The 60,948-nt window shown below is 37.1% G+C and overlaps 6 protein-coding genes and 1 long non-coding RNA gene across 7 annotated transcripts; 3 read left to right on the top strand and 4 right to left on the bottom strand.

Moving 5' to 3' along the window:
• The first annotated feature begins 16,682 nt into the window (after positions 1 to 16,682).
• LOC149385545 (uncharacterized) lies at positions 16,683 to 17,437 on the top strand. Its single transcript, XM_089626356.1, has 3 exons — positions 16,683 to 16,688; positions 16,737 to 16,805; positions 16,988 to 17,437. The coding sequence occupies exons 1-3, from the start codon at positions 16,683 to 16,685 to the stop codon at positions 17,435 to 17,437; spliced, it is 525 nt and encodes a 174-aa protein (XP_089482482.1).
• Positions 17,438 to 19,477: 2,040 nt separating this feature from the next.
• On the bottom strand, positions 19,478 to 22,531 carry LOC149385546 (uncharacterized). The gene is made up of 6 exons (XM_089626358.1): positions 22,388 to 22,531; positions 22,035 to 22,112; positions 21,566 to 21,798; positions 20,969 to 21,524; positions 20,446 to 20,743; positions 19,478 to 19,633 (listed from the first exon to the last, which is right to left on the bottom strand). The coding sequence occupies exons 1-6, from the start codon at positions 22,459 to 22,461 to the stop codon at positions 19,478 to 19,480; spliced, it is 1,395 nt and encodes a 464-aa protein (XP_089482484.1). The 5' UTR covers positions 22,462 to 22,531.
• A 1,352-nt stretch (positions 22,532 to 23,883) lies between these two features.
• On the bottom strand, positions 23,884 to 25,361 carry LOC149385547 (uncharacterized). Its single transcript, XR_016301177.1, has 3 exons — positions 25,256 to 25,361; positions 24,983 to 25,192; positions 23,884 to 23,940 (listed from the first exon to the last, which is right to left on the bottom strand). It is a non-coding gene; the product is annotated as an uncharacterized LOC149385547 (long non-coding RNA).
• A 1,276-nt stretch (positions 25,362 to 26,637) lies between these two features.
• Positions 26,638 to 33,126, top strand: LOC149385548 (ATPase 10, plasma membrane-type). The gene is made up of 21 exons (XM_089625673.1): positions 26,638 to 27,468; positions 27,585 to 27,674; positions 27,767 to 27,886; positions 28,112 to 28,210; positions 28,324 to 28,461; positions 28,551 to 28,685; positions 28,874 to 29,053; positions 29,158 to 29,364; positions 29,450 to 29,569; positions 29,635 to 29,754; positions 29,866 to 29,988; positions 30,076 to 30,180; positions 30,267 to 30,411; positions 30,501 to 30,662; positions 30,751 to 30,989; positions 31,636 to 31,668; positions 31,764 to 31,845; positions 31,941 to 32,101; positions 32,184 to 32,354; positions 32,448 to 32,794; positions 32,882 to 33,126. The coding sequence occupies exons 2-21, from the start codon at positions 27,609 to 27,611 to the stop codon at positions 32,976 to 32,978; spliced, it is 2,850 nt and encodes a 949-aa protein (XP_089481799.1). The 5' UTR covers positions 26,638 to 27,468; positions 27,585 to 27,608; the 3' UTR covers positions 32,979 to 33,126.
• Positions 33,127 to 33,267: 141 nt separating this feature from the next.
• On the bottom strand, positions 33,268 to 35,918 carry LOC149385549 (alpha/beta-Hydrolases superfamily protein). The gene is made up of 5 exons (XM_089625674.1): positions 35,505 to 35,918; positions 34,791 to 34,999; positions 34,648 to 34,681; positions 33,884 to 34,563; positions 33,268 to 33,660 (listed from the first exon to the last, which is right to left on the bottom strand). The coding sequence occupies exons 1-5, from the start codon at positions 35,848 to 35,850 to the stop codon at positions 33,394 to 33,396; spliced, it is 1,536 nt and encodes a 511-aa protein (XP_089481800.1). The 5' UTR covers positions 35,851 to 35,918; the 3' UTR covers positions 33,268 to 33,393.
• Positions 35,919 to 46,939: 11,021 nt separating this feature from the next.
• Positions 46,940 to 52,800, top strand: LOC149385550 (protein STRUBBELIG-RECEPTOR FAMILY 6-like). Its single transcript, XM_089625312.1, has 16 exons — positions 46,940 to 47,413; positions 48,186 to 48,318; positions 48,402 to 48,473; positions 48,592 to 48,657; positions 48,748 to 48,819; positions 48,914 to 48,985; positions 49,265 to 49,336; positions 49,426 to 49,491; positions 49,568 to 49,630; positions 49,734 to 50,035; positions 50,498 to 50,781; positions 51,181 to 51,458; positions 51,593 to 51,725; positions 51,896 to 52,032; positions 52,166 to 52,322; positions 52,410 to 52,800. The coding sequence occupies exons 1-16, from the start codon at positions 47,302 to 47,304 to the stop codon at positions 52,542 to 52,544; spliced, it is 2,154 nt and encodes a 717-aa protein (XP_089481438.1). The 5' UTR covers positions 46,940 to 47,301; the 3' UTR covers positions 52,545 to 52,800.
• A 2,886-nt stretch (positions 52,801 to 55,686) lies between these two features.
• On the bottom strand, positions 55,687 to 57,566 carry LOC149385551 (putative 2-oxoglutarate-dependent dioxygenase AOP1.2). The gene is made up of 3 exons (XM_089627042.1): positions 57,232 to 57,566; positions 56,562 to 56,889; positions 55,687 to 56,126 (listed from the first exon to the last, which is right to left on the bottom strand). The coding sequence occupies exons 1-3, from the start codon at positions 57,564 to 57,566 to the stop codon at positions 55,881 to 55,883; spliced, it is 909 nt and encodes a 302-aa protein (XP_089483168.1). The 3' UTR covers positions 55,687 to 55,880.
• Positions 57,567 to 60,948: the final 3,382 nt, after the last annotated feature.

A 60,948-nucleotide genomic window follows, 5' to 3' on the forward strand; every position in this document is an offset into this window, starting at 1 on the left:
AGCATTGGATTTTTTTCATGGTAACAAAAAAGTGTTTTATGTGAAGCTGTATGCAGGCGCGGAACTACAGTAGGCCGAGAAGGGGTTCAATCCCTCCTCGATTTATTTTACACTTTTGACTCATTTAAAATATATATATATATATATATATATATATATATATATATATATATATATATATATACACATTACTTTTAAAATTTACAAATTAACCCCCTTGAAACTTTTTTTTCAAATTAGTCCCCCTTAGCTTGTATGACTCCGTTTATGTCTGTATGGACGTAGTTTCTTCAAGGAAAATGCCAGGTAGCTTCTACTTTTTTTTTTTTTTTATTGTACGTACTAGTCTATTATTATCATTATTATCCCTGCGCGTAATAAGTTATTATTTTCTTAGGGTTCATTACATTTTCCTCATGCAATGTATTTACCTAGAGTGAAGCAAAAGCGAACACACAATCCAGCTTGCACTATCTTGTACGATCTGTACATTTGAGCTAATTAACTTTGTTTCTATCAATGACTATTGGTACATACACACATACATTCACCTTGTGGACCAAGTTAATTAGATTAGCCTCTATTAAAAAAAAAAAAGACAATGATAATATATACATATATAAATTCTACATATACATATATGATAATCATTGGGACAAAAAAAATGTACGTGTACTGTTTTGAACGTCTAGTAGTACTTTACATCTTGGTACGTACATCCTCAAACGTAAAACAACAATTTTGTAAATAAATATAATAAAGCGAATATCAAGCATACCTTAGCATGAAAAGAAGCCATATAATTAAAAATATTATTTCTAAAATAAGAAAAAGGCCTTTTTTTTTAAATATAGCCCGACTAATCACGGATCGCTATGAATTATCAACTTGTTTAATAGTAAAAATAAAAATAAAGATTAATTGTAAAGTCAGATGGTTTGCTTTCCATGAGCCAAAATTCACCACATGATTTATCATAATCGTAAATAACCTTTATTTGTGAGCATTTAATATAGACGTGGTTAGTTTACTATTTATCATAAACAAATAAAGGCATGTCTATATTAAATGCCCACATGAGCCAAAATCCACCACATGATTTATCATAAATATCGTATCCTATAGGACTTTGAACTTTTTTTTTCCTTCTGAAACATCTAGGACTTTGAACTTTGAAAGGTCATCAAAAGCCCTTTATAGTTAAACTTAACCCTTAATTTAAGTATTTTTTAATTACTAATTTCTAAAGGGTTGTATTATTGTTTTAGGGCTTTGTGTTATGAATCTGCGTCCAAATCCAGTGTCTGAAGATCTTCTAAAAGACCACACACACACATACACACAATCCTCCAACAATATCGAGTCTCAAATTTATATCTAAGAAATATCATAGTAATTCAATTTCAAAACTATTGTTTTTATAATGTTCATTTACTCTTTTATCCATATTATGAGTTTAACCTTTTCATTTCATCTAAACATTCATTATAGAAGTCTTAGTTGTATGCTTTGTTCGTCATAATATGCTCTTAGAGCATGTTTGGCAATAAGGACTTACATTACATGGTGGTGGACAAACCCCGGTGCTCAGGCCAGTTAATTAATGATTTCTACATCGGGATATCATTAAATGTAAAATTATTTGAATCTCAATCAAAATGAATAATTTTAAAATTTAGTCCTTATAATTATAATTTGTATTTTTAAAACCAATAATTTTCGCTAATAAATAGTAATAACACTATCTTGAAGATTGTAATTTCAAAAAATCATTATATTTTTTCTCAAAAAATAAATAAATTTATATTAGGGGGTGGTACCAAAACTGCTTAATTTTTTTTATTACCGAAATTCATTAATTGCAGTTTATTAGAAAACTAAATTACATTTTTAACTTTTTTGTCTTCTTTTCTCTCTCTTTTCGCATTTCATTTACATCTCTCATATTAAATCATAACTGGTTTAAGAAGAAAAAAAAATGTAAATCCGTTAAATTTTGCATTTAAATTAATTTTTGAAGAGTTTAAATCATAAAAATAAAAATTAAAAAACTACTAGATTTCCATAAATTTTATTGACAAACATGTCAATAAATCTTCAAAGAAAAATATCATATTCTTTAAAAATTTATTGATATCCAAAAAATGACAAGCATGTCAATAGAACATCAAAGAAAATCTCAGATTCTCTTTGAAGATTTATTCACATCCAGAAACTTATTATAGAAAAAGATAAATGTGCCCAATTTCACTCCTAGATATGTCCATTCCCCAAACATCAATCTTGGGAAGGGACATTTCCTTAAATATGACTATTCTTGGCAATTCTTCTTGGGGGACATTTCCTTAAATATGACTAAATTAAGGGACATTTCCATTTTTCTACTATTTTCAAAAATTTACCAAACTAGGATTAGTAAAAAAAAACCCTACCCTAAGTCAAATGAGAGATAACAAAATTCTACCTATTATACCCTCATGTTGCATAACTAATTACCAACCTACCATATTCCCCAATAAAATCTCTTCCTTTTTCTCTTTCTTTCTCTTTTATCCCTATTCTATGACTTGTACAAAGATTTTGGACCAAAATCTACTAAACCCAAATAAATCCTAAACTATGACTACCTATTTTCACTAAATACAAAAATACCCTTACTTTTAATAACATTTGATTTTCTTTCTTATTTAATTATTTGACTTTCTTTTTTTATTTTTGGATTAATGGGATGGGTTATTCACGTCCCTCTCTCTTCCCTCTCTTTTCCTGCGTATTTCATGTCTATGTGTCTTCCCTCACGTCTCACGTTTCTGGGTTTTCGTTGAAGATTTATTGACATTGATGTTAATAAATATGCATTTTTATTGACATTGATGTCAATAAATATGCATTTTTATTGACATTAATGTCAATAAATCTTCAACGATTCTGGGAAATTCCTTTGAAGATCTTCAACGATTCTGGGAAATTCCTTTGAAGATTTATTGACATTGATGTCAATAAAAATGCATATTTATTGACATCAATGTCAATAAATCTTCAACGAAAACCTATAAATTTTCAGAGCTGATCCCAAGCCTCCCAAACGACGTCGCCGAGCTATGCCTCCTCCGACCACCGCCGTCGTGCCCTCGACCCCGGCCCACCTCAGCTCCTCCCACCTCGCCGTCGACGGCACCGAAACCCTCTTCGCCCATGCCCAACCAAAAGAGTCGAGAGCGACGGCGAGTTTTGAATCCCGCCAGGCGTGACAGAGCAACGAACGCGCTGGAGCTCGACGATCGTCTCCGTCGAGCTGGTTTTAGCTCGATTCGGAAGCCGAGCCGCATCGCTTCCTCGCTCCGTGTTGTGCGTTGACTCCACCTTGTTGTGGACGTCGTTGCTAAGCTTCTTCAAGGAGTACCAGCTTTCTCCAGCGAAGATTTGGGTTTTGATTTTAGGGTTTGGCCACAGATTGAAGAACACACATCAAAAAGAAGAAGATAGAATAATTGTAGCAGAGAGAGAGAGAGAGAGAGAGAGAGAGAGAGAGAGAGAGAGAGAGACAAATGGGTGGAGAGTATAAAAAGGGTAAAAGAGTAAGTTAAACAAAATGAAAGTCATATATTTGGATTAATTTAGACATATTGGATTTTGGTCAAAAAAATAGTGTAGAGGTAATAGTTTAGGAATAATCCCATTCTTCTTTGGTATTTGGGAATGACTGTTAAAAGCAGCCCAAGCGTAGATCGGCTTCTGATGTTGAAAGCCCATCGGCATCTAAGCCCAATTTTGAAAGCTGCAATCTCCTTAAAGAGGACACATACTAATGCTGTTTCAAAAAAGAAAAAGAAAAAAAAAACCATAAAAAGTTATGTGTTGTATGATACAACACAACACATAAATATACCTTCTCTTTTTATTATGTTGTATGATGGCTAAATTTTCTAAATCCCCACGTAAAAATTGTTATCATCATTGGTGTGCAACAAGAGACAAGTTCTAAGAAAGGGAAGCATCATATAATTCGAAACTGTCATTATTGTATCCATTATGACAATAATTAACTTTTTTATTTTAAGAATACACTCTTAGACGAGTCTGAAACCCCAGAAAATACCTTACTTATTTAAGTTTCCATTATTTCTATGTCAATGGGTATTGAATTAAAACACAGAAAAAGACTACTACACTTCAAACAAATATGGATCTTTGGTCCATTATGGCTTATTATCGTTGACAAATAAAGTAGAATGTAATGTTCGGTAAATTAAATAAAAATATATCAAAATAAATTTTATTATAAAACGGACAAAACTTTGAAATATTATGGTAAGTTCAATAATTAAATTGATAATAAAAATTAAATATTAGAAAACCAGTCGCTCTCTTTTTAAAAGAATTAGATAATATGTCCCCTTCTTTAATTGAAGTGACAATAACAACTATTCTCAGGTTTTTAGAAATATAAGATGTATCCATTTACTTTACTATTAATAGCATGTTTATGATATAAAAAGTTTTATTGAGTTAAATATGATCTTTTCTATGATTTTCAGTTGAAATATCACATAATACCATTAATGATTTCCCATTTATTTTTCACTCTTTATTATAAAAAAAAAAAATTACAAAACAAAACCTCCTCGTTCTTCGTTGAGTTCCTCATCCCTCGCGCTCCCTATTCACTAATACAACAAAACATAGCATATAAACAAAACTCTTCACCACCACTCAATCTAACTCCGATTGAAGTTGGATCAAACCTGATAAGAAATTCTAGTATAGGTATGTACAGGGACGAAGCCATAAATCTAGGTTAGGAGGGGCTAATTTGCAAGAAAAAATTCAGGGGGGGTTGATTTGTAAATTTTGAGAGTAAAAAAATGTAAAAATAAAATAAAAATGGGCAAAATGCAAAATGCAAAAAAAAAAAAATTGAGGGGGGGCTATAGCCCCCTCTCACCTCCATATGGCTTCGTGCCTGGGTATGTACTCCTCAAATTTTCGATCGAAGATAGGATCGAACCTGAGGTTTCGGTCTAGGCGAGCCCTACAAGGACTAGACTCTCTCAGCTTCCTATTCTTGCAAGAGCCTTTCCTTTTAGATTGTAACGAGCTTAAGACTAAGCGCGGGACTACACAATTCTCTAAGCCAAAAGAAAAATAGTATCTTGAATACATATTTATGTTATTAGTTTGTTATGTGATTCTAAATTTTGAATAAGGCTAAATAGTGATACCTATTATAACATGGATGCGTCTCTAGCCCCTTTATGTTTTATATTGGCCTTCTGTTCTTCAACTGGACTGCATTCAAAATTTGGAACAAAAAGAATGCATGCATTAGTAAAAAAATATATACAGTGGAATAAGTTCTCGTAACACATGGACCAAGTTCACATGAAAATTTGATAAAAGAATTATTACCATAGACATGTTGATTGATTTGTTGAATATGTTATATTCCCAATTGTTCGAAAATCTTGGAAACTGATGACTCTAATTTTTTTTTTTTTTTTTTTTTTTTTTTTAATTTAGTAATAATCTTAAGTAAGATGACTCTTATTCATGTTCATGTGGATGAATATAAGTTTGTGTAACTGTATGACAATTTTTTTAAAATCCAAATTTTGTCTCTGTTATTCCTTTTTTTTTTTAATTTAAATTGTGTATATATGAGCTCTCTAGCTTCATTATTTATTTTGTTCGTTTACATCCTAAAGTTTTTTTTTTTTTTTTTTTTTTTTTTTTTTTTTTTAATTTTTGGTTAGGTCACAACATGTTAGAATGGAATATCACATTTTTGCATAGATGGTAAACAAATTGATAAACGTTGGCGGATGGATTTCTATAGTGTAATAGATATTTATATGATCTTCATATAATGTTATTTATCGAGAATTAATATAATTTTTATTTCATCGACTTCTTGTATTTGAGCATAACTTTCTACGCTTATAATTTTGATGGTGTCGTATAAATCATAACATTTAACTGAAATAATTTTGATTAGGTTAACCTGAATTAATTGCTTTTATTTATTTATTCAATACACAATTAAATTTTAGAAACTCATATTTGTAGTTAAATTTATGATATTATTAAACTAATTGCTATCAGAAATGATTTTCATCTATGCTCAACGAACCACTAATGTGAGGGAAGAGTGGGACTTACCTAACATGTGGGCTCCACCTCTTCTCTCACATTAGCGGTCCGGTGACTCCTGATGAAAATCAGTGCTCAATTACTATAATTAGGTTTCATAGATGTATTTTTGATTTCTAAATTAGTTTTATATTAATTTAGTTTTCTTCGTCACTTTGCATTCATTTGATATAATAACATGGTTATGAATTACGTCATATGTATTTAAATTTTAAGGATCTATTAAAAGTTGAATTGATTGTTTAGTAGCGGATTAGTACCAGAGAGAGAGAGAGATGAAGAGAAAATATTTAGTAGCGGATTAGTACCAGAGAGAGAAAGAAATACATTTTTTTATTAAAAAAAAGAAAGAAAGAAAGATCTTTTCTAAATGGGACCCAAAATCAATGAGAGATGCTATTTGGCACAACTCACGAGTGAGAACGATCCACTCATGAGTTGACACGTGGCAGTTGGTTGCCACGTGTCAACTCATGAGTGGATCGTTTCCACTCGTGAGTTGTGTCAAAAATCATTTCCGAAAATCAATACATCCAAACTTTAATACAAAATATATATATATATATATATATATATATATATTATATATAATATATAAAGTAGAGGAAATGCGGACACTCACAGAACACTATTCAATGAACAATATTTTATGTTTTTTTTTTAAATAAAAGATTGGATCCTATACACAAGTAGTGTTCATTCTACCGATTTTTTTTTATATATAAAAAAGATAAAAATGTCTTAAAAAAACTTTAAATATATTTTTTTCAAACATAAATATTCATGGACATGTGTTTATATATTTCTTCCTCCAAACTACAATATATTAATTATTCCGCAGGGAGCTTATATATATATATATATATATATAACCTAAGTGAATCAGTAATCCAGTACTGCATACTTACAACTTATCTACAAGTAAAACCGAGCCTCTAAAAACTGAAGTTCACCTGCTTCTTTTTTTTTTTTTTTTTTTTTTCTGATTCATCATTTACTTTATTCAACCAACAGACGAAAAAGATTTCTATGCTGTCTTATGCATCAAAATCTGAAAACGACAGTGAAACATAAAAGTGGCAGAGTATCAAAACGACAATATGGAATTTGAGGAGCAGATTATGAGATTTGGTCTTATTTATTTATGGGCAATTGGCGGCATAAATACCTCAACTTTACGAATTTATACACTTTAATACCACATTTTTTTTTTCGCGGCTAAAATACCAGACGTTGGTTTTTAGAACCATCGTTAAGCTGAAAACGTTAAATGCCGACGTGGATTCTGAAAAATGAATTTAAAGTTGAAAATGATGTAAAATAATCGGATTAAAATAAAACCCATAAAATGTACCCCAAATTTAAAAAAAAACCCCAAAACGTAAAAACCCCCAAATTGTTTCTTCTTCGTTTTGGTTTGTTCATCCTCGGCGTCTTCTTCACATCGCCCACGATCTGTTGTAATGGCTGAACATCAACAAGGGAATGACGACGATGACTTCGACCTGGAAGAGGAGGAGTATAACGACGAAGGAGAGCATGAAGACGACTTGCAGAACACGAGGACGAATCCTGAACATTGGTGGTCGGGGGTGAAAGAGGTTTGCACTGATGTACATGGAGGCGACGATGAGTCTGATGGAGTTATGTCTGGCAGCGATCTCGTGAGCTTGTGTAGCGACGTGGACGAGCCATCAAACAAGACGTGCTTGAGCGAGTACAACCCGCGGTCAAGCTCGACGAACTTTGAGTTCAAGCTAGGTATGGGTTTTCCTTCTATGGACCATCTGAGGACAGTTTTGATAGTACAATTCATAAAGGCTGATAGAGAGTTTGAGTATGTGTTTAACGACCAAAGAAGACTCAGAGCAAAATGTCGAGGGCTGGGCTGTAAGTGGGTGCTTTATGCAAGAGTTCAGAATTCAGACAATAGGACAGTAATGATTAATACTCTTGTCGATAAGCATGATTGTGGAAAGAGGATCACAACATTGATTGAGAACCACAAACGAGTAGCTAGTCGCTGCCAAACTACTCTAGCTGGGAATGCAAAATTCCAGGTAATTTCTTATCTTTGCTTTAATTGATATCCAGTCATTGATAGCTAGACATGTTGCATAAAATAATTTCTTGAAAATTGTAGGTTATATTTCGTGGAGCAGAGTCATTTGTTGTTGACTTAAGAAACAAGTTATGCACTTGTAGGGGCTTTGAGTTAAGTGGAATACCTTGTCCACATGCTCTTGCTTGTATATGGGCAAGCGGACTTAATTTCACAGACTACATTGACGACTGGTACAAAAAAGAGGCACAAATTGCTGCTTACAGTGGTATTATTGAGCCGATGACGAGTCCGGACTAGTGGCCTCAGCCTGGCTTGAACCCAATTCAGCCTCCACCTGACATTTCATTACCCGGCAGACCTAAGAAAAAAATAAATCGGAGCAACGATGAACCTGCACCGGGGTTTGGACCAAATCCAGTTCATGGAACAAAAGCCTCAAAGAAAGGTGTTATCATGCATTGCAGCAGATGCAAGCAAGCAGGGCACACGAAAAACAGTTGTCACAATCCACCTGTTGTCGAGGTAAGGATTTTATTCATTGGTTGGTGATTATGGATTTCAGTATGAGTTTCAGTCTAATTGGATTTTAAATGGATTTTATTCACTGCATTAGCATAAATCCTTTGTTTGCTAGGTCAATTTGAAGTTGCTCGGTTTTTGTAAAATCTTGACTTGGTTTGAAAAGAATAAAATCCTTAATCGATTGTCTTTGTGTTCACAGGTTAGCCAACCAAAAAAGAGGGGTAGACCGGTGAAGACGACCCCATCTGAAGCTACTACTCAAAGAAAGGAACGACGAAAGAGACAACAAGTGAGGGAATCTTCTCAGCCAAGTCAAGCATCTACTGAGCCGAGTCAAGCATCTACTCAGCCAAGTCAAGCCTGCATCAGTTATGTTTAGGTTTTATTATTTTGAATGACAAACATGTAATTATTTTGGTACTATTTTGCATTGTAATGACTAATGGCTGATGTTATTTTGGTATTGTAATGGCTAATGGCTGATGTTATTTTGGTATTGTAAGGGAAAATATCATGAGTACCCCTCGTGTTTAATCGAAATGCGAGATTTATCCCCTCTATTTCTAGAAATATCAGACATATCCCTTCAGTTTAATATAAATGACATATACATCCCCTAAAAAATGTTAAATTACAAATATCATCTTTTTTCGTTTATTTTTTACAAAAAAAATAATTTAAACTCCCCAAAATACCCTTAATGAAATAGTTTTTTTATTTTCTATTCTATATACAAAAAAATTAAATTAAAAAATTTCTTTATAAAAAGTTAATGATTTTTTTTATAAAGAGAGATTTTGATTTTTTTTTAATAAAACAGTAAATAAATATTTATTCTATTAAGGGTATTTTTGGGAGTTCAATTTTTTTTTTTGTAAAAAATAAACGAAAAGGGTGATATTTGTAATATAACATTTTTTTAGGGGAGATATATGTCATTTATATTAAACTGAAGGGATATATCTGATATTTCTAGAAATAGAGGGGATAAATCTCACATTTTGATTAAACACGAGGGATACTACAGATATTTTCCCGTATTGTAATGGCTCAGCCAAGTCAAGCCTACACTGTTATTTTGGTACTCAGCCAACTCAAGTCTGCACTGTTATTTTGGTACTTATTTTGGACATGTTAATGGCTGTTTAAATGGATGTTATTTTGGTACTCAGCAAGTCAAGCATCTACACTGTTATTTTGGTACCGAGCCAACTCAAGTCTTCATTTTATTTCATACCATAACAGATCTAATTACAACCAAAAAGAGCTACAATTCAAGTCATTATATTACACCCAGGACCGAGCTACAATTACAACCAAAATAACAACAAACCAGAATATAGCACCAAACCAGAATACAGCAACAACTACTATAGCCATAATAACCAAAAAGATCCATACCATTACAGCCATAACCGACCCTAAGTACAATCACAATTCAAGTCACTATTACAGCCAAAATAACAAGAACAGCGACAATGAAAACAACCATTAAAATCGTATCGACGACTGCTCTCCACTGACATGTTCGACACACTCCAATCTTCAATTCCTCAGCTTTCACAATCTCATCATACATTCTAAATTTCTTAATCTCATCTTCTAGCTGATTGACTCGTCTGAGCAATCTTGGGATTATTTCTTTTGATCTTTCGTACATTTCCATGTCAATCCATCTAAAGAATTTACACCCTCCTTCATACTGAAATGGGAAAAAAAATAAATAAATAAAATCAACAAAGTTGAAACAATTGCAGAACTCACATTTTTCTTGTCGCAAGTCATAAATCTTCGATCGGGGTTTAAATCCGTCCAAGAGGTCTTCTCAACTGATTGTACTCCACAGTAGCACAACTCATCATGAACACGTAACGAGCCTCGACGAATACGACTACCTGAGTTCGTATGAGGTGAGCTTCGACGCCCACTTGCAGACGAATACTCGTCTTCCATTACAACCGACAGTCGACGATGTGAAGAAGACGACGACGACAAACAACCGAAAAAGGGCAAGCGAAATGAGATTCAATTTCTAGTTTAGGGTTTTGGGGATTTTATTTCGAATTTGGGGTTTCTCAATTTGGGGGTTTTATTTCGAATGTGGGTTTCTCAATTTGGGGCTTTTTATTTTACATTGTTTTCAAATTTTAATTCCCTTTTTCCTGTCGATTTATTGACTTGTGAGAGTCCACGTCGGCATTTAACGTTTTCAGCTTAACGATGGTTCTAAAAACCAACGTCTGGTATTTTAGCCGCGAAAAAAAAAGATGTGGTATTAAAGTGTATAAACTCGTAAAGTTGAGGTATTTATGCCGCCAATTGCCCTTTATTTATGGGAAATTGCCACAACTACTACCAAATCACTAACTTTTTCCAATTTCCCACCAAAACCATAATTTGGCCAAAAATGCCATTAACTCAAATATGCAACTACCCTTTTACCCTCCACTTAAATTTTTCTTACAACCACACCAACTCTTCCTCATATCCCGCTCATATCTCATTAATACATGAGACTTAATACATTACCTGACTCTCTCTCTCTCTCTCTCTCTCTCTCTCTCTCTCTCTCTCTAAAACCCTCGGCGTCTCTACCCCCACGGTCACGCAGAGCCAAACGCCTACGAGACCCAAACGCCCACGAGACCCAAACGCCCACGAGTTCGTAGTCCAAGACCAGCCCGTGCCTACGAGACCTAAACGCCCACGAGTTTGTAGTCCAAGACTAGCTTGCCCACAAGGTTTGTCTCGCATTTCTTCATTTCCCATAAATTTCGTGGTTCAAAAAGTTCAAGTTCTATGTCATTTTGATAGTTTAAAGAGATTCAAATGTTCTGTTTGGTCTCTTTCTCGCACCAGCTCTCTAAAACCCAATGACCCAAACGCCGACGAGATCCAAATTCAAAACTCAAAACTCCAGATTTAGTCCAAGATCAGGTCGCGCACAAGGTTTGTTTCGCTTTTTGGGATATTGTTTGGGTATGTTAAGAATCTTCAGAGTTCATCAGTTGTTTAGGATATTGTTTGGGATATTGTTTGGGTATGTTAAGAATCTAGAGAGTTCATCAGTTGTTGACATTAGATGTCAACAATGGACGTCCATTGTTGACATCTAATGTCAACAACTGATGAACTCTGTAGAGTTTAGATGTCAATTTCTCTCATCAGTTGTTGACATTAGATGTCAACAATGGACGTCAATTGTTGACATCTAATGTCAACAACTGGTGAACTCTCTAGAGTTTAGATGTCAATTCTCTCATCAGTTGTTGACATTAGATGTCAACAGTTGACGTCCATTGTTGACATCTAATGTCAACAACTGATGAACGTTGTTGACTCTAATATTGTCAAAAATATGCAGAAATGTCAGAAAAACACTCCATTGAATCTCCGGTGACAAGCTATGACGACTTCGAGCCCCGAAAGAGAAAATGTTCTAAAAATGAGGTACATTTTGATGCCAAGCAAAGCTGATTTTCGGTTATTATTTTTTATGATTGTAGACATTCATACCTATAATTGTAGACAATTACTAAAATTGTAGTCAATTGATGTTAATAATAAGGCAAGCGGACCAGAACTCGGTGATGCACAACTCACAGAGTTTCAAATGAGCGAGGCTGAGTACATATGGTACTTGGATACTTTTTCTAGTGAGACTGAATTGGGTCCGATCATGTGTCTCGAAAGTGTTATGAAAGAAATCCTCGGAGACGACTGGGAGACTCAGTTGAAGAAAAAAGGAGATTTTATGGAAGTCGTGCCCAAGGGGACACTAGTGTTTATGCTGAAAATCCAGAGAGAGGAACTCCTCTACCATAGGAGGATGAGGATTAACAAGAAATGACTCTGCCGATGAATTCCCCACATCATTGGTCTAAACTTCGTGATATTTATGTATGGATTGTTGTATGACTTGAATGCCTGAAACTGCTTAATATGTCTATTTACACTATGTTTTATATATGAACAAACTAGTCATTGACAAAAGATGTTTGACATAAGAGTACATAATCTAGTACATAAACTACAAAAGATTGCTTAATCTATTATATGAACAAACTAGTACTTAAATAAAGAGAATGTCATAATTTAACCAACCAAAATAAAAAGTTTCCTAATCATCATCCATTTCAAAGTCTGAACCAACTTTTGTTGCTATTTTAACCGCCCCGTGTCTGTATAGATCAATTGTGATCTTTTGTCGATACATGGCCATTTTAACCGCCCCGTGACTGTATAGATCAATTGCTATTTTAACCGCCCCGTGACTGTCTTCGATCTCGATCGGTCCTGAATTAACAAGAAATAGGAATAGGGATCAGTTAACAACAAATCGGTCCTGAATTGCATTTATTGACATAATGTACGTACCATCTATTTCTTTTTCTTTCTCGTTTTCTTTTTCTTTTTCTTCTTCTTCTTTTTCTTCTCCTTCTTTTTCTTCTTCTTCTTTTTCTCCTTCTTTTTTTTCTTCTTCTTCTTCTTCTTCTTGCCCTTCTTCTTCTTCTTTTCCTCCTCCTTCTTTTTCTTCTTCTTCTTCTTGTTCTTGGTCTTCTTCCTCCTCGTTGTCCTCTGGTTGATTATCTTTAGAATTCTTGTTGGACAGCTCCAACAATTGATCATTCACACTCTTGGTGAATTCATGGAAACGTTGTCTCATCTCCATCCGGAATAAGCTCCATTCACCCTTCATGTGGTTGACTGTGTCTTCCACATTTTTCAACCGAGCCTGTGTTAAAAAGATGTTAGAAATGTTATTCATACTTGAAGGAAATCAACAAATAATGCTATAGATAACAACCGAGCCAGTGTTCAATTGACATACCTCAGAATCTTGGTTCGGCCCTGAATGAGCTGTTGTCGACGGATGGGATGTTTGTACCTTCGGCAGTGGCTTGGTCTTCGTGTTCTTCCTCACGATGTACTCCTCGTCGCCCAGGGGTTTGAATTCCAAATCCTTGGATTGGAAATCGATGTGTTGGAATTTGTTGTCAACAATATGTGTCACCGATTTCCACCGACGCATCAGTGGAGATGCCGTCTCTGAAACTTTCTCGCAATACGAGAGAGACGTGAGCACGGGCATTGTTTCAAACGTCCATATCTGTAATGGATACAGAAATGAAGGGAAGTTGATCTTTCCCTTAGAGGCTGACTTCAAGGAGACGTTCTTTATGTACTTCTTGGCACATTCCAAGAAGAACTTCCATACCACGTTACCCCACGAATGGGAGTTAAATTGGTCTAGGTCTTCCACCAACCTCACGTACGTCCAGTCTGGGATGTTGGTATGTGGTGCGGCAGCGAGAAGTACGTTGATGAGAAAATGGAGAAGCAAGAGCTTCACCCGCTTTGTCGGATTTTGCCAACCCTTGCTCTCTTTGAGCTGGGAGGTTAAGACGCCACGAGTCTTGTATGTCCCGTTGTTGAAGACGCTCGTGAACAATCCGTCTTCAACAACTTCGGTATAGTTGACAGCTTTGTAGTTGTCGACTATACGAAGACCCGTGATCTCCGCGAAATGGTGGATGGTAAAAGCTTGAGGTTCACCCCCGAGCTAAATGACGAGCGCATCCTCACTCGCGTGCCCTTCATACTGACCGACCATCATCAACAAGTGGTTGATTATCTTGGACGACCTGTTGATCTTTGGAAGCTTCAGAAACTGGCCGAAGCAAGACTCTTGAAAAAGAGCCGTCTCCTCCGCTGTCATGTCAGCGGCTTCTTCAAATTTATCTAGTGAACCATAAAAACTAAAATTATGGTCCACTATTTCCCCTTCGGGGACAAACCTCTCTCATCCCTGAAAACCATTACAAAAAAGAAGGAAAGAATGAGAAAATCAAAATCAACAATTGATGTCAACTATTGATGGCAATTGTTGACATCTATACGTCAACAACTGATACCAGTTGTTGACATCTAGATATCAACAATTGCCATCAACTGTTGACATCAAAGTCAACAAACATTGATGTCAACTGTTGATGGCAATTGTTGACATCTATATTCATACCATTTGTTGACGTATAGATGTCAACAATTGCCATCAACAGTTGACATCAATGTCAACAATTAGTTCAACAACAACAATATTCATTCAACAACAACAATATTCAATCAAACCATAACAAAACCGAGATAGCCCAATGCAAACCGAGATAACCCAAAACTAGTTAACCAAAACTAAACCGAAATTAAATCAAGTCTATCCCAAAATCAATCAAGGTCCCATCAATCAACAACAAATCAACCGAAAACCCCCAAACTAACCTGAATATTGGCGGACTTGAGGGCTTGCTCTTCTTCCTCGGCGTCAGACGTGACATGCATGGGCTTCCCCTTCCCACGCCGAGGTTTCTTCGCCGAACTCTTCACCGGTTTGGGTGAAGCTGTTGTTTTTCTTTTCCGGGACGGTTTGGGTGAAGACGGCGACTCCTCCGGCGCTTTCGTCTTTGTCCGGGGACTCCGTCTAACAACTTCATTTTGTTTTTTTCCGTGTTGTTTGCGTGATTGAAATTCGTTATCGTCGTCCATTTCCGGGACGGTTTAGGGTTATGATTTGGGGGTTGGGTGAGTGAGGGAAATCGCGACAGAGGGAGAACGCGAGAATGAGAGAGAGCGCGAGGATGAGAAAGAGGAAGAGAGAACGCGACAGAGGAGAAGTGGGGATGACGACGGGAAATGAGGAGAAGTGGACGGTTTTAGGAAGAGAAGAGGGGAGTGACAGTTTGAGGAGAGACAGAATTTTGAGGAGAAAACGAGGGAGAGATATGAGCGGGAATGAGCGAAAATGAGGAGTGAGATGAGATATGAGGGAGAGTTGGTGTGGTTGTAAGAAAAATTTAAGTGGAGGGTAAAAGGGTAGTTGCACATTTGAGTTGGTGGCATTTTTGTCCAAATTATGGTTTTGGTGGGAAATTGGAAAAAGTTATGGATTTAGTAGTAGATGTGGCAATTTCCCTTTATTTATTGATTTACTATTACTATTACCTTTTGTATATGGGAAATGGCCGGATGTAGTAGTGTTTTCAATGATTTGGACCAAAATATAGGGTACCTTGTTTTTGGACACTTTTAGTAGTGTTTTGAGGAGAGATAATAGTTTGATACCGGGTTTGCCCTTGAATTTGTAATTTTGTTCATTCAAACCCCCAAACCAAAACTTGTTGTATAAGACTTCTCATACGGTCTTGTTTATTGTGCCATGTACACCTCTCTCTCTCCTCTCTTTTTTTTCCTCTGCGTGTGAAGGACGTTTCATCTCCCTGTCATGATCCTCCATGAGCTGCGTGTCTATGAAGTGAAGCTCAGCTCTCCGGCCACCTCGTCCTCGTCTAAAAGTAAGCTTCTTTCGTTCATCGTCTTCGTCGTCTTCTCTCCTCTCTTTTTGTTTCTGGGCTTTCGCTCATCGTCGTGGGGTTTTTGAGTTTATGGGTTTCGGATTCATGTTTGTTCAACGTCATTATCGTGCATCTTAAAAGAAAGCTTCTTTTTCGTCGTTCATCTTTGTTTTCGTGCGTTTGTCTGGGTTTTAGGTCTGTGTCGTTCTGGGTTTGTTGGTGCCATTACCCGCCGTCTCTGTGTTGTTTGTTGTTGGGTTTGTTTGTGTGTTGTTCTTCATTGTTTTTCGCGTTCTTGAATTGTAGACATACATGTCTACAGTCTCTAAAATTGTAGACTGTAGACATGTTGTAATTGTAGACATATAGGTCTACAACTTCCGTTGTTGTAGACGTATTAGTCTACAACAGCGGAATCATTGAATGCGTTCAACGTTAAGCCTAGAGAGTTTCCTATTTCTAAGTTGTTCGACTGGTTGCGGGAAAGAAGTCTAGGATGGTATCACGAACGTAGAGAATTGGCAACAAAAACAACAACGTTATTGACCAAAGAGGCCCAGAAGAAACTAGAGACAAACTATGCTGCAGCTTGTGGAATGCCGGTATGTTGATCTTTTTGTATTTTATTCAGTATTGTGTTCTAACTGTAGACATACGTCATCTACAATTGTGATGATTGTAGACATTTATGTCTACAATTAGCAGTGATTGTAGATGACGTATGTCTACAATTGGTAGTGATTATATACATTGATGTCCACAATTTGTATAAAACTATAGACATTGATGTCTACAATGACATTGAAGTCTACAGTTACAGGTATTTATAGACATCTACGTCTACAATTTTAGTTATATGTCTACACGTACATGACTTACTCTAATTATTCTTTTATTCTAGGTGAGGCCATCATCATTCCTCGAGTTTGAGGTAGGTGACAGAGATGGAAACACGTGGGCTGTCAATTTGCATGAAAAAACATGCTCGTGTCGGGAATTTCAACTTGACAGTTTCATATGTGCTCATGGTATTGCTGCGTGTGGACATTGTAACCTTGCGGTTGAGGGATATATTTTGCCTTACTATATTGCAGAGTATTGGAGGGCAAGTTATGCAGGTGTCCACCATCCCCATGGTAATATTCAGACGTGGACTATTCCCTCTGAGGTCGCAAATTTTGTAATTCAGCCTCCAACACACAGAGCACGTGCCGCCGGTAGACCGAAGAAGAGACGTATACCTTCTCAAGGGGAAGAGCCTATTCGTAGGAAGTGTTCGCGGTGTGGAGAAGTTGGTCACAACCGGACTACATGCAGCAGTCCAGTTCCTTTGTCGGAGAGGAATGGATGAATTATTTCCGGATTTTCAGAGTCCAACATACACATGTACTTCTCAAATTCCGGCTGAGTGTACGCCTTTGAATGTGTATTTAATGTCTTTTTGGAACTTGGAGTGTATTTACTCTGTTTTGGAGTTTGAATGACGACTTATATGATAAAATTATGTCTTTTTTACGTCTTGAATACATTACATTAATGTCTACAGTTGTTGTGATTGTAGACATAAAATGTCAAACTGTAGATATATATGTCTACAATCACGACGATTGTAGACATCACTGTACACATCTCTAGACACGGCCATAACAAAACAAAAGCTATCAGTTGTAGTGAATGTAGACATTAATGTCTACAGTTGTTGTGTAGACGTAAAATGTCAAACTGTAGATATATATGTCTACAATCACGACGACTGTAGACATCACTGTACACATCTTTAGACACGGTCATAACAAAACAAAAGCTATCAGTTGTAGTGAATGTAGACATTAATGTCTACAGTTGTTATGATTGTAGACCTATAATGTCAAACTGTAGATATATATGTCTACAATCACGACGACTGTAGCCATAACAAAACAAACCATACCAAGATAGATAGCATTGTTTAGGCATTCATGCTTCAAATTGTCATACAAAGCCATACAAAAATATAAAACATAGTTTTAAAAGTAACTTCATAGTTTGAGATTGAGTTCATGTAAACATAAAAATCTAGTCCAAAGATGTCGGAAACTCGTCGTCAGATCCGTAGCCAATCGCAAGTTTCACCGCCCCATGACGGAATAAATCAATCGTGAGCTTCCGCCTAAACATGTTCATGAGGGATGCGTCTAAATTAGACATGTGTACGCCGTGGGTCAAGTACTCAACTGCCTTGATCACGAACATGCCACAATCTCCGCTGCAAATATATATGTTAGTTTAGTATAAAAAAAATATGAAATACACAAGAATTCTAGCGGAGGGCATTACCCATTCTCTTGTTGTGGCATAGCATCATGGTCCTCAACGCTGAACGCCGCCGAGCTTGTGTCTTCGATGCCTAATCGTCGAAAGCATTAATCGAACACAGAACAATTGAGATGATTTCAGCGAGTCTGAGCAGGTGGGTCATCACGGATTTGTGGCTCCTTTTGCTCTTGGACATGGAGTCGTAGACCATTAGCTTCCGTGAGTTTAGATGAGCTACCACAAGGACCCAATGAGACAACTTCTTGATACAACAAGGGACGTAGATATAATCAACCTCCACCCACGGCCATGAATGAAGTTGACACTCAATATCAGCAGTAATGTAGTCCAAGATGCGGATTTCCTTCTTCCAGTTAAATTCATCCTTGTCGGTGCACGCTTTTCATTTGTCATATGCCTCATCGGCGTAACTATAAAAAACCCGTCCATTATGGTGAACTTCTGTGACATTTGACCTTCCTTCACTTCTTGCCCAAGTAGTACATGGCAATGTCGATATGCTACAAAAAAAAATGGGTAATTAAGCTAAGTAGCCTCCTGAAAATAGCCAATTTATTTTTAGCCAACGTTCTGTAAATAAATGGTAAATAGCCAGGAGGATTTATTTACAACAAAAATTGGCCGAGACTACCCTTCCAACCGTTCCCGCCCATTAACATGCTGAAAATAAAACATTTAATACAAAATATTCTGATATAACCGCCCATTAATGTCATTAAGATTATTAATTAAGATCATTAATCAACCAGGCCTTTTTTCTTTCGCTCTTCTCTTCCATTTCGCGTCGCTTCTAGTTTCTTCTCCGAATTCATCCATGGCCAGCAACGATCCAGAGCACCGTGAGGACGAGGAGACCCGGCCGCCGAGGACGAGGACACCGAAGCGCAGGTCGCTCCGATCGTCAAGCTCGAAGAGGTCGCTGTCAGTACCGGCGAGGAAGACGAAGACGCCGTCCTCGATCTGTAAGTTTCTGTCTCTCATCGCCGATCTCGCTGTAAAACCCTATGTTTTCTTTCGCTCTTCTCTTCCATTTCGCGTCGCTTCTAGTTTCTTCTTCTAATTCATCCATGGCCAGCTACGATCCCGAGCACCGTGAGGACGAGGAGACCCCGGCCGCCGAGGACGAGGACACCGGAGCGCAGGTCGCTCGGCGGCGGTTGAGGCGGCGGTTATGGCGGAGGAGGCTACAGCGGTGGCGGTGGTCGCGGAGGAGGTGGAGGCGGTGCTTCAACTGCTTCAATTTATTATTTTGGGGTTTTTTTTTCTAGGGTTTGATATTTGGGGATGGGTGTTTCGTTTTCAGTTTGCGCGCTTTGTTTGGTTGGTTATGTTTTTTTTTTTTTTTTTTTAATATACAGTATGTTCGTGTAAATAGATAGCCTATTTACAGTATGTTCGTGTAAATAGGCTATCTATTTACAGTATATTCATGTAAAAACGAAGCTTATTTACAGTATATTCATTGTAAATACAAAGCCTATTTACAGTTAATCGTGTAAATAAACTGAAAAATTCTGGAAATATTTTGAGCACGAAAATTCTGGAAATTATGAATATATGGAAGACAAAAAAATATCAATGAATGAAGAATTAATTCGAAATTAATTACCTAATGAATTGCAACGAAAATAGAAACTAATTAACTAAAGTCGATGTTAAAAATTTCCAAATACATAACAATTAATGGCTGATATCTTTCAAAATCTGCTCAAAATTCAAATTTCAAATTTCAAATTTGAAACTTCCATTTTCGGTTTAATATTTAATTCGAATTTTTTTAAAAAAATTGCCTAATTAAAATAGCTGAAGGACAAAAAAGTAAAACTAATTCAATTAATAAGCTGCCACGTAAGTAAGATGGCTATTTACAGGAAATTAACGAAAGGTTGGCTAATTTTAAATTGCTACACTTTCCGTGGCTTATGCAGCCAATTATTTGAAAAAAAAAGTCTACAATTACACTACAATCCAGGAAATTGTAGACATATAAGCCTACAATTGATGTATAACTGTACAAATATGTCACACTATAATTACACTCACCTCGTCACTCAGCCATGCCGCCGGTGTCCAGAGGGTATAAAAGAAGGTTTTGCTTGTGACGACCTGTACGTTAAAGTTCCAATTTCCCTGCAAGCCCTCACTCTCCTTCTTGTAAACTGCGGAACCGGGCGGCAATGATTTGTAATTTTTCCGAAACCCAACCCCAATCCACTTTTCCATGATTGTAGTCTCTTCATCTGTTGGCACAATGAAAATACCAGATAGCGGGATCTTTGCGGGTCGTTTCTGATCTTTCGTGAACTTAACGTATGGTCGTGGCATCGAAGTCGGTGTAAACCTGTCAAATCAAACAAATAACTATGTCAAAAATCTATTTACACTGTTCTAAACTGTAAACATACATGTCTACAATTTCAGGTATGTCTACAATTTTACGAATGTCTACAATTTCATGTATGTCTACAATGTCACGAATGTCTACAATTTCACGAATGTCTACAATTGATTGTATAAATGACTACAATTGATTGTATAACTGACTACAATTTATGTATAAATGTACCTTTTCGGAGGTACTCTACTTCTCGGTTTTTTAGGTGAGTCGACAATGAGAATTTGTTTCTCTTTCGGCGTCTTTGCGGCACACAACTCATCCTCAATTTGAGGTGAGTCCTCAATGATAATATGTTGTTCTGCCAACTTCTTTGCGGCATACAACTCATCCTCAATTTGAGGTGAGTCCTCAATGATAATATGTTGTTCTGCCAACTTCTTTGCGGCATACAACTCTTCCTCAATTTGCGCTCTAGTTTTTCCTTCTGGAACCGTACCATAAAACCATGGTTGGCTGTCATCCCATGCCTCTTCCTCAAGTAGTTTTTCTTGACGGTCCAACCTTTCTCTTTTTTCTGATTCCGTTTCAGAAAAACACGGAAGTACATACTCTTCTTGACCAACTTGGTCTTCTTTCTTGTCTTCATTCGTCCCTTCGGGGTTGTCTCCATCGGGCTTGTCTCCGTCGGGCTTGTCCTCATCGGGCTTGTCCCCTTCGGGCTTGTCTCCGTCGGGCTTGTCTCCGTCGGGCTTGTCCCCTTCGGGCTTGTCCCCTTCGGGCTTGTCTCCGTCGGGCTTGTCCCCTTCGGGCTTGTCTCCGTCGAGCTTGTCCCCGTCGGGCTTGTCCCCTTCGGGCTTGTCCCCATCGGGCTTGTCCCCTTCGGGCTTGTCTCCGTCGGGCTTGTCCCCTTCGGGCTTGTCTCCGTCGGGCTTGTCCCCTTCGGGGTTGTCCCCGTCGTTTTCGTCGGGTTTGTCCCCGTCGTTGTCGTCGGGCTTGTCCCCGTCGTTGTTTTCTTCTTCTTCTTCTGTCTTCTCTTCCTCTTCCTTTTCCTCTTTTCCCTATACAAACAATCAACAAGTTCAAACAGTCTACAATATCAGTTATTGTCTACTTAAAATCAATTCTACGATTGGAGTCATTGTGTACTTATAAGTCTACAATTTCTGTAATTGTAGACTTTGAAGTCTACAATTTCAGAAATTGTATACTTCTAGGTCTACAGTTTCAGTAATTGTAGACTTAAAAGTCTACAATTGTAGAAAGTGTAAGTCTACAATTTCAGTCAGTAATTTACCTTGTTGTTTTCTTCTTCTTCTGTCTTCTCTTCTTCTTCCTTCTCATCTTTCTTTTCCTCTTCCTTTTCCTCTTTTCCCTAGACAAACAATCAACAAGTTCAAACAGTCTACAATATCAGTTATTGTCTACTTAAAATCCATTCTACGATTGCAGTCATTGTGTACTTATAAGTCTACAATTTCAGTAATTGTAGACTTTTAAGTCTACAATTTCTGAAATTGTATACTTATAGGTCTACCATTTCTGAAATTGTATACTTCTAAGTCTACAGTTTCAGTAATTGTAGACTTAAAAGTCTACAATTTCAGAAAGTGTAAGCGTATAGGTCTACAATTTCAGTCAGTAATTTACCTTGTTTTTTTCTTCGTCTTCTTCTGTCTCTGATTCATCATCAGAGTCAGTTTCATATTCACTCTCACTTTCATTTTTTTTTTCAACGACCGTTTCCTTCACTGGTGTGGCATCTGGCTTGTTGTCTGGCTTACCATCACCATCGGACTCGGTTTCACTTTCTGTCCCCGTCTCTGTTTCACTTTGTGCTTCCTTGTTGTTGTTCTTCTCCAGCTGTGGATCAATCTTCGCCGAGAGAGCTTTGACAATTCCCCTAATCTCGTTCTTGAAAACTTCATTGGCGGCCTTAAACCCTGTCCATTCAGCCTTCAACTGAAGGATTGAATCTTCTAGCTCTATGAGCTTAAATTGGGTCTGTAAGGTTAGAAAATGGACAATATATCAAAACAGTGTATACTTTGACGTTTACAATACAACTGATTGTAGACAATTACGTCTACAATTTATGAATGTAGACATTGACGTCTACAATTGAACTGATTGTAGACATTTACGTCTACAATTGGTACAAATTGTAGACCTGAATATCTACAGTAGTGGTTATTGTAGATATATAGGAAGGTAATGTACTCACCCGTGAATCATCATTGTTGGACCTCGAGGTGGAGGTGGACGCGAGGGAAAGTACCTGCTTCTGCTTAAACTTCTGCTTCTTCTTCTGAGGGAGTATATCCTCAACCTCAGCGCCAAGTGGTCTGAATTCTACATCCTGGAAATTAATCTCCTTCAGTCTTGAATCCAAGACATGCGCATTTGTTTTCCACCGCCGCATAAGTGGTACGGCGGTTTCAAACACTTGTTGGCAGAGCTTTAGAGCAATCAGCACAGGCAGGCACTCGTACGCCTAGACTTGAAGCGGGTAGACGAAACCCGGGAAGTTAATTTTTTGCTTCGACCCGGCCTTGGAGGCCATCTTCATAACATACTTCCGCACCTGTCCGTGGAAGAAATTCCACGCCACGTTCCCCCATGGATGTTTGTTAAATTCATCCAAGTCCTCGACAAGCATTGCCCAAGACATGTTTTTGTATCGGGGTGTGAGCCGGAGCGGCGAGGAGAATGTTCGTCAGGAAGTGAAGTAGTAACAACTTCACTCGCTTTTGAGTGTTCTCCCAAGACTTGCTTTTACTTAGCATTGACGTCAACACTCCCCGATTCTTCACGACGCCTCCAAGGAAGATTTCTTTGAACAAGCTACCTTCCACATCGGTAATCTCCACGTCACAGGGGCTGTAGTCATCGACGTAGCGAAGACCAGTTATCTCCGCGAACTGCTTTGCTGTAAAAGGTCTCGGTTCCCCGCCAATCTCTATGTAGATCGCGTCATCTGACTCGACCCCCTCAAAATCACCAACCCTCATCAACACGTGATTAATAATCTTAGATGATTTGGTGATTTTTGGATGATCAAGGAACTGGCCGAAACATGACGCACTAAACAACTCCTTCTCCTCGGGAGACATGGCCATCGTCTCCTCAAACTTGTCCAATGCGCCGAAGAAGCTGAAATTATGGTCGACAATCTGTTCTTCGGCAACAAACCTCACAAATCCCTGCATATGCCAAGAAAAAAACATGAAAATCTACACAAACACTCCTCCTATCACCAGAATTATATCTACACAAAAAGTGCTCATACAAAAACCAGTCTACAATTTCTGGAATTGTAGACTGTTATGTCTACAATTTCTGGTATTGTAGACTGTTATGTCTATAATTTCCAGAATTGTAGACTGTTATGTCTACAATGTCTGGAATTGTAGACTATTATGTCTACAATTTCTGAAATTATAGACTTTTATGTCTACAATTCGCGTGACTGTAGCCATTTATATCTACAGTTCATATAAATAGCTATATAAATGGCTACATTCACAAAAATTCTAGACATAAAACTATACAATTCCAGAAATTTTAGATGTCGAAAAAAATAGTCTACAACAACAAAATGGTGTGAAACTATAGACATAAACATCTACAATTCTAGTGACTATAGTTATAAATGTTTACAACTACAGAATTTATAACCTATTAAGTTTTTAAAACACTATAAATGTAGATCAAACATTCTACAATCACATCAATAATAACCTAAACTCATCTTTGCATGCTATAAAAAAGTTACCCAAAACGCTCAAAGTGAAGAAATTTACCTCATAAATGAAGAAAAAAACATGAAAATCTACACATATCACCAGACTTATATCTACACAAACAGTACTCATACAAAAAAGAGTCTACGATTTCTGAAATTGTATACCTTTATGTCTACAATTCTGATGACTGTAGCCATTTACATCTACAGTTCATATAAATGGCTACATTCACAAAAATTCTAGAAATAAAAGTCTACAATTACAGCTATTGTAGATGTCGAAAAAATAGTCTACAACAACAAAATGGTGTGAAATTGTAGACATAAACATATACAATTCTATGAACTATAGCTTTAAATGTCTACAATTACAGAAATTATAACCTATGCAGTTTTCAAAACACAGAAAATGTAGATCAACGAAATCTAAATAATAACCCAAATTCAGTTTTGCATGGCATAAAAAAGTTACCCAAAACACTCAAAGTGAAGAAATTTACCTCATTTACAGTTGGTTTTCGTTTTCTGAGTTGAAATTGCGATGTCTCATCTGAATTTGACGCCGGTGAGTCAATGACCGGTTTTGGTTTCTTCACTCGAGACGTTGTTGGCTTCTTGGCCGGAGAAAGATTTTTCTTCAGCGGCGCCGGAGCTTTCTTCATCGTCCTCGGACTCTTCCGAACCGGCGCGCGTTTTTTGGCCGTCATTTTCTGCGATTTTGGGTTTCAAAAAATGGGATTCGTAGAGATTTGAAAGAATAATGAGCAACAAACCTGAGATTTTTAGGAGAGATTAGAAACGGCCCCGGCGATTTCGGCGACGTGGGTGACAGATCCCGGGATTTCGGCGACGTGGGGGAGGGCACCCGGCGATTTAGGCGAACTAGGTGAGGGTTTTAGATACGCGCGAAGAAGGAGATGAAAATGGGTTTCAATTTCGTTTTGATTTTGATATACTCGGTATTTGAGAAATGGGTATTTTCAAAACAAAAAATTAACTCAAGGGCAAATATGTACTTGCTCACTTCAACAACTACTAAAAGTGTCCAAAACAAGAAACTCTACATTTTGGTCCAAATCATTAAAAACACTACTACATCCGGCCATTTCCCTTTGTATATAGTGGTTTTGTTTCGCTGAGGTTCATTCGGCGAGAATTCTTTTTGTTATTAAGTGCATGTGGCACTGGGAGTGAAAAGGATGTTTAGAGGTAAAAGCATTATAAAAATTGAGATTGAATATGAAAATAAAATGATTAATAAGACTTTCAACACTATATGTTATATATAACCGTCCACTATAAATGATTCTAAAAGAGAACTTTTATATATATATATATATATATATATAAAGGATAGCACAAATTTACTATTCAACCACACTCAATTTCCAATTCATTCTTTAATGCATTATCATTTTAATCCATTTTGAAAAATATATAAATATATATATACATATATATAAAGGATAGCACAAATTTACTATTCAACCACACTCAATTTCCTATTCATTCTTTAATGCATTATCATTTTAATCCATTTAAGTTTCCAAAAATATATTAAAAAAATAATAATAATAAAAAATACTGTTCCTTATACACTATTTGAGAGTTTTCTTTTAGTTATATAGGATAATTTCTTCCGACATAAAAAACCTCGAGATTCCTTAGCTCTCCGAGGCTCGGAAGGTTTCAGAGCCCTTCTGGGATCGGACCTTTCAAGAATCATATTGAGAGACAAAGTCTTGAGATATTTTTTAATCGGAAAAGCTAGGCGTGGATTTATGCGGCGAGGAAGTTGTCGATCAGATAGACAAACACTAGGTCCTTGGATTCTCCGATCTTCGGCGGGAAACTCCACGACCCAAACAGAAGCAGTGACAACTCTCTTGCGACGGAGCCAAGTCACCTCAATCCCGAACCAACCTCAACCATGTGTATGTTGTAATTTTTTTTAAGAGTTTTAATTCTTCATTGGTGTGACTGCCCAATACATTCGTTTGTTGAGAGCTATGGAAACAAAGACAAGTTTTGTGCACTTTTATAAATATTCTAATTTATTATCAGCCATTGTTCAAATTAAATAAATAAATAAAAAGTAACAATGATATTTTCTCCTGATATTTTTAAGCTAATAGACATGCTATTTATAGTGAAGAAAATAAATTCATCTGATATTTTTAAAAATAATAAGAATAATCCCGAGCCATAATTGACGCATTTCAATTAAACAGAGATACTTACGTTATTTTCACTTCTCTTTCAAACATCCCTCGGTCTACTTACATGTTTAGCCAGCTTCAAAAAAAAAAAAAAAAAAAACATCCTAATTAACTATAAGTAAAAACACATCTCCAAATCACCCACAAAAAGTCAAACACATCCTGATGGAAAGCCAAATCTACATTTTATGTGATCCAAGTCTAACGTAGTTTTTAACACGAGATCGTCGGAACAAACTGATAGATTATAAAATCATTGTTTTACTGAACCAATACGTGCCATCCCCGATGTTTTTGCCACTGACTGTCCACGTTGTTTTATACACGTGTTTATTTAAAAACAACACACAAGTAAAATAGTTAGGTCGGTACCAAAGACCCCTAGTCTTGCATGTTCAAACTTCAGAGGGAAATGGACCGTTAGGTTAATTAAGGCTTTGAAGGGCAAGATTTTGAAGGGTTGTTAGGACATCTCAATTTTTCTCTCAAATTTGAGACATAATTAACCTAAGATAGTATAATATTGTTAATCAAGGAAAAAAAATAGTAAAAGAACATGAAAAGAGGAAGGTTATATGATGATCTTTACATCTGCTCTTCACTTTCAGCTAGTAGTTGTAGTGCCAACAAACGGTCAGCTACCAAATCACATAGACATGCTAATTTATTAGTATAAGTCTCTTTTTATACTTCACTACCATACTTGAATGATACAAATCAAGTACTTGACAATTTGGTCGATTCCACTGCTACTGGAGTACCAAATTGTAAGCATTTTTTTTTTTTTTAAATCTTTGTCTGTTTTGACTGAAAAACAAATCATGAAAGTTTTTGCGGGTACTAAGTTAAGGCCTGTTTTCTTTGGTGATGTGAAAATTCACAGGTTTTGAATTGGTAATATATAATAATGGCTGAAGATCTAGCAAAGCCATTGCTTGATCCCGAGAACTTCCACCGGGAAGGGGTTGATCTGGTAAGGTTTTTGCAGCAGTGCGAGTTTCGCTAGTTGATTAAAATATGTATATGCTGTGATAATTTTTTTTTCTTTCTCGAATATTCGAATAGGAGCGCTTACCGTTGGAAAAGGTGTTTGAAGAGTTGAGGACGTCTAAGGAAGGACTTTCTTCCGATGACGCCGAAGCCAGACTCATTATTTTCGGGCCTAACATGCTCGAGGAGAAGCCTGTAAGTGCTCTCTATAAGTATACAAGTTAGTTTGATCAAGAAACTGATCCGCTAGAACGGTTTTGGCTCTCTAAGTAGAACTCAGGTCCGGAAACTGGATTGCAGGCTTACTACTATTCTAAGTTGAAATGCTAAATAGAAAAATAAATAGAGGATTCATGACAAGGAAGTAGCAATTATTTGTTGAAGCGCATTTCACACATTTCCGAAAAAAACTGAATGCAGGAGAACAAATTACTGAAGTTTCTCGGTTTCATGTGGAATCCGTTATCTTGGGTCATGGAAGCCGCGGCGATAATGGCGATTGCCCTTGCTAACGGAGGAGTAAGTGAGCTTAACCACTCAATTATCACCGATTGATATCGTCAATCCAAGACTTAAATTTGGGCTCTCTCTCATTCGAAATACTTTTTTATTTTATTTTATCTCTCTTTCAGGGAGAAGGTCCTGATTGGCAAGATTTTGTTGGGATTATCTGTCTTTTGATAATCAACTCCACAATTAGTTTCATAGAAGAAAACGACGCCGGGAACGCCGCCTCTGCTCTTATGGCCCGTTTGGCTCCAAAAACAAGGGTATATAAATCAACACATTTCCTTAAAGATCTCTGTGAGTGGTTCGTATTCAAACACGCACATAATTCATTTACTTGATGATTTGGCAGGTCCTCAGAGACGGTCAATGGCAAGAGCAAGACGCGTCAATTTTGGTCCCCGGAGACATAATCAGCATCAAGCTCGGTGACATAATCCCGGCCGATGCCCGTCTTCTAGAAGGAGATCCCTTGAAAATCGACCAGGCAAGCTTTCCATAGACATCTCAGATTAATGTATATTTTTAGGATTGAAAAGATTTCGAGAGATAGAGATAAGGAACTAGAAAGTTTGAGAGAGAAATAAAGACTATATAGGTGATTGGACTACCTGACAGCCATTAGAACATTCTAGAATAAAATGACTAAGGGTGAAACAAAATAATTATGTACAGTCAGCGCTCACCGGAGAGTCTCTACCAGTGACGAAGAGAACCGGGGACGAAGTGTTCTCAGGCTCGACCTGCAAGCACGGAGAGATCGAGGCCGTGGTTATAGCCACCGGAGTTCACTCATTCTTTGGAAAAGCCGCTCATTTGGTCGATTCGACCATAGTTGTCGGACACTTTCAACAGGTAATGATTATAATAAAAATAACAATAATTCAAAAACAACAATTTTTAGGTACAATAATTATATGTAGTATTTTTTTTTTATTGTATTTATGTGGTTGCTGTAGGTCCTTACCTCCATTGGGAATTTCTGTATCTGCTCGATCGCCGTGGGAATGATTCTCGAGATCATCGTGATGTTTCCGGTGCAACACCGTTCATACAGAGATGGGATCAACAACCTTCTCGTCCTCTTGATCGGAGGCATTCCGATCGCCATGCCCACAGTTTTGTCTGTCACTCTTGCCATTGGCTCTCACAGACTTTCTCAGCAGGTACTGATTTACTTCAAGTGTAACGTGATAAGATATTCAGTTCCTCTGAGATTAAAATATTCGGTGATATGTCCCAAAAAAAAAGGGTGCAATTACGAAGAGGATGACGGCGATCGAAGAAATGGCGGGAATGGATGTGCTGTGCAGCGATAAAACCGGGACTCTTACACTGAACCGGCTCACAGTCGATCCCAACCTCATCGAGGTATAAATTACTCATTGAAAATGATGATTCATTGCAAAACTTGTGCTTAATCATCCGTTTCGCAGGCTTTTAACAAAGATATAGAGAAAGAGAAGATCATCTTGCTCGCAGCTAGGGCTTCGAGGATGGAGAATCAGGACGCCATTGACGCTGCCATCGTCAATATGCTTGCCGATCCGAAAGAGGTTCATTCTTTTTCTTTCTCTTTTTCCCTTTGGAGCTTCGTGTGATCTATTCCATTTTAATTCATTTTTATATAGATTTCGAAGCGAAAAATTTACCTTGTGCTTTGTTAGGCTCGCGCGGATATCAAGGAAGTGCACTTTTTACCGTTCAACCCGGTGGACAAGCGCACCGCGATTACTTACATTGAAGCCGATGGTAACTGGTACAGAGCCAGCAAAGGAGCTCCAGAGCAGGTAATTTGTTAATAAGCTGCAACAACAGTAACTTGTTTAGTAAGAAACACACAAAGTGATCGACTAAGCACTGCATTGCGATATCAGATCCTAAATCTATGCCAAGAGAAGAACGAGATTTCTGATAGAGTTCACTCCATAATCGATAAATTCGCCGAAAGAGGACTGAGGTCCCTTGGAGTTGCTTATCAGGTAATTTCACCTCTTTGCTTTTAATTTCTTCCCTCTCTCTATTTGTGATAAACTCAAAAATGAATTAACCTAAAAACTGATATCAGGAAGTACCAGAAAAATCCAAGGACAGTCTCGGAGGTCCATGGACATTCTGCGGATTGTTGCCCTTGTTCGATCCCCCGAGACACGACAGCGCAGAGACGATCCGCAGAGCCCTAAATCTCGGAGTCTGCGTCAAAATGATCACAGGTTAGCATCAATCTCATAAATACACACATACATAGAGAGAAGGTTTAGAGAATTTACTCATAATTCGTCGCGATGATTGTGATTCTCAGGCGATCAATTGGCGATCGCGAAGGAAACCGGAAGACGGCTCGGAATGGGAACGAACATGTACCCATCGTCGTCTTTGCTGAGCCGCGACAAGGACGATCACGAAGCTCTACCCGTGGACGAGCTCATCGAGAAGGCGGACGGATTCGCCGGAGTATTCCCCGGTAACTTCAGATCTTCAGTCAAAGGCATTTCGAAATTTCTCGATAGGACGATTACTTAGGGTTCGTTTGTTTGTTTGTTTGGGAAAAGAGCACAAGTACGAGATAGTGAAGATTCTGCAAGAGAAGAAGCACGTGGTGGGGATGACCGGTGACGGAGTAAACGACGCGCCGGCGCTGAAGAAAGCGGACATCGGAATAGCGGTGGCGGATTGCACCGACGCCGCCAGAAGCGCTTCCGATATTGTGTTGACGGAGCCGGGATTGAGCGTTATCGTCAGCGCCGTCCTCACTAGCCGAGCCATTTTCCAAAGAATGAAGAATTACACGGTTTACTATCCATCCATTAAAACAAAAACGCCAATTTTTTTTTTTGAACCCCTAAACATCTTAAAATGTATTTAAATAATTTTTTTTATAATAAAAACATAATCAAACTCTAACAATCCAAAAAGTAACTTTAAGTTAACACTTTTAAGTTACATTATAACTTAACTGGTTTTATAAAATTAATATGTTATTTAAGTTGGTATATATGTTTTAAGTTTCTAGGTGATAGACCTCATAAAAAAAAAAAAGAGTAAATTATTTAGAATGCTACAAATTAAAAGTTTGATGACACTATTTCGTCCTAAAAATTAGTTCAATATATGGACTATTGCGTAAAAAAAAGTCATTTAATTAAGTATAGCACTATAGCCTTCCATGACGGAGCTGGGGAAGCTCAGAAGGAGGGCTAATTTGAAGAAAAAAATGGAGTGGTTAATTTATGAATTTTCAGAGTAAAAAATATAATTATTTAAAAAAAAAATAAGTTAAAAGTGTAAATTTATAAAGTATAAATTAATTATATTTAAAAATGGCCAAAAATGTAAAATATTTTTTGTTGAGGGAGGCCTGTAGCTCCGTCATAAATCATGTTTTATCATTCCTTTGAATTAGACTAACTAGATTTAGCATGTTATATATTTTGCAGATTTACGCTGTTTCCATTACCATAAGGATTGTGGTAAGTTGGAATAGTTCCTTGGTTATTTTACCCCCTAAACTTTCAGTTTTTACCTTATTAGAGTATTGATGCCTTGCCACGTAATTTTCCCTCAGCTGGGTTTCGTTCTCTTGGCATTGATTTGGGAGTACGACTTCCCACCTTTCATGGTTCTGATCATAGCAATCCTAAATGATGGTAATTAATTGTGAAACGAAAAGCTGATTTGGAAGTAGAAGACACCAAGTAAATTAAAATCAAACACGACATTGTCTCTCTCTCTTGAACCACAGGAACAATCATGACTATTTCGAAAGACCGAGTAAAGCCGTCGCCGAGGCCAGACAGTTGGAAGCTCAACGAGATCTTCGCGACTGGGATCGTCATCGGAACGTACCTCGCTCTCATCACCGTCCTCTTCTACTGGATTATCGTCGACACTACGTTCTTCGAGGTATCCCGAAAAAAACACTTCAAATTCTCTCTTCACCAAAGCTTATTAACGAAACAACGAGTGTCTCTCTTTCTCTGCACAGACACACTTCGGAGTGAAATCGCTGTCGAGCAGCGACGAGATCTCGTCGGCGGTGTATCTGCAAGTCAGTATAATCAGCCAAGCGCTCATCTTCGTGACGCGAAGCCAAAGCTGGTCTTTCCTTGAGAGGCCTGGTGCTCTATTGATGTGTGCCTTTGTGGTTGCCCAATTGGTATATAACCAAATATAAACCAATACATTTTTTTTTTCAAGCCTTGTCAGAAGCTATTGTTTTATCTTATGTGTTTTTTTTTTCTTTTCTCAGGTGGCGACTTTGATCGCGGTCTATGCTCACATCAGCTTCGCGTACATCACAGGCATCGGATGGGGATGGGCTGGAGTTATATGGCTGTACAGTCTGGTTTTTTACGTGCCGCTCGATATCATCAAGTTCGTGGTTCGATATGCCTTGACCGGAGACGCTTGGAATTTGCTATTCGATCGGAAGACCGCGTTTACTTCTAAGAACGACTATGGGAAAGAAGACCGCGCCGCTAAGTGGGTACTTTCGCAGAGAAGCCTCCAAGGCTTAATGTCTACGGATTTCGAAGTAGGACGTCGCAGATCTTCTTTGATTTCTGAACAAGCCAAGCGCCGAGCTGAGATTTCCAGGTTGATAACCGTCGCTTAAAATTCGTTTTTTTTTTCTCTCTTCGGTAACTTGGCTCGCAAGTCTCTGATGATTTCAAATTTTTTCAGGATCGGGGAGTTGTACGCTTTGAGAGGACACGTGGAATCGGTGGTCAGGCTCAAGAACCTGGACTTGAACACGATCCAATCGGCTCACACAGTCTGAGTGAATCCGTATTAGACCGATTCGATGTTGTTGCTCAGAGTGAAGAACTTGCTCATATGGACAATCTTCCAAGCATCTGCAAAAAGATTCAATGTTTCCGAAGAGATATGGCTTCGGTTTAGATATTTCTTCACCCCGATTCTTGGTTTTCATTTCCCATTTTTTGTTATTTGTTTACGTGTAGAAAATTTTTGTTCCAAAAGAAATACCGAACAGAATAAGGCTAACTCACTACACCGTTGAAATAATGCATCAAAAAGGTGCTTTATCTTATCTTATAACTGTGATTCATGCAGTTATTACAGTAACGTCTTTTCTCTTCTCTACCAATAAAATCAATGAAAAGACACCAAAACAACATACAGTACAAGCCACGTTATTTGAGAACCGATGTTATTTTTAGAGCGAGAAGATCTCAGAGAGAGGACATCTGAATTCCCCGGGAGCGGCGTTCTTGGCCTAGCCTCACAGAGTTCACGTAATCCGTGGGACAGTGGGCAGAAAACCCGGGAAGAAATAGACCGAACACCCTCCACAGTGTCGAAAACCACCCTTCTTTGTAGTCGGGCCCGTATAAATATCCGCTGATGAGACTTCTTATCAACTCCCAAACCGCAATCAAATGCAAACCCAGAGCGGTTCGCAGTCCGAAGTAGTTCTTGTTCGGTTCCTCTTTCATTTCCTACAAACAACAAGCACATATGTAGTGACTAGAGACACATATAAGGTCAGGTGTTACTTTTCTCATTGTGGATAATTATAATACTCTTTATGAGTCATCATGATACTTGACATGGTATTAGAGCCTATCATCTTGAGAACGAACGTTAATGATCTCACATCGATAGTTGCGAAGGACATAACATCGGTTACTAAAAATAAATTAAGGATGGACAGAAATGAACCTCTTCGGCGTAAAAGCAGTTGTAGTAAAGGCAAACCCCGAAATGCTTGTACAAGAAGGTCCTGTCGTCGTAAGGACACCTTGGAACGAGATCGTTGCAATAGACGACCCTGAAGTACCTAGGCACAGGATCGTTCAGACGAGCTTCCATGTAGCTCCCGAGCCTCTCGTTACCGATCCTGGGCTGACCAAACGTGTAGACCCTCGACATCCTTCTCAGGAGCTCGTCCTCGCCGTGCAAGACCAGCACGGTCGGGAACAATATCGCCAAAGCCCCGCCCAGGCTGTGACCCGTCACCACGAACTTCGCGTTCTTGTGAACTCCGAGGAGGCTCTTCAGCTTGCTTCTCACGGAATAGTAGGCCGTCCTTTTCCCCGTCGCCTTTTGGAGAACGGTCTCGGACGGTGGGGTTTCGGTTTCGGTTCCGGTTCCGGTTTCTCCGAGGGTTATGTGGTTTCGAAACGTGGTCGTGTCGGCTCTGTTACCCAGGCCTAGGGCTTCCAAGAATCCCATGTGGACCTTTCCCAGCTCGGGGACCTCGTACCAAGAGTAGTCGAAATCGGTGATCCAATCATCGGCGTCGAACGGCTCTGTTCCTCTGAAGCTGATCAGTATCAAGTTCGCGTCTTTCGGCTTGTCGCAGAAGATGAACACTTGAGTCGACATTTCCTTTTCATAATCTACCAAATCATCATCGCGTTATAATAATAAAAAAAGACTAAAGAACAAAAAAAAAAATTCGAATTTAAAGATTCTCCGCTTACCATTCCAGCAATTGTAGAAATCGACAAAATGCATCTGCGTTACAAGTTTGAATACATTGTGCAATGATTATAAACATTCGTATCGTTAAGAAATGAATTTTACAAAACGAGCTTGATTAGCTTGCCTTCCAGTGATGAGTGACGATATTCTTAACAACTTTGGCATTCTCGTATGCCAGCTTTGATGCCATGATACAGAGGTCCATGAGAGCCCGGTGTCCCAGACCCGTGTGAACACCATTACTGATATCTCCAACCAAGCTCTCTCCCTTGTAAAGGTCTATTCGACCATCGATATGTCCGATCGTGCTGATGAAAGTGTCTGAGCCTCTATGAGGCACGACCACTTTGCCTGATTCACCATCGACTACGTTAGAGTACAGCTCAGGTAACTGATAAATCCCAATGCAGCTATTAAAAAACGTGGATTTCAAGTTGAAAAATGAAGAGTCGTTTTTCTGGTGATTAAGGATTAGCAAGCGATCGATTCTATGTTGTTTTTACCACCACTGGGTAATGTTAATCCACGTGAAAAAAGTTGGCGTATGAAAAGATCACAAACGTTTCATCTTTCACGTGAACTTTTCTATTCCAAGATCTAACGGAAATTAGCGGAATGATTAATGTCACTTCGAATTAATATTTGAGGAAAATAAAGGCCATAAAAATGCTTAACTTCTACTTTCAAAGTTCAAATTAGACACGTAGCGAATAGAACAAAGAAGTCAACTAGGCGGACCAAAAAGTAATAAAAGGAAACCATGATGAACCTCATAGTAGTTAATTAAGTACTTAATTAAACTTAGCAAAAGCTAATTAAATCGTAACAAAATGATTAACGAATAAAATAAACTAACCGCGAACAAGATTGCAGAGCAAGCCAAGGATATTCCCGTTCTCCGATAGCAAGTTCAGGAAGAATTCGACCAAATACCCATACCACTCCAATGGCTTCCCAAACAGAGCGATGATCTTCGTGACGACAATCGAGACCACAATCACCCACCGGTGATCGGCCTCTTCTCCGCCGTACACGGCGGGGTGGGAGCCTTCTAGAAAGCTCGTCTCGCTCCCGATTCCGTTCCCGATCGCGTACCGGAGCAACTCTCCGATCCCTCCGCTCTCTGGCCGTACGATAAGAAACCTCCATAGCTCGTCGTCATTTCGCTGAGACTTTGTACCGCCATTAACGTTCTCTTCCATAGCTTCGCAAATTCTAGTATATTGAATGCGTATATATCGATTGGTCTCTTTGGCGGTGTGGATTCAGTGAAAAGGATATTTATTTACGTTACCGATCAGTGGTGGCTTGTTGCAATTCGTCACCGATTATGGACTCTGTACAATTTCTCCTCTATGATATTACGTATGTACCCCTACTTGCAGAGGCGACAAGTAGGTTGGGTTTGGGGATATGAGTGGGAAAGTGCGAGATTTTTGGAGTTTTCGGGCAGTTATGTATGAAATACATTCCTCTGACGTGTCACGGGTAAGAAAAGTAGTCCTTAAAATAACTGAATAACCTTTAAATGAAATATATGTTCGTTTTCGGTGATGTTTGCGCATGGATGGTTTTTTTCATTGGAATGCGTGACATTGTTTTGGGCTAGGATAAGGTTTTACTTTTTTATTTTTTTTACTTTTTTTTTTAGCTTAAGATTATTATTAGGGAAAATAACACATTTATACCATGTGTTTTAGTGAAATGTCGAGTTTAACCCTCAGTTTTCAAAAATGTCGAGTTCATACCCTCTGTTTAACTAAAATGACGAAATTATACCCTCTGTTTAACTAAAATGACGAAATTATACCCTGAAATAGACAACAGTGTCACGAATTATACCCATATATGTAATTTATTTAAAAACTAAAAAATAAACAACAGTCTCTTAATCGTGAAGAACACAGAAAGAGGCAAAGAGGTAAACATCGGTAGTTGATAGTCATCAAAATCGCATATTCGAACAGAGTATTCAGGATTTAGAGTTACAATTCGAACACGGAATGAAGTCATTTCTTAGGAAGTATGAGTTTTATTATTTAATTTCAATTTAAGGGTATTTTTATTTCAAAATTGAGAATTTGGAAGTTAAGGCACTGATTTAGATTTGATTTGATTTTTCTTATATAAGAGTTAATATCAATCAATGAAAGAGAGATTTGTGACGCTGTTATTCATTTCAGTGTATAATTTCGTCATTTTAGTTAAACAGATGGTATAATTTCGTCATTTTAGTTAAACAGAGGGTATGAACTCGACATTTTTGAAAACTGAAGGTTAAACTCGACATTTCACTAAAACACAAGGTATAAATGTGTTATTTTCCCTTATTATTTATTAAGAGCATCTCCAACCACATGCAATATTAAATTTAGTGTTGATATTATATTACATTATTAAAATTTTAGCATTAAAGCTTTTTTTTTACTCCAATCACAATACTAATTATCACACTAAAATATTGTTTTTTATTATTATATTATTATAACTAAATATTTTTTTTTAACATTATTATATTCTTTGTCATTTTTCTTTTGAAGACGGTTTCGGATTTGGGCATATAGATTCATTAAACCAAAATTAAAATGACAAGCCGAATATATTTAATATATAGTGGTTGTGTGTCACTTAATTAAAAAGGCAAAGAATGATCACAAATTGACACATGTAATTTTTTTGGTGGTTGGATCTTTTAATGAGGATTAATGATGTGTCATATATTTGTTTGTGATATTATGGAAGTGTATCACATTAATAATGTGGCCTAGATGGGTAAAAAGAAAAGTTTAATAATTATAACCAAATGAAACTTGTAACTATTTCCTAGTTTTTAATTTTATAATTAAGCTTAGGTGTTAACTCATGAATGAGTCATGAATTGTTTTGTTGAGTTAAGTTTTTGTATATTGAGTCAAGTGGGAGTTTAAATTCGACCAAGGTGGTATGATAGAGATCCTAATGGTTAGGATCACATTACACCTTTCAAAATTTAAATTAATTTGAATTTTAGAGAAAGAAAGGAGACTAAATAATTCAATTTTTTTGGACTAACTCGCAATATCCCTTCCTTCTCCCTCCCTTGAATGGAGAAGTTTAATTTGTTGCTTTGATGGCTCAAAAATCGGATTTCAAGTCATTAATGTTCACTTTAGCTCACACTAAAATATTTACGATAATACTTTGAGCTTATAGTATCAGTACATCACTTGTGGTTGTTTGTGTCCTTGAAGGTGTTCACTTTAGTTGTTTGTTCGCTTGAAGCGCATATTTAAAGGATCGTCATTCATGCATTCATAGTTTAAGTTGAACATATGAAGTTCAATATGGACATGACTGTTATTGGCATCATCAAGTTAAGCATTATTGAAGTGTTTAGAAATTTTTTCTAGTGAAGAATTTGAGATTAGAAAAATAAGACAAAATCGGATCGTGATTGTCTAGAATGGTTCAAAAACTGGATCATATCAGGCATCACATGTTTAGATATTTGTTTGGGCTTGTCAAACACATGGCACTGGCATGATATGCTTATTTGGACATGTTAGATAAGCGGCGCAAGCCAACTTGAATAGGGGTTCGAAGATTTGCGCCAGGACCGATCCTAGTTAAATTGAGGTTCGAAAAAAAAAAAGATGATCAGGCTTATGTTATCTTAAAACAAAGTATTAAAAATTCTACATAAATAACTAGAAAATAATGTATTTTATTTAAAATTATTGATGTGCCCTCTTTTAGTAAGGATTTTAAGCACAATACCTATTTTCCGCGAGGGAAGGCCATGGCTTATTGTGGTCTAGTTAAGGCCATGGCTTATTGTGGTCTTCATTATTGGCATAATGTGGGTATAGTCCATCAGGTCGAAATAAATTAAACTAACTACAACGGTTAGTTGAATTTACTTCGGCCTGGTAGTCTATTTTCTTAATAAAATAAAAACTTTTGCTATTTTTTAAAAGAACAGTAAGCTATTGAGCTACTAGCCTAATTGTCCCGTTTTTATCCCATATGATTTTTCCTAGTAAGGTTCTTGATGAGGCAATATATAGATGTAAACATTTTAATCAGCGTTGGGAAGTGTTGTGAAAATGGGATGTTTTTGACACTTAACATGGCATTTATCACACCATGCGTTGTCATTGTCTCCATGTAATATTTTATTATTTACTCATGCAAATGTATGTACAAAAAGAAGTTACTTATGAAGAAAGACACCCCGGAGTGAAAATTGAAATACAATTCCTTCGTCATTTCTCAAATATTATCTACATCTATTTTCTCCATCTTTACACTCCATTATCACATCTTGTCTCTTATCTTGTTATATTGGTAATACCTCTTAGATGCATTTTATAATAATATATTATTCAAAATTATTGATGTGCACTTTTAAAATAAAGACCTTAAGCACAAGACGTATTCGGCGCGGTCTTAGTTGGCAAGGGAAGGTCATAGCTCATATTGGTCTTAGTTGTATGTATAGTATGGATGTCTGAGCGCATGATGAGGAGGATTTGGACATGGCGTCGTCCCTACTGTTGTGTTGGCCGCATTAATTAGCATCATAAAATTATTTAATTTGAAAATTAAATGTTGGTCTAATTGATGTAGCCAAAAATTGTTTGGATTTGGAAAAGACTCTTCAATTGGAAAGCCAAACTTTTCTCCATGACTGGAAGAGAAGTCCTTATCAAAGCTGTCATTCAATCCATACCCACTTACACAATGAACCTGTTCAAGCTCCCCAAGAGAGTCATCAAGGACATTCATTGAATGTGTGCACGGCTCTCCGGGGGGGGGCTAAGATAAAGTCTCCCTCATCTTTTATGTGGAGAAGCATTTTGTGGGGTAATAGTTTATTTCTCAATGGGTCTATACAGTAGATGGGGAATGGGAAATCCATATCTGTTTACAAACAGAATTGGATAACGGGAAAAAATCCTCGGAAAAAACCCCTTACTCTTTATATGGGTATAAAGGAAGGGTAAAATTGTCCCAAGGATGTTCCAATGCCATATTTGTCTTCTCAAGTACTCCACGATGATGCCAGGGTCATTGATCTGTGGGCTGAGTGGTAAGTGGGGCATCTCGATGGCCAACCAAGCCTTCAACTCCACAGAAGCCAAAGCTACCTTTCTATTCCATGACCTGGCCGTGACATTCAGGACATGTTGGTTTGGAACTTTGAAAAATCCGGGCTCTAATAGCAGATATTGGTTTTCCACAAGGGGAGCAGACCGAGTGAATGCCTGGTTGAGTACTAGCTAGTGGCTCGAGCTTGTGGAAAAAAGTACAGAACTTGAATCTTCCCTAAAAGCCAATACTTTTCTCTGGCAAGCTTCGAATGATTGGATCCAGACCATGTTCAACCTCATAAGTCACGGCATGAAAAACAACACATCATTCCCTTTCTGCAAGCACAGAGAGGAAAACACATCCCACATATTTTGGGGTTGTTCTCTTTTGTCCAAAATTTGCAAAGCGCATCCCTTCTCTCTCGGTAATATTTATGGCCTTCTTTCTATATTTTTTCCATTGAAATTCTTGCATGTCTATCGTATATGGTTTTTGAATAGGTGGACATCATTCTATGGAAAATTTGGCAAAGGCAAAACAAAAAATTTCATGACGGACTCGAGCTCTCCCCGGACCTAACCGTCAATTGGGCGCTCGTTTTCCTCACGACGTTCCAAGCTGCCAACTAGACGGGAAATATAGGTCCTTCATCGACCACAATTCATAGCGACGATACCACGCAAAAATTAAACCTTCCTCTAGTCGGGATGATCAAGGCCACTGTGGACGCTGCCATTGACTCGAAAAGGGATTGGGGGGTTCAAATTTGTTGTTTCCGATGATCTCGGTCGTTTCAAAGCTTCGGCGAGACTTGGTTCAAGCCGACCTTCTTTTCTCCTGATACTGTCGAATCCTTAGCTGTCTCCTATGGTCTCTGGCAGTGCAAAAACTTGAGATTTTTAAACATTATCATCGAGTCCAACTGTAAGGGAATTATTGACAAGATTCAACGCCAGAAATTCGAAGACTCTTTAATTGGCTTAATTATCAGTGAGATTTATGAAGAGTGTAAAGGATGTAATTTTATATCTTTTAATTATTGCCATAGTGCAATGAAGTAGCTCATGCTCTAGCCAAATATGACAATGGTTGTAATCTGAACGTGGTTTGGTGGCCCGACTTCCTTGATTGTGTCCGCCACCACTAGTACAAAAAAGACCTTTGGGTGCGACTTTTTTCGCACCTGAAAGTCAATTTTCGCACCCAATGATACCTTTGGGTGCGACTTTAGGTGCGACTTTTTCGCACCTGAAAGTTCGCACCTAAAGGTCTTGGGTGCGAAAAGTCGCACCCAAAAGTCGTGACTTTCGGGTGCGACATCTAGGTGCGACTTTTCGCACCCAAAATCGCACCCAACTTTACACAAAACATAGTTGAAAAGGCGGGGGAAAAACATCGGGTGCGAAAAATCGCACCAAAAAATTTGGCGGTAGAGCTTTGGGTGCGAAAAGTCGCACCCAATAGTTTGGAGGTAGAGCTTTGGGTGCAAAAGAACCCTAATTTTTTCAAAAATCCATTTCGGGTAAGAACTTTTCTTACCTTGATTTCGTGAAATTTCTTGTTCCCGGTGCTCTCTCGTCCTTTTCCCGGGGGTGACTCATGGTCGGCGTGCTCCGGTGACTCGCGGCCGTCGTGGCTCGTCTCGGTCGGAGCGCACGCACAAGGAGGCTCGGTCTCTGGCCGCGAATCCACCGCCGCTGCAAAACCAAAATCAACAAACTGTGTAAATAAACTTTTTGTTTTCCAAGGTTTTTTTAGGTTATTTATTTACACTCGAAAAAGAGTACAAGATTTTGAGAATAAAGTAATTGATATGATATCGCTCCTTCACGGGGACGGTGACCTCGCCGATGTCCTTGTCGCTGTGGACGTGGCGGCGACACATCACCCTGAACCGGAGGCTGAGGTGTCCTCCTCCGTCGGCGGCCACGTTGAAGCTCATCGGGAAGTTCCAGTTCGAGTTGGACCCGCTTCCTTTGTCCACCGGGGTCTTCTTCTCTATCTCGTGCCCGCCCGTGAGCGACACAAGCACGTACACGTCCATTTTGCTCAGGTGCTTCACTCTCTTCAGCCCTTTCGCTGAGACCACGGTGATCTTCATCTCTCAGAACTGCATTTCGTTGCGCTTGGTTAAGAGACAGAGGGAGACTGGTTAGGGTTTGATTTATTGAGGAAATTTGATTTTGAGACCGGTCAAAATTTTATACAGAAGGGAGGAAAAAGACCGCTTAAAACATTTGGACTTTTGGGTGCGACAACCTTGATTTTTAGGTGCGACAAAGGTATTAATGAACTTTTGGGTGCGACTTTTCGCACCCAAATTTAAAAAAATCAGCGAAATTTTTTAGTTGCTTCAATGTCTTTTGGATGCGACTTTTCGCACCCAAAAGTCTTTTTTGGTGCGACTTTTAGGTGCGAAAAGTCGCACCCAAAAGTCATCCGCACCGAAAGACTGTATTTGTAGTAGTGCACCTTATTGAGACGGAAGCCGTTATCTAATGATATGTATAGGCTCTCTTTCCTGGCGGGGGATTTTTCCATTGGGTTCGCTCCCAAGAAGTATTAACGAGGCCTTTTCTAAAAAAAAAAAGGGTTTCTTTTTCAATTTTTTATTTTATTTTATTAAGCCTTATGATATAGATAGTTGGGCTTACAGATGAAGGCCTGGATACCCTGTTGGACCCTTTAATAAATTCATATATATATATATTTTTTTTTATGGGAAAACTACTCTGAATATCTGAATTCTTTTTAATATTCTATCAATATCTCTATTTTTTCATTGTTAAGTTATGAAATTGTAAACAACTAAGAAAAATGAAATGAAACTGTAATACTAAATATCAAGAAAAAAAATATCAAATGAAACTGTAAATAAGTAAAAATAAATTATTGCTATGATAAAAATAACTGCTCTCAAAATTAGAATGGGAAGTAATATATTTTTAAAAAAATAATTTAAAATAAGTTTAGCTCGGATAATTTCTACTATTCCGAGGCCCATTACAGACATTCGTCTGAGGATTTCTTCGAAAATCTATGGAAAAGGCGACCGATAACTAAAACCATTGATTTTATTTACTATACAGTAATTTTATATATTATGAATCAGAAGCTGTAGTTCTTTGTTGTTTATTGGATGCCCTTCATAATATTGACGCATGTGCATCACACGTGATAGCGATAGAAGGAGACAAGTCCATGTGTACATACAACAATACTCGCATTTTTTTTCATCGAACATCCATCACAAGAATAAATTGATGAATTCGTGAACTACTGAAATTTTAAAGTGTAAAACAAAAGCCACAACCTACGTGGACAAATTGTCAAACAATGTTCAAAACACTAGTTTCCCGAATTCATCAAACAAAAACCCATTCACAAGTTAGCAATAAAGCTCTCTCTCTCTCTCTCTCTCTCTATGTTTGTCTGTTTTATTATTTTATGTGTGCTCAATTAATTAACAAATATATAATGAGATCCTAGTCGGTCGAACTGAATCATACGTGAACACCGAGTCAACATACATAATGCCACAGTACTATCACCGCCGACACGGCCGAGTCTGACTCGGTTTCACAGATTAATAAAGATTATATTATGATGTGTTGTCTTTTTTTTAAAAGGTATATTATAAATTATAATATTGTCACATGACTAGGAGTAAATGTTGTGACACTCATTTCTCTCCAAACTCTATTTTTATTTTCTCTTAGTGATCGACCATTAGGCCATTACTCGCTCTCTCCCTCTCTCTTTTTTTTTCTTTTTTTTATAGACAAAATTAAAACGAATTTTATATAATATTATACTGTTTTAATATTATATAATATTTATGCATATTCGTGTTCGTTCATTCTAATTTTTATTTAAATTTTTTAAGTGATTTGTAATTTTGTTTTGTTTGTGGTTGTGCTTAAATCATCCAGCGGCATGAATCTGTTTGTTCATTATGATTCATCACTTCATCTATAGTTTTTAGCTTATGATATAAGAATATATATATATATATATATATATATATATATATATATATATATATATGTTTCCTTTATATTATATTTGTTTTTCCCTTTCTGTTATTGTGTCAACAATTTAATTGTTGCATTCAAAATAATTTGGTTACCAAACGGTGATGCTTGTGAATTTAATACTAGCATGGAGATATAACAGCTTAATTTCAACAGCTATATATACGCATATCATATAAGCCAATGCCAGCTCAAATATAAGAATTCATATTCAATAATCAATCTTGTTGTCCATCATTATAACAAGCTCAAAAGTCCTAGCTGTTACGTTGTAACCCATTTCTTTTGGTTAGGTTAGAAAGAGACCCGGCCAAAAATATAGATTTTATTTATTTAAATTCCTTGACTGATTAAAAATATATGGCTGATTAAAAACATAACAAAATATATTCAACTAATAGCGCATGAAATACTTTGTTACAATACAACGCGTGGACACTTGGTCAATTCCTTAGAAGAAAAAGAAGCAAAGAAAAACACTTGATCAATTCCTTAAGAAGAAAAAGAAGGAAAGAAAAACACTTGATCCGCAATAAATAAATAAATCAAAATTATATTTAGTAAGTATAAGTTATCAATTTCAAATGCTAGTAGCTATGCCAAGGAATTGGTTAACATTATCTTAACAAAATCCCACCCAAAACGTTCTAGCCGCTCTTTTTTCTATCCCAAAAATATTACTACGGTTTGAAAAATTTAGCACCGCCTCTATCTTAGGATATGAGATTCCGGTGATCTCAAACATCAAATTAGGGCTCTCGTCCTAAAGGAATGTGTTTCTCTTTTTTTCTTCTATGTGTTTTCTTGGTTTTTCGTTTTTTATTTTTGTCATTTGGAGCTTCTTGACTCTTCGCGGTTGTCATGCGGAGCTCAAAGTCATTGTCTCCACCACTACATTATTTGAAAAAAAGTAGTTTAGCCCCCTCTGAAGTGGATTTCTAGACATGCATCCAAAACTGTATCACCAATATTAGACGAAGATTCTGAAGCAACAATTTATACATGAACGTCTAATATGTCACGAGCAATTGTTGCTACTATAAAATATTGATATCATTTAACTTCCAATAAACAGTGATGTCTAAATTGATGTTCTTGTCAATTTTTGGTCTTCTAAATAATGTTCAAATTGAGTTTTGGTTGAAAACACGTAAATTCGTAGGGAGACACATCAAACTCCTATATTAAAAAATAAATAAAATTAAGAGAAATTTAATAAAAATATATATATATATATATATAATTGGATTAAAGATTATTGTAAACAAAGAATAGTATTTCACATACCTTGAAGATTTCATCTATTGGTTTAGTTTGATCGTTATTTTTCCTAAACTTTTATCAACAAGTTATGTAGTGAATGATTTTTTGATTTTTCACTATACCCTTCAAAGATAGAGTACATTTTCTTTTTCACTTGGATGAACTCCAAATAATTATTTCCACAAAGCTTTCTATAACTATTTTCAATAAATTGGAGCTTGGGATCTAATACCCAAACAATGTCTTCAGTAGGATGGATATGGGACCAATAATTTATAAATTTAATCCAAATTCGAGTTGTAGTAATCATTTAAGTATTCAATACCGCCACTTGGTCTATATTGTTAAAGTCACAAACATTGTCAGACAGAAAACACAAGTTTACGATATTTAGTTTCCGAAAACTTGCATAGAACAAATTCAAATCTTTTCAACTTTCTCTCCCTGCTTATCGGAAAGACAATACTTATAGTTTGAAGGGAAAATAACACATACATGTCTAGTGTTTTAGTGAAATGTCGAGTTTAACCTTTGATTTTCAAAAATCTTAAGTTCATACCATCTGTTTAACTAAAATGACGAAATTATAACCTGAAATGAATAACAGTGTTACAAATCTCCATTTCATGGATATTAACTCTTACATAAGAAAAACTGAATAAAATCCAAACCAGTACTCTAACTTCAAAATTCCCAATTTTAAAATAAAAATAGCCTTAAATTGAAATTAAATAATAAAATTCATATTTCCCCAAAGATGACTTCATTTCGTGTTCGAATGCAACTCTGAATCCTAGATTCTCTGTTCGAATATGTGATTTTGATGACTATCAACTATCGAATTTTACATCTTTGTCTCTTTATGTGTTCTTCACGATTAAAAGACTGCTGTTTATTTTTTATTTTTTTAAAATAAATTACATATATTGCGCGGATGAATAAAGATAATTGATGTTTACATATAAATATTATAGTCAACGCCAATGAAAAGTTAATAAAAAGAAGATTTGTGGCAATGTTGTTTATTTCATGATATAATTTCGTCATTTTAATTAAACAGAGTGTATGAACTCGATATTTCACTAAAATTCAAAGTATATATATGTCATTTTCCTTAGTTTGAATCATTCAAGTGTAAATATATAAACTTTTATAATAATACAAAAAGTAACTTTAAATTAAAGGGTCCTGAAAATATAAGCTTGCTAATGGAACTAACGGAATGTAAAAATCTTAAACCTTTTAGAAAAAAAACCTTGTCTTAGCTTTGATAATATGATCACATGGCTAGTACACCACAAATTTCTATTAGCAAACGCCACAATTAGGAAAATAAGAAAGAAAGAGGAGAGGCGAAAAAAAAGACATTAAGGGTTAGGCATAAAATCACGATTTAGTTAATTTAACACTGTTATTACCTTATTTGACAAGAATCATGTGACTGCCACAATTGTGAACTAACATTAGTTATATCCCAACTATGAAACCAATAATTAATATAATAATAATAATGGCATTGGTTTGGTGCTATATATTTTTCCTCACTTTTTTATGCCCCAAAAAGGCCAAAACCCAAGTTAATGTCCAACGTCCATAGTGAATCCCACCATTAAAGCTTTTGTATCATTAACCACAACAAAAAGATGGGACATACGCAGGAATTAAATCTGAAATGAAGCAAACCAATGGCTTCCTCTACTTTAATCAATCATTACAGAATTAATTAATCTTAGATACACCCAAAAGCTTGCAATCCTCATGAAAGCTATTGTTATAGAATAATTTAATTTTTTAATATTATTATTATTATTTTAGTTTTGCTTCCCATTCGTAAAGAGGCGACACGGTCTACCATTATACTCGTAGTCATAGATATACGTGTAGACAAAAATTACAAGGACACACCAACCTAAGCCTAAATTTTCTGAATGAACCAAAAATATAAAAACAAAAAATAAGAGAGAAGAGAGAGAGAGAGAGAGAGAGAGAGAGAGAGAGATAAACAACAAAGCGTTTTTCTTTTTTATTTTCCTGTGGCTTTGGATTCGAATGCCTAAAATCGTGCCTGACAGCTTTGCTTTTGCTTGAGGATGGCTATATTGGAATAAATATCATTTTGGGAAATTCCTTTTTTTCGCAATAAATATATTAATTTACTTCAGGAAATACAAGAAAGAAAACACCTTTAGCTTGATTATCGCTTGTGGTTTAGAGAGAGAGAGACAGAGAGAGCTTGATAGTGACACCACTATCAGAGAGAGCTCTGAGAGGAACGGAAGAAAAATGAAAGAGATTTCCGAGATATGGAAATCGGCGATGGTTTTGTGGTTCTCCTGTGTCTGCATTTTCGGATTCACCCTCAGCTCCGTGAATGCCGCTACAGATCCGAACGACGGTCAGTGATTTTTTCATTAATTATTTATAATTTTTTTTTGTTATGTTTGTATTGTGCTTGAATTGATTTTGCTCGTTCACTACATATTTATTGATTTTAGGAGTTTTTTTTTGGCTCAAGGACTTAGGAGCTTCATATCTATAGATTTTGACTCTTGTTTACTTTAAATGTGGTTTTTTTTCTTCTGTGGTTGAGAAGATTTGGTGCTGTGTGGTCGTAGATTTGAATTGTACGATGAGAAAGCTTTTCTCTTTGATCAGATTGTAGTGAAAGTTATCTCTCTTTTGTTTCTGTTCTCTTTTTGACTTCTAAGGACTGTGGATTATGAACTTAAAATTGTGATTCGAACGATCTTTTTGTGAGCCACTTTGATTCTTATCAGGGTTTGAAGCTTATATATTTAATATGATTGCTTGCTTTGGGGAAAAAGACACTCAGAAAATGTTAGCACGATTTACAATATATAAAAAAATTGTTGTTTGCTGAGATGGAATTTACAAAGCATTTTTTTTCCCCCTCTTATTAATGGTTGAATGGGGTTTAAGAAATGTTAAACATGAAAGAAGATGATCGGTCCTTGTAATTCACAAGAACTATGGTTTTTAGCTTTGGTTCATTACTAAAGCATTCAATGGACATGTATGTACTAGGGAATTTATTCAAGTCCACTCTTTCATGTTCTCTTTGTTATTGATTTGCTTGCTTCTATTTTAATTAATTAATACTAATCCTATTATTTGCTTCCATTGATTTTTGTTGGTAAATTCCACAGTTGCTGCGTTAAAGGGCATGTACAGTAGCATGAATTCGGCGCCTCAGCTGACTGGATGGAGTCAAAACGGCGACGACCCGTGTGGGCAATCTTGGAGAGGCATCAAGTGCTCGGGCCAAAGAGTAACGGAAATGTGATTCCCATTCTCTTCCATTGAAATTTCCTTTTAGCCTTTCGATGATTCTGGTTTCTCACTCTCGTGCTTCTTATTCTCAGTGACCTATCTGGCCTTGGGCTCTCGGGATCATATGGATATCAGCTAGCGAGTTTGCAAGCAGTGACGATCTTGTAAGAGACCATGTTCCTTGTTTTTTTTATTTTTGGTTTTTCTTGTGACTAGCTACTACTAATGGTCTTTATTGTAATGTGATGACTTATTCTGTGCTGTGTCTTACAATTCACTCAGCGATGTGAGTGACAATAACCTTGGAGGTGCTTTACCTTATGGAATCCCTCCAAAATTGAAGAGATTGTAAGATTTTTTGTTCGAGTCTTTCTGATAGTATGCGTTTTTTTTCCCACCTTCATCGCTGCTGAGTTTGTTTATTTATTTTGTCTGCAGAAATTTTGGCCGGAATAATTTCAATGGAGCCATCCCATATTCTATTTCACTGATTACTACTCTTGAATATCTGTGAGTTTCTCATTTTACGTGTCGTATATGACGCGGCCACATGAGTGAACAACACTCTTTATAATGCAAATTATTTCATTTTCGGGGAGTATAGGAACATCAGCCACAACCAGCTTCAGAACCAGTTGGATAACATCTTCACTCAGCTCACTAACCTTAAAACACTGTGAGTTTGACCTTTAATCTTATGAAGTGATAGAGCTTATCTGTGTGTCTACTTCATCGTAACTGCAAAGTTTAACCTGCTACATATTTATTCGGAAAGAAAAATATAACTTATTGGCATTTAGCTTCAAATATTTGCGCGCTTACTCGTTATGTTCTTTTGTCTGAAAATTTTGGAATAGCATCTGTTTTAATGTTGTCTCAGTGGCACAAGTTTTTTTTTCCTTCTTCTTCTTGGAAAGTCGGTGCCAATGATAACGATCTCTGTAAATTTCTACAGGGATCTTTCTTTCAACAGCTTGACTGGCATCCTTCCATCGAGTCTTAGCTCTCTTACAAGTTTAAGAGCAATGTAAGTATATGAAAAGCGTGCTACGAATTCAAGAGTCAGTTCTGAGTTCTTCATTTAACACCATCGTTTTTTTGTATACTCTTTTGAAGGTATCTGCAGAATAATCAGATCAGTGGCTCTATTGATGTCCTTGCGAGTCTTCCGCTGGATATTCTGTGAGCTACAGCAACTTAAATATATGGCTAATCTGATTTTTCGTTCTATAATAAATCTTGATCTTTTATTCACCAGGAATATTGAGAACAACCGTTTTACTGGCTGGGTCCCTGAAACACTGAAAAACATCAACTTAGAGTAAGCTTTATGATACGATCTGTTCATGCCAATTCTTCTTTGTTTTCCTTTTCTCGCCCGTAAAGCAAGCTTAAAAATCTGACATTAAGTGTTATAATGACAGCAAGAATGGTAACTCTTGGAATTCGGGGCCCGCACCGCCACCGCCACCTGGCACGCCTCCGTTGACCAGAAGCAGCCGGAATCGCAGCAGCGGTGGTGGAAGCAACAATTCATCGGACGGCGGTGGAAAAAGTTCGGGAATAAGCGGTGGAGCCGTGGCGGGAATAGTCATATCTTTACTCTTTGTCGCAGGAATCGTGGCATTCTTTGTCGTAAAGAAAAAAAGATCGAGGAAGCCTTCTCGAGATATTGAAAAGTTAGATAACGAGCCCTTTGCTCCTCTGGCCTCAAATGAAGTGCAAGGTAACCCCGCTTATTTTGTTTCATCATCTTATGATCTTTCTCTCTCCTATGTATTGTTATTCTTCTCTCTGTGCCATTTGATCAATGACTTGGCCTTTGGGAGTATGGACTGTTTTTTAGCCTCTGAACATTAGCCAGGCAATCAAAAAGATATAAATACATAATAACCAAAACAAGCACAATTTAATTCTTGAATACACAAGAATAGAAGCTGGACAAGAGTGTGACCATGAATTGGAAAATGGAAACAATTAATAAGAAAGACATCTCTCTTCTTACTTTTGAAATAGAGGTCTTGTTATGCTTTCTTAGCTTTTTGTTTGTTTGTTTAATCTTCCGCTGGGGAGAATTATATGTCATCGTCTTTGTTATGCTTTCTTAGCTTTTTGTTTGTTTGCTCAATTATCTTTAACTTTCCCTTTTCTAAGCGGGTTGTGGATATGTTTCAAAAATCTGAAGCAGAGATGAAGTCGGTGCAATCAACTCCAAGATTTGACACAAAGACATTTGAAGCTCCTGCAGCAATAAATCTGAAACCTCCACCAATGGAGCGTAACAAATCATTTGACGATGATGAGATTGCCAAGAAGCCAATTGTTGTGAAGAAAAACATCACCGCCCCTACAAATGTGACGGCATACACTGTTGCAGACCTACAGATGGCCACCGGAAGCTTCAATGTCGACAACCTTCTCGGAGAGGGATCTTTTGGGCGTGTTTACCGGGCTCAGTTTGACGATGGAAAGGTACACGGAATTATTACGTTGTAAAATAGTCGCTCTTAAGGGTAAAATCTTAATTACCGAAATCCTGACGCAAATACGGAATCTGTTGATTAGACGGGCCATTGGGAACATCTGTGAGAAGATATTTGCTTCATGCTCTGTTTGCGGCTAGTAAACAAAACATTGCAACTTGAATCTCGTTTACTTCAGCGCCGTGGCATATCGTTTCCAATAAATTAATAAATTGCACGGAATGCGAAGCTTCTTTTATGTCGTGTAATTATAATGATCACGCAATTAGGTAGAGCTTTTTGGAAATGGAACGGAGCTCATTCGGCCCTTGTTTTCTTGCTAAATTCTAGCACTCAAAGCTGTATGGTGGCAAACTAACTGATAATTTGTGATGCCTTTATGATATAGGTTCTTGCTGTGACAAAGCTGGATTCGGTGACTCTCTTCTGCGGCCGTAATGCGTATGAAAACTTCATGAACGTGGTCATAAACATATCCCGGTTGCATCATCCAAATTTAACAGAGTTGGTGGGTTATTGCTCGGAGCACGAGCAATATCTTCTGGCTTATGAGTTCCATAAAAGTGGCACTCTTCATGATTACCTCCATCTAGCTGATGAATATAGCAAGCCGTTGATTTGGAATTCTCGCGTCAAGATTGCTTTGGGAACTGCTCGTGCGCTAGAGTAAGTCATTATATGTACAATCCAATGAATAGAATAAATCATTTCTTGTTGGTTCGCATGTTGAAAATCACTATTTTTTTTTATAATAATTTTCATCATCTTGGTCTCCTGATAATGGAATCTCGGTTTATTAGGTACCTACATGAAGTTTGCTCGCCATCAGTTGTCCACAAAAATGTAAACTCAGTCAACATAGCACTTGATGCGGAGCTAAATCCACATCTTTCAGACTGTGGTTTGGCAAACTATATACCAGAGGCAGATCAGGTTAGTATTAAAAGTTTCTCAATTATCCGGGTGTTTCGAAAGCTAGATTGAAGTTTTTTCGTGAATAGCTTGTTTTGGAGAATTCGTCGACGGATTTCTAATTTTTCCAGTTCATATTGTCATAAAACTATGCGAGAAATACTGAAACTTTTATCCTCACATGATGGCAGTACTTGGGTAGCACCGTGAATCACGGGTTTAACGCTCCAGAGATTCTCATGTCCGCGCAATATTCCGTGAAGAGTGACGTGTACAGCTTCGGGGTGATCATGTTAGAGCTTCTCACCGGACGCAAACCGTTCGATAGGTATACTTTTGACTCGACCACCTCTTCCTTTGACTAATCCTATTCTCCACTAATCCCTCTTATATTAAACACCTAACTATCAACTCATTATTGTAATATCCTCAACATCCAAGTTCCTAACACACGTGTACAGCTCAATGCCTAGGTCTGAACAATCATTGGTTCAATGGGCGTCGCCGCAGCTCCACGACATCGATGCTCTCTCGAAAATGGTGGACCCAGCGCTCGAAGGACTGTACCCAGTTAAATCCCTCTCCCGATTCGCCGACGTGATTGCCCTGTGCATCCAGGTAGTTTATTACACAAGTCATTGAAGAAAAGCTAGTAAAAAAAAAAAGCCAACCTTTATTATTTGTTTTAATATTTGAATATTGCAGAGTGAGCCGGAATTCCGACCACCGATGTCGGAAGTTGTGCAAGCGTTGGTGCGGTTGGTTCAGCGAGCAAACATGAGTAAAAGAACGGTTGGGTCCGACCAAGGAACATCCAAAAATGGAGACGCGGACTATTAATTTTATTTATTTATTTATGTGTATTTAAAATATAAACATGCGTTGGCCTTTTGTGCTACCTGGTACACACGGCTTTGGGTAGAAATTATATGCTTGTCCATAGTTTTTACGTAGTTGAGTTGAGTTGAGTTATAGTAGTTTCATTCTCGTTTTTCAATAATTTCTATACTGAAACTGCGACGCGCGTTTATTGAATCTTTGACTCGAATGAATGAGACATTACTTTCAGATAATGTCAATAAATTGAGCTCATTAATTCCTACTGTACTGTAAATGGTTGCCTAGTTATAGCGAAGATGCCAAAAACACCTACGTAGTGGATACTTTTTTTTATTCGATATTTCAAGAGGATTAGTTATTATTTAACGAGTTTGGAGAGAAATGAGTGTCACAGCATTTACTCCGGTCAATTCTATAACATTCACACAGTTTTGAATTTTTAATTTACCAGTTAAATTTAACTCAAGATTTCTGACAAAATGACCCAGTAAGTAGCTGATATACCTGTTGACTATCACAAGTATTTCCAGTTCCCCTCTGCGTTCTTCAGCCTACAAGCAAGGGATTTAATAAGTATAATATAGACTTTTTATCTCCTTATCAAATGTTGGAAAAAATTGGCTTTCTTCATGATAGACGAGTTCAAGAGACATTAGTTAACTTCGATTTCGTGAATAATTTCAATTTAGATTTTACAACGGTAAACTTTAATGCTCAGATTTCTATTTGTAATATTGAATAATTATGAATAAAATTAAAGGCACTATTTCCTCTACCGAGATTTATCGCTTTGGGTTTGCTCAGATAGGTTTTAACGAAGCCGTTTACAATAAATTATTCTTCATTATCTCACATTTACGTTCTAGTCCTTATTTTAAAAAATACTACATTTTAGTTCTTTGTAGAGTTATTAATTTTTTTATATACGGACCCGGAAATTTCCGTTCCGTATAGAACTTCATAGAGAATAAAAGCTAGGATTGGTTATTTACATCATTAGAATCCGACACCATGATCAAAATAATAAAAGGAGCTTGAGTAAACTAACCATTTAGAAACAAAAAATTGTCAAAATATCCGGTGTTTGGTTTATTTAGCGAAATAGTCAATAAATTGCATTAACCAACTTGATCAAACAAAAATACCCTTCATTAAACTGAAAGGTTGCCAAATATAAATTAATTAACAAAAATAAAATAAATAAATGGAAATTATAACAATAAATAACTCTTCCATTACTAAATTAAAAAATCCCTAAAAAATTACGAGATCTTCACCATCGATCTTCAACACCGAGAGTGGGCATAAAAATAACTAGAATATATTTCTTTTTATTATTTTTTTTTTATTTTTGTATAATATATGTACTTATCTAAAGTTTCGCATGTCAAATGGATATGATCTTCTATCATGATTTTCTTGCAATATCATTACTAATACAATTTTTTTTCCTCTTTTTGCCTTGAGAAAGTAATTGTTATAACGGAGCCATGCAAAGCTGAAATTGTATTAATTCAACCAAATAATACATTTAGAATGTTGTAATATTTTGCGCAATTAATTATTGTTCATTGATATGACAACTATGGCTACATTACATACATATAGAGTGATGAAGAAACAAAACTTACCGTATTCCCTAACTTGTGGTGTGGCTGGATTGGAATTTCAAACTCTGCCACTGGCCGTTTCTCTCTTTGTTGAATAATTGGTATGAACAAAAACATATCATAGTGGTGTTATGAATTATGGCGTACTTTCAAGACATGTCGCGTTACCATTGGCTCAACACATTCTATCTCATTCCTGTGGAACCAGATCATATCTGTCCCTTGCTGGTCAAGGTCTTACTTTGAAAGCCAACCCATTAAGGTGTTATTGCCACTATACTTGGCCCATCCCTCTCGAACCACCAATTCTGACTTGAGCCATCGATTTTCCGACCGGAAACGCCGAGCCTACCTCGACCGAAATTACATGTATATAATGATATTAGCAAGCAGAAATAAATAAAAATAGAGTCCATAGGTAAATAGCCACATTTACAGTTTGACATTGCAAAATAGTCAACGTTTCGTAAATCTTAGGTAAATAACCACTTTAATATATTTACAGACGTAAATATTAGGTAAATAGCCACTTCCATATATTAGGCCACGTCATTTTTATGGTTATTTACCTAAGATTTACGAAACATTGGCTATATAGCAATTCCAAACGTTTTAGTTGGCTATTTACCTAATTTTTTTTATAAAAATAAACCAAATTTTTATATATATATATATATATATATATATATATATATATATATATATATAATGATATTAACAAGCAAAAATAAACCTAAATAAACAGGGTGGTTGTTGTTGGGTTACTAGCATTGGAGACGGACTTCTTTGAGATCAACTACGGCGGTGCTAGGGATCCTTCACCGGATACGAATAAACCGAAATAAACAGGGTGGTTGTTGTTGTTGTTGTTGTGTTGGGTTTCTAGCATCGGAGGCAGACTTCTTCAATATAAACTACGACGGCGCTAGGGATCCTTCACCGGATAGCGTTTGGACAACGGAGCCAGTAGGAGCGTCAGCGGCTGCCAAAGGATGCTTCTGCTTCTTGTGCTTCCGCGATCGGAGATCGCCGTCCACGACCGCTAGATCAGCCTGGTGGGAGCGAATCTCGTCTATCGTATTTCTGATCTCAGTGGTGGTCACGGGAAGTGACGCGAAAGATCTGTAAGTGACCGGAGTCGTAGTGGGTCCAAAGTGGAAGACCTTTATTCATAGGCTTAATCTAAACAACCGAGAGCAAAAAATTTCAATACGATCTTATTTGAGAGCGGCGAGCATAGGCTCCGTAAGCTTCTGGAATTTCCGCATCGTCATCCGAGATGCGTAATCATGTGGGGAGAGAGAGAGAGAGAGAGAGAGAGAGAGAGAGAGAGAGAGAGAGTAAATCTGGTCATTTAATTGTAGAATTTGTTGCTAAAAAAACGTGGTGTGATAAATTTCCAATCAAATGACTGATTCTCTTTTTTAAAGACTGATTTTATTTAAAATAAGTTAAATAATAAAGAAGGCTTACCAGGGTTAAATTTGGAATTAAAAAATGGGTTGAAGTGCCACGTCATAATTTCTGGCTATTTTGTTAAACATGTAGAAATATTTACTAGTTTGCAACTCCAACGTTTCACGTTGATTAGTCCGTATAATTTTTCATAATAAAAAGGGTCTTTTCTCCCACAGCCAACAACATCTTTTAAGTTTTTTAAATAATCAAAGGATTTCAACTAATTTTGAAACCTTTACTCACAAACTCCAATCCCCAAACTCGATCATCAAACACCGCAGAATGCCTTGAGAGCGGACTCGGATCTTCTACCATCGGTCAAGAAGAACTTGATAAAGTCCGACATGTAATACGGCCTGAAGGCCAACGGGTGTTCTTCGTCCACGAGCTCTTCGGGGGTTTCGATCAGATAGTCGTCTCTCGTACTGCAAAACATCCCGACAGAGTACCGAAGCTGGTTTCCACTTATTATTACGCGATGAACCGGACAATGCAGCCGACCGTTCGCCAAAACCTACACACTCAAGATTTCCATATCATTCCAAAAACATATAATTCTCAAGGACTCATTTTCCAACTAAAAAAAAAAATTGATTTTGTAGCTGGCTTATAGTAAACTTAAATTTTGCGAAATGGTCAAGATTTTGTTACGTTTTGTATTTTAGCTATTAAGAAAATTAACAAGGGTAAAATAACAGAAATAAAAGGGTTATTTGCGTAAAAGTCATGTGGATTAATCTTATCACGTCACCATCGATGTCTATACTTGACACTTGTATGAGACGTTGGCTAAATAACAATCTTAACTTTTGAGGTGGCTAAATTTATCTAATTTTTCAAAAAAAAAAAAAAAAAAAAAAAAAAGAGCCTATACATTTCCACAAATTAACCAGACTTATCCACAAAATAAAGACTAATATTTAAATAGAGAAGATAGGAAAGTACTTACACTTGCTAAAGACTCGCCGAGAATGACCACGAAAGAGTGCGGCGATGGCTTGATCGGAATCCATTGACCGTCTTTTGTCAGAACCTCCAAGCCATCGGCTTCGCTCTGACTCAGAACGTTCGTGATTCCCTTGTCCGTGTGAGCTCCCAATAACACCCTCTCGCTCCCATTATTTTCCAAACCCCCGTATTTATTGATTCTCAGCAAATAGTTGGTCGATTCAAAGTGATGGTCCAAGTACTTTTCAATACCTAAGCCCTCAAAGATCATCCTCCTTATTATTTTGTCAAGCTCCGACAGTTTATTGGTGTATGATTGTACAGTTTCGCTGTACCACAACAAAAATGTCATCAAGTCTGAGGCATTTTGAAGCTATCTGTATTAACTAGTTAGTTTCTGTTTTTTTTTACTGTGTTTCACTAGCCAACTACAAAAATGAGCTCGTATATAACTGGAGAGCGTTTGTTCATCTATAACTTCAATTCATTCACTACAGAAAAACTTATTTTATTTCTCTCAGTTCATCTTCTCTAAGATTCTGTACTATCTGTATCTTAAGCTAGCTAACCTTTTTATATTACCGATAAAAGTTTACATATGTATATGATATTTAAAAAAAAAACTCCGAACTTCCGCTTAAAAAGAGAGGATAAATAAGTTAAAATAATACCAAAAGGTAGGGTTTCCTTGAGGCCACACGACACGGGAAAAGCTTTCAACATTCTGCGGAATGTTTGAGTCTTCAATGGTCACCGATTCTCGGCCGTTTGTGTAGCCAGCGAGTTTTGTAGACGCGATCAGATTTTTCTGGTGGCAAGGGAGGTCAAAGAACTCTTGAGTTGACTTAAAGAGTTCTCGTCTAAGAGTCTCTGGAAATTTTGGGAACGAGGCCTCAAAGCACCCGAACTCTTCGAGGGCTTTTAGAACCTCAGCTCTCACAGAATCCCACGCTGGTGTGTTTGGCTTCAACGGTTGAGCCGAGAAATCTATCACCGGAAGACTCATACTTTGATTGGACTCCATTTTTTTTTTAATGGAGATTGAAAGCTCACTTTCACGATGGGTGCAACAACTTACCACCACCCTATATACAGAATCGATCCTTCCTGTTAGGAGTAGGAGTCCTTTCTTTCATTATTGCCAAACTGTGTTTTTCTATTATTCGGGTTTTTAAACGTGACGAATGATGGCTTTTATTGGCGATCATTTTCTCGAGACAATTACTTAGAGTCGATCATTTTGCATGGACCCACTGAACGTCTTTGATGCAAACAAAAAAGAAAGAAAAGAAGCATTGACCCACTTTTTTCACTGCACGTTGTTTTTTTTTTTTTTTTTTTTTTTTTTTTTTTTTTGAAAAATTACATAAGTAATCTAAATCGTATAACGTCCATATATTTTTTTTAAAATATTTTAGCAGTAACTGTTTCCTTATTCTCCGAACAAAATTACTCTTGTCTTTTCAATTTGATCAATAATTATTGAAATCTGATTAACAGTTATTGAATTTGGTTCAAAATATTATTAGTATATTAAAATCTGGTTCAAAATATTATTAGTATATTAAAATTTGAATAATAGCTATTGAAAACTTGGTAAACTGTTACTGTAACAATTATTAAATGTAAAATGAACACTTCAAAAATTAAAACGATTATTTATGAAAAATAAAAGGCTCAACGGTTAATGTTGAATTTTTTTAACGAAAAAGAACTATTGGAGATCGGAATTTGATATTTACCCTTAAATTCTCTATGTTGTTTTCTTCACCTTTTTTCTCTTCCCATCGCTATATTCATCACCTCTCTCAATTAAATTATTATTAATTCGTAAGCTATAAAGTAAATGGATACTCACAAGTTTGAATTTCAGGATTTGATTCTAACATACATTAGATATTCTATCAGGTCGATCAACTTACTTGAGAATCTCTAAGCTCAGTTAGAGCTTGAGAGAGAACGAAGAAGATGAAGTGAGAGGGAAAGAACTGAATCAATTCTACTAAAGATTACCAAAGTATAAAAGAGTATTTATACCAAGGTTTAAAATATCGATACCGATGTTCTGATTTTACGGATATATCGACGGATATTCTGTAATAATTTTAATACCGACTACCGATTATATCGGCGATATATCGATGATATATCGATTACCAACGGATATATGGACAAAAATCTTATAACAAAATATAATAAAATATGTACCACTATTTATATTTTTAAATTTCTAATAAAACAATCAAATTTAAAATATACTTATAACTTTTTTCTTATAGATATACATTATTAATATTTACATTACTTTCTCAATATTAAAAAATGTAATAAAATAATTTTTTTCAAAGAAATTGTAATATTTTTCTACTACATTACAAATATTCTTTAAAATAATAAAAAGGAATAATATTATATATTTAATTATTTAGTCTATTAATATAGATATTATATATATATATATATATATATAATACGTTATTTGCCATATATATGTTGGAAATTGAGTAAAATTAAATACATGTTTTAATTAGCTCAATTTAATTTGTTCATTATAAGACAAAATAGTGTGTTGTTGATTGAGAAAGTGAGTTTGTGAATGAGGAAGTGACGAGCTCGACTGGGGCGAGGTCGTCAGCTCGACTGGGGCGAGGTCGATTGAACGAAATGACGAAGTCATTTCAGTTCGACTGAGGGCGAGGTCGACTGGTCGACCTCCTGGCGAGCTCGACCTCCTGGCGAGTTCGACCTCCAGGTGAGCTCGACCGCCTTTTCGCGGAAATTCTCGCCAACGGTCGAGCCTCCTCATTTAGCAGTTATTTGTGGTTCCCGTTCGAACTAACGGTCACGTCTCTTCAAAACGAACTATCGTTTGGCCAACGGTCGTGTCGTTTGAGACTATAACCGTAGTTCGACCAAAACGGTGCGTCTGTTCGTAGTTCGACCGAAACAGTGCGTCTGTTCGCAGTTCGACCGAAACAGTGCGTCTGTTCGTCGAACCTCTTCGCGAACAGGTACGATTGATTATATAATCCGATTTCGGATTCAGTAATCAATACAGGTTTTCGAACCAACTTTCTCAATTCCCGAAACACTAATCCAGAAACACAGTTCTTGCTTATTTTCGGATTTTCACTCTGTCTTGGTGCAGTCCGAACTAGGCTTGTCGTATCCTGCGGTATTCTTGTACAATAAACCTTATAGTATAAGGAATGCGTTCCTATGCGTGATTCAAGCCTCGAAGTCTTCAATTTCGAAGAATTATCTAACAATCTTATAGTATCTTGTGCTATGGCTACCGAGGCATCTGTTTCAAGTCTGAAAGTGATGAGCCAGGACTTCGTCAAGTTAGATCGCTTCGACGGCACTAACTTTACTCGCTGCCAAGACAAGATGCGTTTCTTCCTCATTGCCATGAAGATCTTCTACGTGCTCGACCCGACGTTGGTGCCCATCCCAGAGCCGACGGACGAAGATGATGACGAACTCAAGGCGGACCGGAAGAAGCGTCAAGAGGACGAGCTGCTGTGCCGGGGTCACATTCTGAACACATTGTCAGATCGACTCTACGATCTCTACAATGACAATCCATCGGCGGTCGAGATATAGAAGGCTCTCGAGTACAAGTTCAAGGCCGAAGAAGAAGGTACCAAAAAGTTCCTTGTCTCGAGTTACTTTGATTTCAAGATGTTTGATGACAAGCCTATACTTGCTCAAGTTCATGAATTGCAAGTTATAGTCAACAAATTGAGGGCTGTGAAGATAGATATTCCGGAGTCTTTCCAAGTTGGTGCAATTATTGCGAAGTTGCCCAATTCGTGGAAAGGCTATCGAAAGAAACTTCTTCACAATACCGAGGACTTCTCTTTGGAGCAAATCCAGAAACATCTTCAAATCGAGGAGGAATCGAAGATGAGAGAGAAGACGTCGGATGCCGGTACTTCCAAGGCCAATGCGGTGAGCGCTAAAGGCAAGAGGAAGTGGAATGACAAGGAAGGAATTTCGGGTTCCAAAAAGGACTCGAAGAAATTCAAGCATTCCGGCAAATCCAAGTCCGGTAACAAGCCCGGATCCAAAGGGTCCAAAGGGGGCTGCTATGTGTGTGGCAAACCCGGTCATTATGCTCGAGATTGTCGACACCGCAAGACGGATGTGAAAGAGGTCGACGCCACTATGACCGACACTAACATAGTCGCTACGTTGAGCGAACTCATGGCGGTCAAAGGCAAGGTTCAAGGGTGGTGGTACGACACTTGTGCTACCGTTCACGTCGCCTATGATAGGGCTGCCTTCAAAACCTATTCTGAAGTCAACGATGGACAAGCGGTTCAGATGGGAAACGAGCATCGCTCTCAAGTTGTCGGCATCGGGAGCGTGGATCTCAACTTCAA

Source organism: Urtica dioica, chromosome 9, assembly GCF_054948205.1.
Source record: "Urtica dioica subsp. dioica isolate 48M chromosome 9, U.dioica_male_clone48M_v1_H2, whole genome shotgun sequence".
NCBI lineage: Eukaryota > Viridiplantae > Streptophyta > Magnoliopsida > Rosales > Urticaceae > Urtica > Urtica dioica.

What these genes read in the sequence shown, in the direction of transcription:
- LOC149385546 (XM_089626358.1), bottom strand. Translation starts at nt 22,461, where the DNA reads ATGAAAGTGAGAGTGAATATGAAACTGACTCTGATGATGAATCAGAGA. An exon ending in AAGAAGAAGAAAACAACAAG is followed by an intron (nt 21,799 to 22,034) that starts GTAAATTACTGA and finishes TTGTTTGTATAG; the next exon opens with GGAAAAGAGGAAAAGGAAGA. An exon ending in GACAAGCCCGACGGGGACAA is followed by an intron (nt 21,525 to 21,565) that starts GCTCGACGGAGA and finishes AGCCCGACGGAG; the next exon opens with ACAAGCCCGAAGGGGACAAG.
- LOC149385550 (XM_089625312.1), top strand. Translation starts at nt 47,302, where the DNA reads ATGAAAGAGATTTCCGAGATATGGAAATCGGCGATGGTTTTGTGGTTC. An exon ending in GGCCAAAGAGTAACGGAAAT is followed by an intron (nt 48,319 to 48,401) that starts GTGATTCCCATT and finishes TCTTATTCTCAG; the next exon opens with TGACCTATCTGGCCTTGGGC. An exon ending in ATTACTACTCTTGAATATCT is followed by an intron (nt 48,820 to 48,913) that starts GTGAGTTTCTCA and finishes CGGGGAGTATAG; the next exon opens with GAACATCAGCCACAACCAGC.
- LOC149385549 (XM_089625674.1), bottom strand. Translation starts at nt 35,850, where the DNA reads ATGGAAGAGAACGTTAATGGCGGTACAAAGTCTCAGCGAAATGACGAC. An exon ending in GCTCTGCAATCTTGTTCGCG is followed by an intron (nt 35,000 to 35,504) that starts GTTAGTTTATTT and finishes ATGGTGAATCAG; the next exon opens with GCAAAGTGGTCGTGCCTCAT. An exon ending in CCAAAGTTGTTAAGAATATC is followed by an intron (nt 34,682 to 34,790) that starts GTCACTCATCAC and finishes CTTGTAACGCAG; the next exon opens with ATGCATTTTGTCGATTTCTA.
- LOC149385545 (XM_089626356.1), top strand. An exon ending in TAGCAGTGATTGTAGATGAC is followed by an intron (nt 16,806 to 16,987) that starts GTATGTCTACAA and finishes CTTTTATTCTAG; the next exon opens with GTGAGGCCATCATCATTCCT.
- LOC149385548 (XM_089625673.1), top strand. Translation starts at nt 27,609, where the DNA reads ATGGCTGAAGATCTAGCAAAGCCATTGCTTGATCCCGAGAACTTCCAC. An exon ending in TCGACACTACGTTCTTCGAG is followed by an intron (nt 32,102 to 32,183) that starts GTATCCCGAAAA and finishes TTCTCTGCACAG; the next exon opens with ACACACTTCGGAGTGAAATC. An exon ending in CCTTTGTGGTTGCCCAATTG is followed by an intron (nt 32,355 to 32,447) that starts GTATATAACCAA and finishes TTCTTTTCTCAG; the next exon opens with GTGGCGACTTTGATCGCGGT.
- LOC149385551 (XM_089627042.1), bottom strand. Translation starts at nt 57,566, where the DNA reads ATGAGTCTTCCGGTGATAGATTTCTCGGCTCAACCGTTGAAGCCAAAC. An exon ending in CAAGGAAACCCTACCTTTTG is followed by an intron (nt 56,890 to 57,231) that starts GTATTATTTTAA and finishes GTTGTGGTACAG; the next exon opens with CGAAACTGTACAATCATACA. An exon ending in TCGGCGAGTCTTTAGCAAGT is followed by an intron (nt 56,127 to 56,561) that starts GTAAGTACTTTC and finishes TTGAGTGTGTAG; the next exon opens with GTTTTGGCGAACGGTCGGCT.